At 44.3% G+C, this 72,089-nt stretch overlaps 2 protein-coding genes, 2 long non-coding RNA genes and 1 pseudogene across 6 annotated transcripts in view; 4 read left to right on the forward strand and 1 right to left on the reverse strand.

The window, feature by feature from the left end:
• Positions 1 to 6,673, forward strand: part of dab2 (DAB adaptor protein 2) — a 15,441-nt gene extending 8,768 nt beyond the window's left edge. Inside the window, exons 8-15 of one of the 3 annotated variants that reach the window (XM_046306317.1) lie at positions 1 to 47; positions 1,647 to 1,709; positions 2,504 to 3,124; positions 3,767 to 3,884; positions 4,172 to 4,837; positions 4,993 to 5,192; positions 5,530 to 5,599; positions 6,293 to 6,673. The exon at positions 1 to 47 is cut by the window's left edge and continues 4 nt beyond it. In XM_046306317.1, coding sequence (XP_046162273.1) covers positions 1 to 47; positions 1,647 to 1,709; positions 2,504 to 3,124; positions 3,767 to 3,884; positions 4,172 to 4,837; positions 4,993 to 5,192; positions 5,530 to 5,571 — 1,757 coding nt within the window. In that variant the 3' untranslated portion in view covers positions 5,572 to 5,599; positions 6,293 to 6,673. The remainder of the gene's footprint in view (positions 48 to 1,646; positions 1,710 to 2,503; positions 3,125 to 3,766; positions 3,885 to 4,171; positions 4,838 to 4,992; positions 5,193 to 5,529; positions 5,600 to 6,292) is intronic. The other 2 variants (XM_046306316.1, XM_046306319.1) reach the window with 2 other exon arrangements.
• Positions 6,674 to 9,630: 2,957 nt separating this feature from the next.
• On the forward strand, positions 9,631 to 19,341 carry LOC123999848 (transcription factor TFIIIB component B'' homolog). Its single transcript, XM_046305859.1, is given in 12 exon segments — positions 9,631 to 9,766; positions 10,808 to 11,008; positions 11,309 to 11,482; positions 11,751 to 11,943; positions 14,724 to 14,780; positions 15,438 to 15,541; positions 15,585 to 15,592; positions 15,648 to 15,711; positions 15,810 to 15,959; positions 16,073 to 16,206; positions 16,334 to 16,428; positions 19,049 to 19,341. Coding segments are annotated over 11 exon segments (1,326 nt in total). The 5' UTR covers positions 9,631 to 9,766; positions 10,808 to 10,829; the 3' UTR covers positions 19,217 to 19,341.
• A 7,287-nt stretch (positions 19,342 to 26,628) lies between these two features.
• LOC123999942 lies at positions 26,629 to 29,904 on the forward strand. Its single transcript, XR_006832517.1, has 2 exons — positions 26,629 to 27,054; positions 29,391 to 29,904. It is a non-coding gene; the product is annotated as an uncharacterized LOC123999942 (long non-coding RNA).
• A 4,273-nt stretch (positions 29,905 to 34,177) lies between these two features.
• On the forward strand, positions 34,178 to 39,624 carry LOC123999236. Its single transcript, XR_006832411.1, has 4 exons — positions 34,178 to 34,514; positions 35,332 to 35,396; positions 36,568 to 36,620; positions 36,952 to 39,624. It is a non-coding gene; the product is annotated as an uncharacterized LOC123999236 (long non-coding RNA).
• Positions 39,625 to 50,586: 10,962 nt separating this feature from the next.
• Positions 50,587 to 72,089, reverse strand: part of LOC124000468 — a 125,427-nt pseudogene continuing 103,924 nt past the window's right edge.

The following is a 72,089-nucleotide window of genomic DNA, read 5'->3' on the forward strand; positions in this document are numbered from 1 at the left end:
GTGGCAACACCTTGCTCAGTATCGATGGCCAGGCAGGCACTGCCAAAGTAAGTCTTTCAGATCATGGAATCATGCATGCAAAAGAGTGCCAAGTGGATGCAGAAGAGCATTCTCCAGGACCACCTGTCTAATAGTAGACATTATGTGGTCTTTTGACCAATACTGTTTTGTTACATCTTTCTTTATGATGGCACTGGATATATCTTGATGCCTTCAAAGTGTTCAGAAACCTTGACTTTTTCCACATTTTGTTACATTACAGCCTTATTCTAAAATGCATTTTATTTTTACATTTATATAAAAAATCCTCAGCAATCTACACACAATACCCCATAATGAGAGTAAACTGGTTTTTAGGAATGTTTGCAAATATATTACAAATAAAAAAACATGAGTTTTCAGACCCTTTGCTATGAGACTGGAAATTGAGCTTGGGTGCATCCTGTTTCCGTTGATCATCCTTCAGATGTTTCTACAACTTCATTGAAATCCACCTGTGGTAAATTCAATTGATTGGACATAATTTGGAATACTCACACGTAGTTGACCGTGCATGTCAGAGCAAAAACCAAGCCATGAAGTCGAAGGAATAGGATTGTTGAGGCACAGATCTGGGGAAGGGTACCCAAAAATGCCTGCAGCGTTTATGGTCCCCAAGAACAGTGGTCTCCGTCAATGTTAAATGGAAGATGTTTGGAACCACCAAGACTGCCTAGAGCTGGCCGCCCGGCCAAACTGGGCAATCGAGGTAGAAGGGCCTTGGTCAGAGGTGACAAAGAACCTAATTGTCACTGACCGAGCTCTAGAGCTCCTCTATGGAGATGGGACAAGATTCTGATGAAACAAAGATTGAAGTCTTTGGCCTGAATGTCAAGCGTCATGTCTGGAGGAAACCAGGCACCATCCCTACGGTGAATCACAGTGGTGGCAGCATTATGCTGTGGGCATGTTTTTCAGAGGCGGGGACTAGTCAGAATCGAGGCAAAGATTAAAAGGGCGATGTGCAGATCCTTGATGAAAACCTGCTCAGGACCACAGATTGGGGCGATGGTTCACCTTCCAACAGGACAACGACCCTAAGCACACAGCCAAGACAACGCAGGAGTTGCTTCAGGACAAGTCTCTGAATGGCCTTGCGTGGCCGAGCTGTAGCCTGGATTTGAACCCAATCCAACGTCTTTGGAGAAACCTGAGAATACTTGCGCAGCGACGCTCCCCATCCAACCCGATTAACCATACCCACATGTACATACTACTTCAATAAGCCTGACTAACCGGTGTCTGTATATAGCCTTGCTACTCTTATTTTCAAACGTTTGTTTTTTTTACTGTTTTATTTCTTTACTTACCTACACACACATGCATACTTTTTTTCTCCACACTATTGGTTAGAGCCTGTAAGTAAGCATTTCACTGTAAGGTGAAACTTTGATTTGTATAATAAGGCTGTAAAGGGGAACATATCAAGGAGTCTTTATACTTTCCGAAGGCTCTGTATCTTTATGACATGTAGACCTCTGCGCCACTCGGCAGGCTGAAGGCACTATAGGCCGTCATTGTAAATAAGTGTTCTTTACTGACTTTCCTAGTTAAAGGTTCAATAAATGTCTTTATGAAGCTGATACTAGATATTTGTGTTTGTTCAGGAGGTGCAACAACTGGATCTGTTTGGAGACATGTCCACACCCCCAGACATCCATTCTCCTACAGTAAGTTGGCCTGTTGCTGTAGGGTGAGGCTCACTGGATGTGCGGACACACAATATAGAACCCCTCGTTTCTGGGAACATTTCATTCTGAGTTCATAAGGAGACCAAATGATGGCACAGGGGAAATGTTCATAACACAAACACTCTAGAAATGGGACTAATAATGCAGTGGTTGGCGGTTAGGATGCTCAAACATTTATCATTATATTTTGGGACGGTACGGCCAACATAAGTTTGCTTCTATTTCATTTTTGAAGATTGGCAGCTTTTTGCCCGTTCTTCTTATTACTAACAGGGATCTTTCTAATCAGGTGGCTTTGATAACTCCATCTCTGGTAAAGTTTCTCTCAGGTTCTCGCTAAGGCAGTCTTGCCAGTTGTCAAAGATGTCTGTTTTGTTCTGCATTGTGGCAGTGTCTCAGGCTCTACAACTTCACCCTCATTTTCCACCAATCATATCATCCCACATGTCATACAGGGCTCTCAAACTCAACTCTGTGAAGGTGTGTAATCTGGATGTTTGTCTTGAAGTCGTTTGATGGATTACAAAGGTAAAATCCTGGATATATGTCAAATATGGTTAAATCATCAGACACAAGCTAGCCTACTGCCATCACAAAGCACATTCTTAGAGTTGAGTTTCTGATTCCTGTTGAAATGTTTATTGTCTGTCATCAATACTGTTGCTTCAACAATCATTAACTGTCATGTCATTATGTGATTCATTTAGCTATGTTAACAGTTGCTTCTCTTTTTCAGCACAACTGATTCTTCTCTTTCTCCTCTTGATAACCAGGAGACTAATGATATTCTATTGCTGGATCTGTCTGCTGAGGTTGACAGCAATCAGAACTGTATAAAAGGAAATCCCTTCACTTCCTACGCCTCTAACCTTTGGGGCAACCCCCAAACAGAGAACCCCTTCTCCTCCACGTTTGGCTTCTTTCCAACCCCAGACTCTGACCCTTTCAGTGACGACCCCCTTGCCCAATCAGCAACCCCCAATTCTCAGATCTCAGCACCCTCCACCAATCACAGCCAAGAGAGCTCTGTTCACATCTTGGGCAGGCCAGTCATGAACGACGATGGTCTTACTGGAGACTCTGACCACTCCGGTCAGCAGTTGAACGGGTTGTCCAATAAGAACATGATCCTGGCTCTCAGTAATTGCCAGTGGCCACTCGGTGGCGCTATGTCAGAGTGCAGGGTCCCTGTTCTAATCCAGAACGGTTTGGGACCTGTGGCCTCTCCACAGAACCCCTTTCTCGACATATCTGGGGAAATCCCGTCCCTCTGTAACAGTGTGCTGTTGGATCCAAAAGAAAACCCACCCATGGGTCATGGCAAGGACAGTTCGGTAGTGATAAGCCTCCCTCCACAGAACACGAAGGCTGGACGAGGTCGGAGGAGTGCCAAGGTGAAGCTCCATAATGAAGCTCTGTTGCTGCATGTCTGAGAATGAGTCTCTGTCTGCACACTACCTCCCCAAACCATGATAGGTTTTCTAACAACCCCTTTTCACAGCACTGGGATACCATACCACTATTCTCTGTTCCTCAAGGGAAACAGGTTGCGATGCACTGGGTTTTGTATCTACCAACATGGTTTTTGTAGAAGTATAAGGGTTGGTGGTGTGGGTTTTTTCTCTGGGATGCGGATGGAACTGGTGTGGGTTTCTAATGTAGCTAACTGCATGGTGGTGCTCCCATGGCTTCTCTAACTAGCTTGTCCCAGGGAAGTTTAACAACCTCTCTGCTCGACTGTAAACACTGCATCTGTCTCCTGTTTGCTATCTATTCATATGTTCCTTGTCCTAATGTTCATGCTTCAGTGAGGTGTGGAGGTAAGTGTTGGTATTTGCGTCTAAGTATTGTTAGAAATATTTGTTTTTAATTATTGTATAACTGAATACAGTATCATTTAGTTTTCATCCATACAATAAACCATTTAATTTTGTGCTTACCACAGTTCTCTGTTCATGATTAATTGAGGGCCAGTAAATCATTCTTCACTATTCCTGTGATGCATTTGGTTGAATAATCTGATATTTCACTGACAGTGTCCTCCTGCTGACGACCTGTTTGGGGCTGACATGTTTGCTGCTCCCAGTCAGCCTGACAGCTCGTCTGCCTCCAATGACCTCTTCAGTCCCACCACCTCCTCCATGGCAGCTCTCGGTAAGACTAGTGTTACCATTGGCTCGAAATAGTCAATGATGCTACTTCAGTGTTGACGCATGTTAGTTCTATAAAGTGGTAAAATCTGCATCCGTAGCTGTGTAGCTCCAGCAACTATGTTTCATGTGTAATCAGGCTAGAGCAGTACGGCATGGCTCAGCTGGACACCGCTCAGTAGTGTGCATACTAGCTAGTGTTAGCCTACTGGCTGCAAATCAACAGGATCTACCTACTGTACCCAAACCTAAATACATCACCCTCCTCTCTGTTCTCGCTCTCCTCTCCAGGAACGTTGCAGTTGGGGTCCCCTTCAGTCACCATCCCTCGGACCGCCCCATCACCATGGGGAGCCCCAGCCTCTTCCATGTTCACCATGCCAGGAGGGGTCACACTCTCCAACCCCCAGCCCACCTTCCCCCAGCCATCTGCCTTCAGTGCCCTGCCAATACCTCCAGCCCCCTGGGGCCAGCAGGCGCCATCCCCCTATGGGGCCCCGCCAGTCAGCCAGGCTTGGGGACAGCCTGCACCTGCAGGGCCCATGGGTGCACCAGGCTGGGGTCAGCCTCCTATGGCTAACCTCTTCCAGCCCGAGCCTTACACCATGATAGGAGGCCCTCTACAGGGTATGCCGCAGGGTCCACCACGGCCCCCACCCCGGCCACCAGTAAAGGAGGCCCCAGCTAAAGTGGAACCCAGTGCCTTCACAGCTCTGGACCCACTGGGAGGGGAGAAGGAGAAGAAGAGTGGGAAGGACATGTTCAAGGACTTCCAAATTGCCAAGCCTCCAGCCATCCCAGCAAGGAAAGGGGAGCAGATACCTGGGTCTGCCGCCCCAAGCACCAATGGGGATGGGGTGTTTGCCCAGTACTTCTCCAGCAAAGTGGGCGTGCCCCAGGAAATTGCGGATCATGACGACTTTGAAATTCAGAGTCGGATTTCAGCAATTGCCAATGGTAATGGTAGTTATTTAGGATTTTAAATTCCTGTCAATTGATTTGGAGAAGACTACATTTATGATAAATTCATCTTTACTAGGATTATATCTTAATGTCCACTGAGTATACATACATTGGAATCCACCTGATTACCCCCTTCTCTCGGTCTCTAGACCCAATCAAACCAGCCCCACTGCACTCTGCACCCATGATATCTCTTGCAGTGGTCCCTGGGCCAGGACTCCTGGATGCATTTGCCCCGACTCCAGCCACATTCCTTGCTCCAGCAGCAGCAGGTCTCAACCAGAACCTATTTGATGATGTATTTGGCTCTGCTACTCCTAATGCCTTTGGAGCACCACTTCTAGCTACGGTATGGATGTACACGCATATACAAACAGTGGTGCAACTTTCACTGAAATGACATTTTTTTCACCCCAGTTCTCATTGGAATGTGATACAAAACGAGGCAACGGTGTGCTTTAGGACCATGCGTTGGGTATGCTGTTTGGAGTGTTTATCCGAATGGATTAAAAAATAAACATGTCCCCCACACTTCTAAAACCAAAGTTGCGCCCCTGCAAGCACACATGTAGGGGAATTAGTTCTATCAAAGTTCAATTGATTGTGACGTAATGCTTTATCGCTATAACCTTAATCTTTTTTTCTCTTTTTTTTTTTTTAAATGACGGAACACTGCTGTTGCCCAGACCACTAGTGGCTCGGATCCCTTCGGAGACCCCTTTGCCTGAGTGACACCCTGCCCATCTTCCACATGTGAGTACATTTACATTTACATTTAAGTCATTTAGCAGACGCTCTTATCCAGAGCGACTTACAAATTGGTGCATTCACCTTATGACATCCAGTGGGACAGTCACTTAACAATAGTGCATCTAAAACTTAGGGGGGGTGGGGTGAGAGGGATTACTTAACCTATCCTAGGTATTCCTTAAAGAGGTGGGGTTTCAGGTGTCTCCGGAAGGTGGTGATTGACTCCGCTGTCCTGGCGTCGTGAGGGAGTTTGTTCCACCATTGGGGGGGCCAGGGCAGCGAACAGTTTTGACTGGGCTGAGCGGGAGCTGTACTTCCTCAGTGGTAGGGAGGCGAGCAGGCCAGAGGTGGATGAACGCAGTGCCCTTGTTTGGGTGTAGGGCCTGATCAGAGCCTGGAGGTACTGAGGTGCCGTTCCCCTCACAGCTCCGTAGGCAAGCACCATGGTCTTGTAGCGGATGCGAGCTTCAACTGGAAGCCAGTGGAGAGAACGGAGGAGCGGGGTGACGTGAGAGAACTTGGGAAGGTTGAACACCAGACGGGCTGCGGCGTTCTGGATGAGTTGAAGGGGTTTAATGGCACAGGCAGGGAGCCCAGCCAACAGCGAGTTGCAGTAATCCAGACGGGAGATGACAAGTGCCTGGATTAGGACCTGCGCCGCTTCCTGTGTGAGGCAGGATCGTACTCTGCGGATGTTGTAGTGACAGAACGCATTCTGAACCTTAGACTGTGAGTTTAGATAATACTTTAAACCAACCTGTGCGTTCTCGTCTTCCAGTCAGGTTTGCAGTGGTCCAGAGAAGAAGCAGCGATGCTCTACGACCAATTGTCTTCAGAAGCAGCTACTACAACTACAAGCGCCAGACAATCCTACACAATTACAACTTCTAACCCCTTGCCCACACTGAATAACTGCCTTTCTTGATGTCCATTACATAGCCCCTCGTTTACCCCCCCAAAACACCTTGTTTTTTTTCGGTTCCAATCTCATAGCTTTTCAGTACCACTAAATGAAATGTATTGTAATAAAGTGACATAATGTGCAATGGAAATGCTCTATATTAAACACTGAATAATGTATTCCTTCAAGTGTCGTCTTTTGGGTGTCTCCCTATAAATTGTGTTTTAGACTGGGTTATATAAATAAAAATGCCAGAAAAACAATGTTAATTGGTAATACATGTATTTATAATCACAGTTCTTTTGTGTTGTAGTTCAGTACTTCTGATAAAGATTAACTGGGGTGAATTTGACTTTGATAAACCTACTTTACAATCATGTAATAAAATGAATCCAATGTACTTAAAAATAAGATGCCTTGGTCTCTTCCAATTGCAGTTTTGTACATTTACATCCTGTAAACGACATGAACACATTTATGTTCATTAATATAGGACATTGCTCATATGCACATACACTGAGTAAATGTACAGTTGAAGTCAGAAGTTTAAATACACTTAGGTTGTGGTCATTAAAACAATTTTCAACCACTCCCCACATTTCTTGTTAAACTATAGTTTTGGAATGACAAGTAATTTTTCCAACAATTGTTTAGACATTCACTGTATCACAATTCCAGTGGGTCAGAAGTTTGCATGCACTAAGTTGACTGCCTTTAAACAGCTTGGAAAATTCCAGAAAATTATGTATTTGCTTTAGAAGCTTCTGATAGGCTAATTGACATTTGGGTCAATTGGAGGTGTACCTGTGGATGTATTTCAAGCCCTACCTTAACTCAGTGCCTCTGTGCTTGACATCATGGGAAAATCCAAAGAAATCAGCCAAGAATTCAGGGGAAAAAAATTGTAGACCACAAGTCTGGTTCATCCTTGGGTGCAATTTCCAAATGCCTGATCAAGTATAAACACCTGCGTGGGACCACGCAGTTGTCATACCGCGCAGGAAGGAGAATCATTGTGTCTCCTAGATTAATGTACTTTGGTGCGAAAAGTGCAAATCAATCGTAGAACAGCGAAGGACCTTGAGAAGATGCTGGAGGAAACGGGTACAAAAGTATTGAAATCCAAAATCGAGTCCTATATCAACAACCTGAAAGGCTGCTCAGCAAGGAAGAAGCCACTGCTCCAAAACTGCCATAAATGGTCTGGTCTGATGAAACCAAAATAGAACTGTTTGGCCATAATGAACATCGTCATGTTTGGAGGAAAAAGGGGAAGCTTGCAAGCCGAAGAATACCATCCCAACTGTGAAGAACAGGGGTGGGGGTGCTTTGCTGCAGGAGGGACTGGTGCACTTCACAAAATAGATGGCATCACGAGGCAGGAAAATTTTGTGGATATATTGAAGCAACATCTCAATACATCAGTCAGGAAGTTAAAGCTTGGTTGCAAATGTGTCTTCCAAATGGACAATGACCCCAAGCATACTTCCACTATTGTGGCAAAATGGCTTAATGAAAAAGTCAAGGTATTGGAGTGGCCATCACAAAGCCCTGACCTCAATCCTATAGAACATTTGTGGGCAGAACTGAAATAGTGTGTGCGAGCAATGGAGGCCTACCAACCTGATTCAGTTACACCAGCTCTGTCAGAAGGAATTGACCAAAATTCACCCAACTTATTGCTGGAAGCTTGCTACTCGAAACGTTTGACCCAAGTTAAACGATTTAAAGGCAATGCTACCAAATACTAATTGAGTGTATGTAAACTTCTGACCACCTGGGAATGTGATGAAAGAAATAAAAGGATTAAATGTCAGGGATTGTGACAAACTGAGTTTAAATGTATTTGACAAAGGTGTATGTAAACCTCTGACTTCAACTGTATCTCCCTCTAACTTTAAGCATCAGCTTTCAGAGCAGCTTTTAACTTTTCCTTTATTTTACTAGGCAAGCCAGTTAAGAACACATTCTTATTTTCAATGACGGCCTAGAAATAGTGGGTAATAGTGGCCTTGTTCAGGGGCAGGACGACAGATTTGTACCTTGTCAGCTCGGGGATTCGAACTTACAAAGCTTATTGATCGCTGCGAGACCATCTGTATACAGCCCATCCAACCAACTACCTACCTCATCCCCATATTTGTTTTTCTGCTCTTTTGCAGACCAGTATTTCTATTTGCACATCCTCATCTGCACATCTATCACTCCGGTGTTAATTTCTAAATTGTAATTACTTCTCCACTATGGCCTATTTATTGACTTTACCTCCTTACCTCATTTGCACACAACGTAAACAGATTTTTCTATTGTGTTGTTGACTGTACTTTTGTTTATCCCATGTGTAACTCTGTTATTTTTATCACACTGATCTGCTTTGTCTTGGCCAGGTCGCAGTTGTAAATGAGAACTTGTTCTCAACTGGTCTACCTGGTTAAATAAAGGTAAAATAAAAAACTGAGTGGCTACTCACTGTTTAGTCGCTTTACGCCTACCTGCATAGTCGCTTTACCCCTACCTACATGTACAAATGACCTCGACTAAATATTACCTCGACAAATTACATCTACTCGGTAACCCTTGTAGCGTCATTATTGTTATGTTATTATATTACTTTTAAAAAAGTAAAGTTAATTTAGTAAATATTTTCTTATCTCTAATTTCCTAAAACTGCATTGTTGGTTAAGGGCTTGTAAAGTAAGCATTTCATTGTCTTTATTTTCATTTTATTTAACCAGGCAAATCAGTTAAGAAAAATGTGTTATTTACAATGACAGCATAACCCGGAAGACGCAGGGCCAATTGTGCGCTGCCCTATGGGATTCCCAATCACGGCTGGTTGTGATACAGCCTGGACTCGAACCAGTGTGTCTGTAGTGACGCCTCTAGCACTGAGATACAGTGCTTTAGACCAATGCACCACTCGGGAGGTCTACACCTGTTGTGTACGGCACATGTGATAAATAACATTTGAGTTGATTTGATTAACATTTGATGCCTACCGCCGGTTAACCCAACGAAGAAGAATGGTCTGTTTGGTCTGTTTCGCAAGCGTTCCCAGAAGTCTCACGATGTTGCGCCTCTCGGTTTAGAAAGTCTGTGACATTTAGTCAATCTATGTTGTTACAAAACTACTATTCCCATAATCCCCATCACGAATTACTTTCGACGTCACCGAAAACATCATGGCGGGGTAGTGTGTTCATGAGCGCTAAACATGGAATAAAACGTCAAACATATGGAATATATCTCGAAAAAATGAATTTAATCACGAGGTTTGTATTTGATTTGACCATTATATGTATTTGGAGAAGAGGAAGTTAGTATTAGCTAGATTGCTACATTCGCTTTCCTAGGCGTAGAATTCATAGCATGTTAACGTAAACTCACGTAAACTCGTACATCGCCTTGGTCCGTACAATTGCCCTTATTTTAGCGCCCCCAAAAACGTAATACTTCCAGATCAACTGTAATGTCAATACCATTGTAAAGCACAATTTCTCCCCTTTCAAACAAAATAAATGACATGACCTAAACGCTGCCCGTTTCTGCATAATTCAAGCAGGCAATTGTAAAAAATTGCAGGTGGGGAAGCAAAACTAATGCGTGATAGTGAGAGATGTGTGGAGACATTGCTTTTTTTTCACTCGATCTGTCCAATTTATCAACTTATCGCCTCTAAAATATAAATAGAACACTATAAAGAGTTTATATAATGTGTCATTAGATATCTATTTGAAGGTTTGTGTCAAATTTGAATCAGGTTTTTAGGGCGGTGCTAAAGTGATTTTAGAAGTAATACAGGCTTTGAGAATGATGATCACATGCAATGATGACGCAAAAAAATGACGAGGTATCCCCCTTACCCCCGTTACTGTCCATTTCTTGTTTTTAAACGATGAGAGAAGTGCTACACCTGGTAGAGAGAGATTGTAAGACAGAAATAGTTGCTTTATGCGTGCTGTACGTTACGACATGACACGCCACGATGTAACGGAGTGTCCGTTTTTTCAACTTTGCTCCAATACTGTAGAGCCATTACCATGTCGATCAAGGCTTGAATAAAAAAAAACTGATTATACAGTCGCTAGAGTCCCATTAGTTTTCTTTGTAGCCTCGTTTGAATGTCGCGGTTACGCACATTTGTACTCGATGGGGCGAGTTTACGTTAATAATAATGCTCTTACTATTCTGTTATAACAAATGCTAGCTAGCTGGCAAGATAATGCAATTACTTTATCAGATGTCTGTATCTCACTATACGTTTTCTGGTGCATGTATTTACCAACCCAATCATGTCATCATTTGTGTCACAGTCTCTCTCTGCAGTAGGACAGAATGGTCCGCAGATCCAGTATCAGTATTCGGCCCAACGTCAGGCCGGCGGGCAGAGGCCCAGCAGCCCTAGCCTCCTCCCAAGACACTCCTCCATTATCCCAGGCCACCGAGGCTCCTTCCCAGGCAGGGGGCCAGGAGGTGGACACCACCCCTACTGCAGTGCCAGAAACCTCCACATAGTCCACCACACCCAGAGAGTGAGAAAGAGTCTGTCATTAAATCAAATGTATTATAGTCCCTTTTACAGCAACATTTGTCAATGATTAGTTGCTGCTGGCCAGCAGTCAGAACTGGTTCTGGATGTTATTAACCTCTCATAGGATGTATAATTGTTGTAGAATTGAGAACTGTTCAAGGTAACATGGGTTATACACATGAGTAACTTGCCTCTTTCCCAACAACCATCCACTGACTGCGTGGCTGCTCACGTATTCCTTGATTGTCAGCATTGTTTCTGATCCTTTTGTCTTTTGGTATAGTGATGATAAAGACCCAAATGGTGAGGCTTCCAGTGGCACCCCCTCAGACAGTATTCAAAGGAGGAAGAGGTTCTCTTTCATGCCAAACTTTGCCAAACGCCGGGCGGCCCCCCAGCGAGACAGATGCTGGACCCCCACAGGGCATGAGATGCCCAAGGCGGAGGCCCTCTGGAGGTAGTAGGCAGGCCAAAGTACACCCCAAACCCAGCCCCCTGTTCCCATCTTCCCCAGCCCCTGAGACAACAACCCCCCCACCGGGGAAGCAGGCAGTGGATTACTCATCCCCGTCACACCAGACCCTGCAGGCAGCAGACAAGGAGGAAACATCCTCACAGCTCACCAAACAAGACAAAGGCAGCATCCAATTAGATTTGTTGAAAAAAACACCAGCCACTAAAGCTCCATCCACTCCATCAGAGAATGTCCCATCATCCTCCCTTTAACACGAAGAGGGCATCTCAGTATCTGAGAGAGCTAAGACTCTGGTAGCCAGGTCTGTGTCTGTTGGGCTCACCGGGTTGGCACCAAGAAAGTCCAGGCTTAGCAGGTTCCTGAATGACCCAACGGACCTGCAGAGGCTGGCCAAGGCCCGGAAGCTCAGAGAACTGCTGAGACAGGAGATGAAAAAGGAAAAGGTGAGATTGGTTTCAGTCTCACTGATTTTCTTTAGTTCAGAGATTAAGGATTGATAAAGTAATCTTGTTAAGCGAACACATGATGCATGTTTGATAGCACAGACTCTGCAGAGAGTGTAAGATTATTATTGCAAATTGATAGGTTAAGTGAAGCACTTAGTGTACCTACAACACATACAGTTGAAGTCGGAAGTTTACATACACTTAGGTTGGAGTCATTAAAACTTGTTTTTCAACCACGCCACAGATTTCTTGTTAACAAACTATAGTTTTGGCAAGTCGGTTAGGACATCTACTTTGTGCATGATAGTAACTTTTACAACAATTGTTTACAGACAGATTATTTCACTTATAATTCACTGCATCACAATTCCAGTGGGTCAGAAGTTTACATACACTAAGTTGACTGTGCCTTTAAACAGCTTGGGAAATTCCAGAAAATCATGTCATGGCTTTAGAAGCTTCTGATAGGCTAATTGATGCCTAAAGGTACCACGTTCATCTCTACAAACAATAGTATGCAAGTATAAACACCATGGGACCACGCAGCCATCATACCGCTCAGGAGGGAGATGCGTTCTGTCTCCTAGAGATGAATGCACTTTGGTGCGAAAAATCCAAATCAATCTCAGAACAACAGCAAAGGACCTTGCGAAGATGCTGGCGGAAACAGGTACAAAAGTATCTATATCCACAGTAAAACAAGTCCTATATCGACATAACCTGAAAGGCCGCTCAGCAAGGAAGAAGCCACTGCTCCAAAACCGGCATAAAAAAATCCAAGCTATGGTTTGCAACTGCACATGGGGACAAAGATCATACTTTTTGGAGAAATGTCCTCTGGTCTGATGAAACAAAAATAGAACTGTTTGGCCATAATGACCATTGTTATGTTTGGAGGAAAAAGGGGGAGGCTTGCAAGCCGAAGAACATCATCCCAACCTTGAAGCACAGGGGTGGCAGCATCATGTTGTGGGCGTGCTTTGCTGCAGGAGGAACAGGTGCACTTCACAAAATAGATGGCATCACGAGGCAGGAAAATTATGTGGATATATTGAAGCGACATCAAGACATCAGTCAGGAAGTTAAAGCTTGGTCGCAAATGTGTCTTCCAAATGGACAATGACCCCAAGCATACTTCCAATGTTGTGGAAAAATGGCTTAAGGACAACAAAGTCAAGGTATTGAAGTGGCCATCACAAAGCCCTGACCTTAATCCTGTAGAAAATGTGTGGGCAGAACTGAAAAGGCGTGTGCGATCAAGGAGGCCTACTAACCTGACTCAGTTACATCAGCTCTGTCAGGAGGAATGGGCCAAAATTCACCCAACTTCTTGTGGGAAGCTTGTGGAAGGCTACCTGAAACGTTTGACCCAAGTTAAACAATTTAAAGGCAATACACTCAATTAGTATTTGGTAGCATGTAAACTTCTGACCATCTGGGAATGTGATGAAATAAATAAAAGCTGAAATAAATCACTCTCTCTACTATTATTCTGAAATTTCACATTCTTAAAATTAAAGTGGTGATCCTAACTGACCTAAAACAGACTTTTTACTAGGATTAAATGTCAGTGATTATGAAAAACTGAGTTTAAATGTAGTTGGCTAAGGTGTATGGAAACTTCCGACTTCAACTGTACTATGTCTATATTAGGGGTAGGCAATTTCCATGGAGGTGGGGGCCACAAAAAAACAGAACTCATCATGAGGGGCTGCAGTGGCTCATGGGTCTGCTAGACTAATTTACCAATCTAAAACAAATGTTGCTGACATGGGCTAATTGAGTGTCTGCTGATGCATGAATGGGAATACAGCCATGCATCAGTTGGTCACAGATACCTTAAAAGGGTAAGGGTGTGGATAGGGTTGCACATTTTAATAATATTCAGAGATGGAAACTTTCTGTGGGAATTAATGGAAATATATGCAAATTAATATTACTACCATTTAAATGTAGATGTTTCTTGCATTGGCTAAATTTACCATATCATATGGAGACAGAAACATAAACCTTTTACCTTATCATAAGTGGACATAATTGCGAATGATTAAACCCTCCAATAGAAAAAACAAAACAATTTAGTCACAAATTGATCTTTAATTAAATGAGTTGACTCTTCACATGGGATGATTTCTCTGAACAACAAAAGAAAGGGAATATTGAATGATCCCCAATGATCCATCGCATCTCCCAAAAACATTTTCAACATACATCTGTAAAATGATAGTCTAGAAACTAAAGCTTTGGTTGTCTTCCTCTCAGGCTTCCATGTCTTCTCCCTGGACCTCCTCAATGTCCACCTCTTGACTCCAACCTTGTTGAGGATGGCTCGTTGTCAGGCTCAAGAATCCTCATATTTGCCCGGATGGCAAACAATTTTTCAACTCTTGTATTCGTCAGCCTGTTGGTGCTTTGGTGTGTGTTCCCAAACAAGGACCAGTTGCGCTCTGAGGCGGCGGGATTTAGAGACAACAGGGGAAAGAGCCTGTGAGCATCAGAGGTGAACCAGTTGCATACACAGGTCGAGCAAGACATTCATCAGCATTTCTCTGACTATGTTCCTATATTGAGTCAAGAAAATGTCTGATTCCAGGAGGACCATGAGCTGTTGCTATCGATAAGGTGTCTTTTTGCCAGTCCTGTCTGGTCCAGCAACGGTGGGTTTGTGCCCATAGGCGATGTTGTTGCCGGTGAGGACATGCCTTACAATAGGCCTACAAGCCCTCATTCCAGCCTCTTCTCAGCCTATTGAGGACAGTCTGAGCACTGATGGAGGGATTGTGTGTTCCTGGTGTAACTCGGGCAGTTGTTGCCATCCTGTTACTGTCCCGCAGGTGTGTTGTTCTGATGGACCGATCCTCTGCAGGTGTGGTTAAACTTGGTCTGCCACTGCGAGGACGATCAGATGTCCGTCCTGTCTCCCTGTAGTGCTGTTTTAGGCTTCTCACAGTATGGCCATTGCAATTTATTGCCCTGGCCACATCTGCAGTCCTCATGCCTCCTTGCAGCATGCCTAAGGCATGTTCACGCAGATGAGCAGGGACCCTGGGCATCTTTCTTTTGGTGTTTTTCAGAGTCTGTAGAAAGGCCTCTTTAGTGTCCCAAGTTGTGACCTTAATTGCCTACCGTCTGTAAGCTGTTAGTGTCTTAAAAACCATTCCACATGTGTTTGTTCATTAATTGTTTTGGTTTCTTGAACAAGCATGGGGAAACAGTGTTTAAACACTTTACAATGAATATCTGTGAAGTCATTTGGATTTTTACAAATGATCTTTGACAGACAGGGTCTTGAAAAAGGGACGTTTCTTTTTTTGCTGAGTTTAGTAGCCTAGAGATTCTCAGTTAAATTAGTGGTTGCTGTCACTATTTCCAGATGCTAGATGGCAGCAAAGTAATCTGTCAAGATAATAATAATCATATAATGTTTCCATTTTAAAGATATCTCTTTATTGCTCCACTGTATATAACCGTGTAATGTTTTCAATGTGCAGAAACTGAGGAAAGCCAAGGTGTGTTTGAGTGAATATAAGCTGGATCCCTCTAAAATGACCATGAGCGATCTTCTATACTACCTGCCTGATACCTACCCCGTGACGTAAGGTTATATATAGGCTACCTTCCGTGTGGGTCCTATACAGTATAATCTGTGTTAAGAGAGTTTTTCTGAGCCCTAAAACCCCTGTGTTGTGTGTTCCTACCAGGTCCTATCTGGAAGAGGAACAGAGGGAGAACCAGACTGTTCTGCTGCTCACCCACCCAAGAGAAGTAGGCAGATTACAATGGAAGTGGAATAGATCACACAATATAAAGAGGTGTGCTATGCTGTTTAACCCAACTTAAACAACCATCTCTGTCCCCCACAGGTCCCCTGCGAGGCCCCCAATGCCAGAGGCCCCGGCTGAGACAGCAAGCCAGAGGGATGAAGATGAGGATGATGATGACGCTGACGATGGGGCGATTTTGCCGCGAGTGAGGGTGGCAGAGGACGGGTCTCTGATCATCGATGAGTAGAGGTCAGTGTTTAAAGAAGCTTTCTATGGTTCCTTTTGACTTCAATAGCCACTTGCCCGTTATCATGACTCAGTGTGAGCCATGTTACCTGACTTGGTGTGGGTGTGTCCTCCAGTTTGACGATAGAGGTCCTGAGGCAGAAAGGGCCAAATACAGCTGATGATGGAGACCCGATCTTTGAGCATGGCTCCACAACCACCTACTCTAGCTTTAGGAAAGGGACACACGTCAAACCCTGGTGCAACAAAGGTACAGTATGACAACCACTTGGTATCTGATGTGTACTCCCACATCATGCACAACCAGGCAATCTGTATTTGTTTCTGCACATTGAAACCAAAAGTCTTACTTAAACCAAAGGTGTGTGTTTCATCAGAGACAGACTTGTTCTTCCTGGCTATCAATATGGTAGGAACAGACTTCTCTATGATTGGACAGCTGTTTCCTCACCGCGGTCGCATTGAGATCAAGGTATATATTACCTGTATACACTATGATAGTCTCAATATTTCCTGTATACAATAGAATATTCTAAATTATTAGCCTCATAACAAATCACTGATATTAAGATATTTGCTTTACTCATCAAATACTGTAGGTTGGGCTGTATCACTTTAAAACTGTACTAGGCATTTTTTTCTTTTTTTTTCTTCTTTTTTTTCACCTTTATTTAACCAGGTAGGCTAGTTGAGAACACCTTTATTTAACCAGGTAGGCTAGTTGAGAACACCTTTATTTAACCAGGTAGGCTAGTTGAGAACACCTTTATTTAACCAGGTAGGCTAGTTGAGAACACCTTTATTTAACCAGGTAGGCTAGTTGAGAACACCTTTATTTAACCAGGTAGGCTAGTTGAGAACAAGTTCTCATTTGCAACTGCGACCTGGCCAAGATAAAGCATAGCAGTGTGAACAGACAACACAGAGTTACACATGGAATAAACAATTAACAAGTCAATAACACAGTAGAAAAAATGGGCAGTCTATATACAATGTGTGCAAAAGGCATGAGGAGGTAGGCGAATAATTACAATATTGCAGATTAACACTGGAGTGATAAATGATCAGATGATCATGTACAGGTAGAGATATTGGTGTGCAAAAGAGCAGAAAAATAAATAAATAAAAACAGTGTAAAAACAGTATGGGAATGAGGTAGGTGAAAATGGGTGGGCTATTTTCCTATAGACTATGTACAGCTGCAGCGATAGGTTAGCTGCTCGGATAGCTGATGTTTGAAGTTGGTGAGGGAGATAAAAGTCTCCAACTTCAGCGATTTTTGCAATTCGTTCCAGTCACAGGCAGCAGAGTACTGGAACGAAAGGCGGCCAAATGATGTGTTGGCTTTAGGGATGATCAGTGAGATACACCTGCTGGAGCGCGTGCTACGGATGGGTGTTGTCATCGTGACCAGTGAACTGAGATAAGGCGGAGCTTTACCTAGCATGGACTTGTAGATGACCTGGAGCCAGTGGGTCTGGCGACGAATATGTAGTGAGGGCCAGCCGACTAGAGCATACAAGTCGCAGTGGTGGGTGGTATAAGGTGCTTTAGTGACAAAACGGATGGCACTGTGATAGACTGCATCCAGTTTGCTGAGTAGAGTGTTGGAAGCCATTTTGTAGATGACATCGCCGAAGTCGAGGATCGGTAGGATAGTCAGTTTTACTAGGGTAAGCTTGGCAGCGTGAGTGAAGGAGGCTTTGTTGCGGAATAGAAAGCCGACTCTTGATTTGATTTTCGATTGGAGATGTTTGATGTGGGACTGGAAGGAGGGTTTGCAGTCTAGCCAGACACCTAGGTACTTATAGATGTCCACATATTCAAGGTCGGAACCATCCAGGGTGGTGATGCTAGTCGGGCATGCGGGTGCAGGCAGCGATCGGTTGAAAAGCATGCATTTGGTTTTACTCGCGTTTAAGAGCAGTTGGAGGCCACGGAAGGAGTGCTGTATGGCATTGAAGCTTGTTTGAGGTTAGATAGCACAGTGTCCAATGACGGGCCGAAAGTATATAGAATGGTGTCGTCTGCGTAGAGGTGGATCAGGGAATCGCCCGCAGCAAGAGCAACATCATTGATATATACAGAGAAAAGAGTCGGCCCGAGAATTGAACCCTGTGGCACCCCCATAGAGACTGCCAGAGGACCGGACAGCATGCCCTCCGATTTGACACACTGAACTCTGTCTGCAAAGTAATTGGTGAACCAGGCAAGGCAGTCATCCGAAAAACCGAGGCTGTTGAGTCTGCCGATAAGAATAGGGTGATTGACAGAGTCGAAAGCCTTGGCGAGGTCGATGAAGACGGCTGCACAGTACTGTCTTTTATCGATGGCGGTTATGATATCATTTAGTACCTTGAGTGTGGCTGAGGTGCACCCGTGACCGGCTCGGAAACCAGATTGCACAGCGGAGAAGGTACGGTGGGATTCGAGATGGTCAGTGACCTGTTTGTTGACTTGGCTTTCGAAGACCTTAGATAGGCAGGGCAGGATGGATATAGGTCTGTAACAGTTTGGGTCCAGGGTGTCTCCCCCTTTGAAGAGGGGGATGACTGCGGCAGCTTTCCAATCCTTGGGGATCTCAGACGATATGAAAGAGAGGTTGAACAGGCTGGTAATAGGGGTTGCGACAATGGCGGCAGATAGTTTCAGAAATAGCGGGTCCAGATTGTCAAGCCCAGCTGATTTGTACGGGTCCAGGTTTTGCAGCTCTTTCAGAACATCTGCTATCTGGATTTGGGTAAAGGAGAACCTGGAGAGGCTTGGGTGAGGAGCTACGGGGGGGGGGCGGAGCTGTTGGCCGAGGTTGGAGTAGCCAGGCGGAAGGCATGGCCAGCCGTTGAGAAGTGCTTATTGAAGTTTTCGATAATCATGGATTTATCGGTGGAGACAGTGTTACCTAGCCTCAGTGCAGTGGGCAGCTGGGAGGAGGTGCTCTTGTTCTCCATGGACTTCACAGTGTCCCAGAACTTTTTGGAGTTGGAGCTACAGGATGCAAACTTCTGCCTGAAGAAGCTGGCCTTAGCTTTCCTGACTGCATGGTTGTGTTACTGCAGGTTTATAATTTGGTCTCCTGGTTTTTTATCTTTCAGAACAAGTTCAAGAAAGAGAAGAGAGCAAACAGCTGGAGGATAGACAAGGCCTTCAGTCATTTTGGGAAACTATTTTATCAGAAGCATATTACTATACTTAGTCATTATAGATGGGATTGGGGAATCAAACGCATTATGGTATTTTCTCTGTTCAGAGGAGAGGCGTAGGCTGGATCTGGAGTTCTTCACTAGCCTCTTGGAGAAGATCTTGGGCATCGAGGCGAAGAGTAACAAAAACAACAAGTCCCCCACGGAGAAGAAAATTATAAAGGAAAATAAGAGAAAACCAAAAGGTAACTAAATACATTTCCTTGTCTACTTCGTATTGGTCGTGATGGGAGTTCCACCACAAGTCAATGCCTGAGTTTATTTGCTATGTGTTGCATCTCATATGGCATCTCTCACCCATATTATCTGGTGAAAGTGATGTGATTTCTTGGTCATAGTTCATATTAAGAGGGTAGTAATGTCTTCAGCCTCACTCACTAGCCATCCTTACGTTCTGAATGGGTCTCAATATCTCTCCATCAGAAAAGAAAGCAGTGAATCAGCTGAGTGACGTGGAGGAGGAGAGGTCCAATCTGGAGATGGACAGCGACGAGGTGGAGGGAGAGAAGGAGAACGTCCCTAACGTAGGGACCACACCTGCCGCTAACGCCACCGCCCCCAAGAGAAAACGCAACAGGAAGGATGGAGGAGAGTCCTCCCCTAAAAAAGCAACGCATGGAAAGAAAAAGAAGAGCAGCAGCCTGATAAGAAGTGATCAAGGTGCAGTAGAACCACCATGATTTCAGAAGTGCTTTTCACAGTAGCCATATAACTAAATTAAAATACACAATATCTAGTAACTTAGGATCTTGACTTATTTACTGACATTGTTGTGTCCTCTGCTTCCTCAAAGAGGCTGGAGTACCAGAAGGTGAAGTACCTGAGGACCAGTCACCTGCTGAAAGGTAACATGTACAGTTTGGAAACAATTTCACTATAGGATAGAAAACACGTGTTACTTGCTGAGATATCTCTATAATGTATTTTTGTATTAGTTCAAAGCAAGCAGAAGGGCCAGTGGAAGGAGACAAGGGTCATGTGGAGATCAAACCAGTCCAGCTGTCCCGTGGTCGACCCCAGAGACCTCCCAAACCTGGGGAGGAAGTGGGGCCAGAGAGGCCTGCATCCCAAGACCAAGCCTAAAGATAAGGATAAAGATGGGCCCATACCTGTGGTGGAGGAGAACACTGAAGAAGGAGAAGGAACAGGTTGGTCTTTGTGTTGGGAGGGAAACCTAATTTAAAAAAAAATAGAGCTTATATTCTTGTCAACATCATCGTGGATAGAAATGTTCCTGTGGTCATATCATATTTCAGGGCGGCAGATAGCTTAGCGGTTAGAGCGTTGGGCTAGTAACCCTTGAGCAAGACACTTAACTCTAATATGCTCCAGGAGCTCCATACTACTATGGCTGACCCTGTAAAACAACTGATTTCCCTGCATCTATCGGGTGTATGTGACAATAAAACATATAAACTGAGTGTACAAAACATTAAGAAGACCTTCCTAATATTGAGTTGCACCCCTTTAGCCCTCAGAACAGCCTCAATTCATAAGGGGATTGGACTACAAGGTGTCGACAGCTTTCCACAGGGATGCTGGCCCATGTTGACTCCAATGCTTCCCACAGTTGTTTCAATTTGGCTGGATGTCCATTGGGTGGTGGACCATTGTTGATACACACGGGAAACTGTTGAGTGTGAAAAACCCGGCAGTGTTGCAGTTCTTGACCCATAACCGGTGCGCCTGGCACCTTCTACCATACCCCATTCAAAGGCACTTCAGTCTTTTGTCTTGCTCATTCACCCTCTAAATCGCACACATACACAATCCATGTCTCAATTGTTTCAAGGCTTAAAATCCTTCTTTAATAATATCCTCTTAAAGATATGACCCTTTTTTTAAATTTTCGCCTAAAATGACATACCCAAATCTAACTGCCTGTAGCTCACGTCCTGAAGCAGAGATATGCATATTCTTGATACTATTTGAAAGGAAACACTTTGAAGTTTATGGAAATGTGAAATGAATGTAGGAGAATATAACACATTAGATCTGTTAAAAGATAATGCAAACAAAAAACGTGCACTTTCAATTTTTTTCCTATAATTTGGAAATGCAAGAGAAAGGCCATAATGTCATATAGGAGTTTAGGAGCTATTTAGATTTTGGCCACCAGATGACAGCAGTGTGTGTACAAAGTTGTGCAATACTGCACAATATTTTCTATCAAGTCTGGCCAAATGTGCCGAATTGGTCAATTTATACATCTTCAAGTACATAACTATAGAGAACATACAAAAATGAAGTTTACACACTCCCAGGAATGTCATACATGATGGATCATTAGCTTCCCTACAGAAAAAAACACATCTAGATGGCCGGGCGGGGTGGTTGTGGAGCCAGAGACAGCAGTTGGGTCAAACTGCAGAACCCAGTCCCTACATTTGAATATAACAAATGATTTTATCAAACAAAACTATCAGACACTCAGAATGATAAATCAGAGCAAGATTACTGAATATAAGTACATGACTTACCTTCAGAGGTGAATGTATCAAACCAGTTGCCGTGATAGTTTTTTGTTGTTGTGCACTCTCCTCAAACAACACCATGGCATTTCACTATAATAGCTACTGTAAATTGGACAATGCAGTTAGATTAACAAGAATTTAAGTTTGCTGTTACTTACAACATCATTCTAGTCACATTAGCGCACGTTAGCAACAACCGCCCCGGTATAGGGACACCGATCCAACAACCGTCCCAGTATAGGGACACCGATCTAACAACCGTCCCGGTATAGGAACACCGATCTAACAACCGTCCCGGTATAGGGACACCGATCCAACAACCGTCCCGGTATAGGGACACCGATCCAACAACCGTCCCGGTGTAGGGACACCGATCTAACAACCGTCCCGGTATAGGAACACCGATCTAACAACCGTCCCGGTATAGGGACACCGATCTAACAACCGTCCCGGTATAGGGACACCGATCTAACAACCGTCCCGGTATAGGAACACCGATCTAACAACCGTCCCGGTATAGGAACACCGATCTAACAACCTTCCCGGTATAGGAACACCGATCTAACAACCGTCCCGGTATAGGGACACCGATCTAACAACCGTCCCGGTATAGGAACACCGATCCAACAACCGTCCCGGTATAGGGACACCGATCCAACAACCGTCCCGGTGTAGGGACACCGATCCTACGGGATCTTTAAGAGGTTTTAACATGTCTTCTCCCCTTCATCTACACTGATTGAAGTGGATTTAACAGTGACATCAATAAGGGATCATAGGCTTCACCTGGATTCACCTGGTCAGTCTATATCGTGGAGGCAGCTCTGCAGAGTCGTCACTAACTGCCACAGTCATAAAATCTGATTTTAAACCTAACCTTAACCACACTGCTAACACTAATGCCTAACCCTAACCTTAAATTAAGACCAACAAATCAAATCAAATGTATTTATATAGCCCTTCGTACATCAGCTGATATCTCAAAGTGCTGTACAGAAACCCAGCCTAAAACCCCAAACAGCAAGCAATGCAGGTGTAGAAGCACGGTGGCTAGAAAAAACTCCCTAGAAAGGCCAAAACCTAGGCAGAAACCTAGAGAGGAACCAGGCTATGTGAGGTGGCCAGTCCTCTTCTGGTTGTGCCGGGTGGAGATTATAACAGAACATGGCCAAGATGTTCAAATGTTCATAAATGACCAGCATGGTCGAATAATAACAAGGCAGAACAGTTGAAACTGGAGCAGCAGCACAGTCAGGTGGACCGGGGACAGCAAGGAGTCATCATGTCAGGTAGTCCTGGGGCACGGTCCTGGGGCTCAGGTCCTCCGAAAGAGAGAAAGAGAGAATTAGAGAGAGCATATGTGGGGTGGCCCATCCTCTTCTGGCTGTGCCGGGTGGAGATTATAACAGAACATGGCCAAGATGTTCAAATGTTCATAAATGACCAGCATGGTCAAATAATAGTAAGGCAGAACAGTTGAAACTGGAGCAGCAGCATGGCCAGGTGGACTGGGGACAGCAAGGAGTCATCATGTCAGATAGTCCTGGGGCATGGTCCTAGGGCTCAGGTCAGTTAAAACTGGAGCAGCAGCATGGCCAGGTGGACTGGGGACAGCAAGGAGTCATCATGTCAGGTAGTCCTGGGGCATGGTCCTAGGGCTCAGGTCATCCGAGAGAGAGAGAAAGAAAGAAGGAGAGAATTAGAGAACGCACACTTAGATTCACACAGGACACCGAATAGGACAGGAGAAGTACTCCAGATATAACAAACTGACCCTAGCCCCCCGACACAAACTACTGCAGCATAAATACTGGAGGCTGAGACAGGAGGGGACAGGAGACACTGTGGCCCCATCCGAGGACACCCCCGGACAGGGCCAAACAGGAAGGATATAACCCCACCCACTTTGCCAAAGCACAGCCCCCACACCACTAGAGGGATATCTTCAACCACCAACTTACCATCCTGAGACAAGGCTGAGTATAGCCCACAAAGATCTCCGCCACGGCACAGCCCAAGGGGGGGGGGGGGGGGGGGGCAACCCAGACAGGATGACCACAACAGTGAATCAACCCACTCAGGTGACGCACCCCCTGAGACCATAAAGCTCATTTTTGTTTTAATGAAATTTAGCAATATAGCCAATTTTGACATTGCAGCTCACACACAATTGTTTATTTTCCTTATTCATTTAAAACATTTGTAACGCTCTATCAACTCAGATAGTACTGTCCAACCTCTACTTTAACTCACTTTCAGGTTGATAAAGCTGCTTCCTTGAAAGTCAGTCAAAAGAAGAAGGAGAAAACTGATGATGTTTCTTCATCTGAGGAAGAGGAGGAAGAAGCCAACGATAAACTCATCAAATCCACCAGGTAGGTACAGTTGAAGTCAGAAGTTTACATACACTTAAGTTGGAGTCACTAAAACTCGTTTTCAACCACTCCACAAATTTCTTGTTAACAAACTAGAGTTTTGGAAAGTCTGTTAGGACATCTACTGTGTGCATGACACAAGTCATTCCAACAATTGTTTACAGACAGATTATTTCACGTATAATTCACTATATCACATTTCCAGTGGGTCAGAAGTTTACATACACTAAGTTGACTGTGCCTTAAAACAGCCTGGAAAATTCCAGAAAATGATGGCATGGCTTTAGAAGCTTCTGATGGGCAAATTAACATAATTGCCTGTTTGCTTGACATCATGGGAAAATCTAAAGAAATCAGCCAAGACCTCAGAAAAAGAATTGTAGACCTCCACAAGTCTGGTTCATCCTTGGAAGCAATTTACCAATTGCCTGAAGGTACCACGTTCATCTGTACAAACAATAGTACGCAAGTATAAACACCATGGGACCACGTAGCCGTCATACCGCTCAGGAAGGAGATGCGTTCTGTCTCCTAGAGATGAAAGTACTTTGGTGCGAAAGGTCAAATCAATGAGGAAACAGGTACAAAAGTATCTATATCCACAGTAAAACGAGTCCTATATCGACATAAAAGGCCGCTCAGCAAGGAAGAAGCCACTGCTCCAAAACCACCATAAAAAAGCCAGACTATGGTTTGCAACTGCACATGGGGACAAAGATCATACTTTTTGAAGAAATGTCCTCTGGTTTGATGAAACAAAAATAGAACTGTTTGCCCATAATGATCATCGTTATTTTTGGAGGAAAAAGGGGGAGGCTTGCAAGCCGAAGAACACCATCCCAACCGTGAAGCACGGGGATGGCAGCATCATGTTGTTGGGGTGAATTGCTGCAGGAGGGACTGGTGCACTTCACAAAATAGATGGCATCATTTTTTTTATATACCTTTATTTAACTAGGCAAGTCAGTTAAGAACAAAATCTTATTTTCAATGACGGCCTAGGAACAGTGGGTTAACTGCCTGTTCAGAGGCAGAACGACAGATTTGTACCTTGTCAGCTTGGGGATTTGAACTTGCAACCTTCCGGTTACTAGTCCAACGCTCTAACCACTAAGATACCCTGCAGCCCCGTTATGTGTATGAAAATGGTATATTGAAGCAACATGTCAAGACATCAGTTAAAGCTTTGTCGCAAATGGGTCTTCCAAATGGACAATGACCCCAAGCATACTTCCAAAGTTGTGGCAAAATGGCTTTAGGACAACAAAGTCAAGGTATTGGCGTGGCCATCACAAAGCCCTGACCTCAATCATATAGACAATCTGAAAAAGCACATGCGAGCAAGGAGGCCGATAAACCTGACTCAGTTACACAAGCTCTGTCTGGAGGAATGGGCCAAAATTCACCCAACTTCTTGTGGGAAGCTTGTAGAAAGCTACCTGAAACGTTTGACCCAATTTAAACAATTTAAAGGCAATGCTACCAAATACTAGTTGAGTGTATGTAAACTTCTGACCCTCTGGGAATATGATGAAAGAAATAAAAGCTGAAATAAATAATTTTCTCTACTATTATTCTGACATTTCACATTCTTAAAATGAAGTGGTGATCTCAACTGACCTAAGACAGGGAATTTTTACTATGTTTCGATGTCAGGAATTGTGAAAAACGGAGTTTAAATCTATTTGACTAAGGTGTATGTGAACTTCCAACTGTGCACATATATATATATATATATATATATATATATATATATATATATATATATATATATACACAAGTGTTTGTTTGTGTATTTCAGGTATGGTAGAATACCCCAAAAGACACAGCTCCTGAATTACCCTGCAAATGAGGAGGGGGACTTGCCCTCTGACTCTGCCCCTGCTCCTGCCTCAAACGGATCCCCCTCCACTTCCTCCTCATTTTTTTATTTATTTTTTATTTCACCTTTATTTAACCAGATAGGCTAGTTGAGAACAGGTTCTCATTTGCAACTGCGACCTGGCCACGATAAAGCATAGCAGTGTGAACAGACAACACAGAGTTACACATGGAGTAAACAATTAACAAGTCAATAACACAGAGAAAAAAGGGGAGTCTATATACAATGTGTGCAAAAGGCATGAGGAGGTAGGCGAATAATTACAATATTCCAGATTAACACTGGAGTGATAAATGATCAGATGATCATGTACAGGTAGAGATATTGGTGTGCAAAAGAGCAGAAAAGTAAATAAATAAAAACTGTGGGGATGAGGTAGGTGAAAATGGGTGTGCTATTTACCAATAGATTATGTACAGCTGCAGCGATCGGTTAGCTGCTCAGCTAGCTGATGTTTGAAGTTGGTGAGGGAGATAAAAGTCTCCAACTTCAGCGATTTTTGCAATTCGTTCCAGTCACAGGCAGCAGAGTACTGGAACGAAAGGCGGCCGAATGATGTGTTGGCTTTAGGGATGATCAATGAGATACACCTGCTGGAGCGCGTGCTACGGATGGGTGTTGCCATCGTGACCAGTGAGCTGAGATAAGGCGGAGCTTTGCCTAGCATGGCCTTGTAGATGACCTGAAGCCAGTGGGTCTGGCGACGAATATGTAGCGAGGGCCAGCCGACTAGAGCATACAAGTCGCAGTGGTGGGTAGTATAAGGTGCTTTAGTGACAAAACGGATGGCACTGTGATAAACTGCATCCAGTTTGCTGAGTAGAGTGTTGGAAGCAATTTTGTAGATGACGTCGCCGAAGTCGAGGATCTACCAAGCTGAAACCCAAACCACCAACCAGAAGGGCCAAAATCAAACCTGGCCCCGCCCTGCCAGGTAGGAAGGTCCAATCAGCGGCCCGGAAACCCAAGCTGATAACCCTGAGGGCATCTCAGTCTGAAGATGATGATGAGGAGGGAGGAAGAGAACAGAAAGAGGAGGCACAGGCCCAGGAGGACCACCACAATCCCACAAGTGTCTGGGAGGAGAACCAGGTGTCAGCGTTGGTTCCTATAAGCCTTCGCTCACCACAACTCGTCGCCACAGAGGTTGAGGAGACCATGGAGGAGGTGAGAGTGGTGACACACATACCATTTTCATACTGCTGAGTCGACATGTACAGCGCTGGAACTGTACTAGAAAGGGCAAGGTGAATATTCAAATCAAAATCAAATCAAATTTTATTTGTCACATACACATGGTTAGCAGATGTTAATGCGAGTGTAGCGAAATGCTTGTGCTTCTAGTTCCGACAATGCAGTGATAACCAACAAGTAATCTAACTAACAATTCCAAAACTACTGTCTTATACACAGTGTAAGGGGATAAGGAACATGTACATAAGGATATATGAATGAGTGATGGTACAGAGCAGCATACAGTAGATGGTATCGAGTACAGTATATACATATGAGATGAGTGTGTAGACAAAGTAAACAAAGTGGCATAGTTAAAGTGGCTAGTGATACATGTGTTACATAAGGATGCAGTCGATGATGTAGAGTACAGTATATACATATGCATATGAGATGAATAATGTAGGGTAAGTAACATTATATAAGGTAGCATTGTTTAAAGTGGCTAGTGATATATTTACATCATTTCCCATCAATTCCCATTATTAAAATGGCTGGAGTTGGGTCAGTGTCAATGACAGTGTGTTGGCAGCAGCCACTCAATGTTAGTGGTGGCTGTTTAACAGTCTGATGGCCTTGAGATAGAAGCTGTTTTCAGTCTCTCGGTCCCAGCTTTGATCCACCTGTACTGACCTCGCCATCTGGATGATAGCGGGGTGAACAGGCAGTGGTTCGGGTGGTTGATGTCCTTGATGATCTTTATGGCCTTCCTGTAACAACGGGTGGTGTAGGTGTCCTGGAGGGCAGGTAGTTTGCCCCCGGTGATGCGTTGTGCAGTCCTCACTACACTCTGGAGAGCCTTACGGTTGAGGGCGGAGCAGTTGCCGTACCAGGCGGTGATACAGCCCGCCAGGACGCTCTCGATTGTGCATCTGTAGAAGTTTGTGAGTGCTTTTGGTGACAAGCCGAATTTCTTCAGCCTCCTGAGGTTGAATAGGCGCTGCTGCGCCTTCTTCACGACGCTGTCAGTGTGAGTGGACCAATTCAGTTTGTCTGTGATGTGTATGCCGAGGAACTTAAAACTAGCTACCCTCTCCACTACTGTTCCATCGATGTGGATAGGGGGGTGTTCCCTCTGCTGTTTCCTGAAGTCCACAATCATCTCCTTAGTTTTGTTGACGTTGAGTGTGAGGTTATTTTCCTGACACCACACTCCGAGGGCCCTCACCTCCTCCCTGTAGGCCGTCTCGTCGTTGTTGGTAATCAAGCCTACCACTGTTGTGTCGTCCGCAAACTTGATGATTGAGTTGGAGGCGTGCGTGGCCACGCAGTCGTGGGTGAACAGGGAGTACAGGAGAGGGCTCAGAACGCACCCTTGTGGGGCCCCCGTGTTGAGGATCAGCGGGGAGGAGATGTTGTTGCCTACCCTCACCACCTGGGGGCGGCCCGTCAGGAAGTCCAGTACCCAGTTGCACAGGGCGGGATCAACTCCAGCACAGTGCGATATAGATTGTCTCAATGGTGTGAAAGGGGTGACAGAGTCTACATTCCTGGGGATGTAAATCTTCTCATAATGGATTCACCTATGTATTTTTAGCTATTTTTGGGGTTAATTTACACTGATTGGAAAAGTATTTAGACCCCTTGACTTTTTCCACATTTTGTTGCGTTACAGCCGTATTCTAAAATGGATGAAATCGTTTTTTCCCCTCATCAATCTACCCCATAATGACAAATCTGCAATACCCCCACTGGTTTACCCATTCATTCACTCTCTGACATGCTCTTCACAAAGCTGTTTTAGTTATCTTAAACTTTGAAATGCACCACAATCTTCCCTCTGTATGTATTTTTATTAGTTTATTATCAATTTTATCATGCATGATTTTCCATCCTTTAACCTTCCTCCCTGTCCTCCTCTCCTCCACTCACAGCTTGATATCTCCACCAATCAATGGAGATATCAGTGTGCCCCTGGCTATCCGTAAATTTAAAAAACATGAACAATTGTGCCATCTGGTTTGCTTAATATAAGGAATTTGAAATTATTCATACTTTTACTTTTGAAACTTAAGTACATTTTTGCAATTACATTTACTTTTGATATTAAAGTATATTTAAAACCAAATACTCAAGTAGTATTTTACTGGGTGATTTTCACTTTTACTTGAGTCATTTCCTTTACTTTTACTCAAGTATGACAATTGAGTACTATTTCCACCACTGAATTTATCTACCATATGAATGTACGTTATCTCTCTCTCTCGCCATCTCTCTCTTTTGTGCTCTCGGTCTCTCGTCACCTGACATATGCCTCTCCTCTCCTTCAGCAGTGATATTGTTGGTCCTGGAGGTGGTTTGGAGGAAGGGTATGCTGGTATCCTCTGTAAAGCCCCTGAGCCCATGTCATTTGATGAGGCCGTCCCTCTACCCACATACACCAGTATCAAGGAAGTGGAGTCTGGCTCCACGGCAGGCCCAGTAGTTGTGTGTGCCTCAGCCAATCTCTCAGAAGACTCCATGGCTGACGAGGAGACTAGGGAGGACATAGATCCTCCTTTTAAGAGGAAAGTGCCAGAGAGAGCCAGGAGAGGTGGGCACAGAATACACAATAGTTGTACATCTAATACAATGTTAAACAGACATGTTTTCCATTGTTTGTTCGTTCATTCAATGCCATCCATTCATCCATCCTTTTATCCATCCATCCTTTTATCCATCCATCCATTCTTCTATCCTTCTATCAATCCATCCATTATTCTATCCTATCAATCCATCCATCCTTTTATCAATCCATGCATTCTGCTATCCATCCAGTCCTCCCTCCCCATCTCTCTCCCTCCCCATCTCTCTCTCCCTCCCCATCTCTCTCTCCCTCCCCATCTCTCTCTCTTTCCCTCCCCATCTCTCTCTCTTTCTCTCTCTCCCTCCTCATCTCTCTCTCCCTCCCCATCTCTCTCTCTCTCTCTCTCTCTCTCTCTCTCTCTCTCTCTCTCTCTCTCTCTCTCTCTCTCTCTCTCTCTCTCTCTCTCTCTCTCTCTCTCTCTCTCTCCCGCTCTCTTTCTCTCTCTCCCTCCCCATCTTTCTCTTCCTCCCCATCTCTCTCCCTCCCAATATGTCTCCCTCCTCATCTCTCTCTCCCTCCCCATCTCTCTCCCTCCCCATCTCTCTCTCTTTCTCTCTCTCCCTCCCCATCTCTCTCCCTCCCCATCTCTCTCTCCCTCCCCATCTCTCTCTCTCTCTCTCTCTCTCTCTCTCTCTCTCTCTCTCTCTCTCTCTCTCTCTCTCTCTCTCTCTCTCTCTCTCTCTCCCGCTCTCTCTCTCTCTCTCCCTCCCCATCTTTCTCTTCCTCCCCATCTCTCTCTCCCTCCCAATATGTCTCCCTCCTCATCTCTCTCCCTCCCCATCTCTCTCCCTCCCCATCTCTCTCTTTCTCTCTCTCCCTCCCCATCTCTCTCCCTCCCCATCTCTCTCCCTCCCCATCTCTCTCTCTTTCCCTCCCCATCTCTCTCTCTTTCTCTCTCTCCCTCCTCATCTCTCTCCCTCCCATCCTCATCTCTCTCTCTCTCTCTCTCTCTCTCTCTCTCTCTCGCTCTCTCTCTCTCTCTCTCTCTCTCTCTCTCTCTCTCTCTCTCCCGCTCTCTTTCTCTCTCTCCCTCCCCATCTTTCTCTTCCTCCCCATCTCTCTCTCCCTCCCAATATGTCTCCCTCCTCATCTCTCTCTCCCTCCCCATCTCTCTCCCTCCCCATCTCTCTCTCTTTCTCTCTCTCCCTCCCCATCTTTCTCTTCCTCCCCATCTCTCTCTCCCTCCCAATATGTCTCCCTCCTCATCTCTCTCTCCCTCCCCATCTCTCTCCCTCCCCATCTCTCTCTCTTTCTCTCTCTCCCTCCCCATCTTTCTCTTCCTCCCCATCTCTCTCTCCCTCCCAATATGTCTCCCTCCTCATCTCTCTCTCCCTCCCCATCTCTCTCCCTCCCCATCTCTCTCTCTTTCTCTCTCTCCCTCCCCATCTCTCTCCCTCCCCATCTCTCTCACTGAGAGAGGTTGAGGGAAGTGAGGGGTGAGAGGGGGAGGAAGGAGGAGGAAGTGAAAGGAGAAACGGAAGTCACACTCGGTTTTAATCAAACTGGAAAACAAAATGTTAAGAAATCCTTGAAAGATTGCGCTTGAGAAAAATCAGGGTTCTTTGCACGTATGTTTGTGTATGTAGCAGTAAAATTACGTCTCTGCTTGTGATTATGCTGTTTCATGCTTGCAGTGAATAGATTTAGCCACAAGATGGCAACAGGGAAAACAAAAAAAGTGAAAATGTATCTTCAAATCATAAATGTTTTGTCCAAAGTGGCACCTAGAAGCTTTGCCAATGTCCCATATTGGATGATTACATTTTGGGCTCTTTCACCCCAATCATATCTTCTAGCCTTTTGGGTAATCTATATATTCTAAAATCTATTTATTTGGTTATATTTTTTCAAACCTCACAAAGATAGGTAATTTATCTCCATCTGCATTCAAGCAGAATACTTGAAATCAGTGTTAACTCACTTTTCTACATTGGAGAGTTTGGCAGTTTACTCAGGGACTTTCACATTCAGATTTGTGTTTTTATTTGAAGCATTTTTTACATTTAAATCAGAAACCATTGTCTTAATGAACATTGTATATATGTTTATTTGAATGTAGATCCGATATACTGGAAGGGGTGTATTCCCCGAGCATTTACAGTTTTTCTTTCTTGGTGTATGAATAAGACCCAGCTTGAGGGACACCACAGTGATGTCAACACTTGTTTCTTTATTTCATGCTACTTGAAGATACAGGACATATATTTTCAAATGGCTCTGCAAAGAAACCTCTCATTTAATACATGTACAAGTGACAAACTCACAGAAACCCTGCACAGATCATGAGTCCAATTTCAAGGATGTATTATGTTCTGCAGCCACTGTTCAAACTAACGTAGCTATTATATAGCTCATGTGAATACAATTATAGACGTTAATGTCTCCTTTAGTGTTATGTCTTGCTACATTATAGAAAACTGAGTATAGAAAAGTAGAAGAAATGCATAAGAATGGTCAGAGGGTCTTGAAACTGGACTAGTGTAGAACAGTCCTGCTGCACACTAAACACTGCTTCTTGCAGACCACCTATGAAACCTATTCAAAACCTTAAGTTCACATAAGAAATATGTTACAAAGTTTTTCTAAAAATATTGTGTTGTTATTTTGGAGAAGATAGCATGGATATCATCTTAGTTAGTCTCAACAGAAATTAAGAGGACACATGATCTCAAAAGCCTTTTTTATTTTTATTACCTTTATTTAACTAGGCAAGTCAGTTAAGAAAAAATTCTTATTTTCAATGACGGCCTAGGAACAGTGGGTTAACTGCCTGTTCAGGGGCAGAACAACAGATGTGTACCTTGTCAGCTCGGGGATTTGAACTTGCAACCTTCCGGTTACTAGTCCAACGCTCTAACCACTAGGCGTAATAAAGGTGTAATGAACACTTCAGCATTTGAGTGTAGTCTTTTTTTTGTTGATGTGTGTGTGTCGGGGGGGATGGGGGAGGAATGTGCAGATGTTTCATTTCCAAGCGGCATAGAGAGGCAGTGAGATCGAAGAGACGAAGCTGCATGTTACTAGGTGACCTCACTACATAAATATTCCACGCTCTCAGTCAGCCCTTGTGCAGTTCCACTCTTCTTTTGGTCCATGTTGAATAGGGATGTAAAGGAATTCACTTTTATAGACCCTGTGCTTTTAAATTAATCAGGGGTTTTCCAACTGTTTCTGTTCTGCCTTAAAGATGTGAAATAAACACTGCATGAGAGGTATTACTTGCCAGTCAATGTTTTAAGCCCGTATGAACTCATCACTAGTAATGTCTGTCTCTGATTATGAAACGTTTTTGTGGATTACTCCGAACCACTAATTGTGGCGATAAACTGAATACTGTAATCTGTAATTAAGTGTAATCAGGAACCAATTAAGTAAACATATGGGGATTGATTTAAGTGCATTATCTTCCAGGGAAGAAGTGGTAGAGCTTCCGTTGGTAGTGGACGTTCGAGGGAATCCACATCCAGGGTCCAGTCTGGGTGAATTACACAGGTGTATTTGATTTGTACTTGTGGGTCCTGCATACCATAGGATGGCGCACAGTTGGACCAGCGTCGTTAGTGTTTGGCCGAGATAGGCCGCCATTGTAAATAATAATTTGTTCTTAACTGACTTGCTAGTTAAATAAAATAAAAATTAAAATAAATACCATTGTGCACGGTCACGATTTTTGTATGTAATACTTCCGTTATTCACAACAAGAAACAGACAATGGAATCTACTGGTGCTTCCCCATAATAGTGCATTTTCCCCGAATTGTGCCCTCATTCACTATTTACCACAAATCTAAAATCATTGGATTGGTGGAGGCATGACAAGGACTTGTAGGAAATCCCACTATATATCAGTAATTTCCTTTAAAATCAGTGAAGTGAACACCGTTTGGGAAGAAGGATAGATAATTGGGACATAGCCTACATTTACATATCTATGGTTTTAGTACAGCCTCCTACTAGTAGGGTTTCCGTGGTAGGCCTATCTACACCGCCACCCCCATTTTTTACTAAATCGAGTGCACCTAATATTTGAATTCGATTATGCTGAGCCGCGGGGTATTGGTCTATGGCCCGTGACGTGACCGAGCAAAAGTGGTGAGGGAGGAGCGACATTGTCAAATGGAACAGTAATCTGCGCCGCTCTGTCATGTTGTCAACATTGTACATCGTCCAGAAACATACAATATTTTCATACCATTTTCCATATAATTTATGTTTGGATTTTTAAAACAGTTTTCTTTGGGAAGGCACTTTTGCATGTGAAAACACCGAATCCTGCTCATTACTACACGTGCTAAATTACGTCACGTTTGTTTTGAGCCGATTTCTCCGTCGGACAGAGTTGGGCACCAACTTCACGCCCTGGAAGCAACCCGGTTACGAACTCAATGGAGTCAACTTTCAGCCGGTGCAAAACACGCATACAATGGCGTCCGGGCAAGATTAATCGAATCCCCTCAATGTTTAGAGGTTGGCTCCACCGGCCTTCGCGCTGATTGGAGAAGCTGTCTCTCCCAGACAGAGGGGGACCTTGAGTTACCGCAGACTGCCGAGTAAGCACGGAGCAGTCTGACTGTACACTACTGCAGATGTAATGGGGGGCCTGGCCCCGAGCCAACAGCAAGCTAGTTAGTTTAAGACGGTGGCAGTTGGGTCAACGCAGCCGTATATGGGGTCCTGTACCCGCAAGGCTTGCTTGCCGTTTTTACGAGCTTCACGTATGCAACATTGTGCCAGTAAAATTGAAACTTCATCAGCGCCAGCTGGCCTCCCCACCGCTAGCTGGCTAGCGAACTAATGGAAATGACTTTAGTATAACTGGGCTTCAATCTGTAAGTACATTTAATTACAATGAGCTGTTCGATGTTACTTGTCGAATCTGGTTAGCTGGCTAGCCAGTAGCAACATATATGTGTGTTAGCAGACGTGTTTTATTTTCGCCGGTCTAGCTACGTTAGCTAGCTAGCTATGAGGTTAGCTAGCTCACTAACTAGCGAGTTGCCAAGCTGGCATGGCAGTTTGGTGCGAGCCAACCCTAGCTAGTAGCTTCAGGCGTAGACTGAATGCAACCCCCTTTCTTTGTTTGAGAGGCTAGCAAAAACGGCAAGTACAATTTGCTTGACGTAACGCTAGATTATTGCATGCAAACCAGCAAGTTTATGCAGCATTGGTATTTTAATTGACTAGCTAACTATGTTTGTAATATTATATTACTTGACACATTACGATATTAACTGTAACAATCACAATGTAGCGAGGTGTTTTGCTGTTGAATGATACGTTTGTGAAGCGCCGGCAGGTGCTCATTCAGGGATTGCATGAATCTGTATTTAGACGGGGGCAGTTGGGTCAACGCAGCCGTGTATGGGGTTCTCTCCCCCCATACACGGCTGCTTGCTGTTTTTACTAGCTACATATTTTTTTAGTCAAAGATGAAGTCATTTTTGTCTGCCTTCTGCACACGTGTATTTGATAATACGCTTTTACTGCATGGCGCAGTATTGTGCATTGAGATGCCGTTTATTTCATGTATACTGACTGTCACTGAATGCTTGATGCTTCTTCAATTATATCTGTAGTGATAAACATGATAAAACATTTGTGTGTATATATATATATTTTATTTTTATTTTGTATTTTATCTGGCAGTCCCACACTTGCCCTGATGCCAGACTGACTATGCAGTAGAAATGCGGCTCTTGCTGATAATCAAGGTAAAATTGGATGTTGCCCTGTTAAAATTCACAGATCTCAACCTAACCATAGATAGGATAATTAAAATCAACGTATTGTCACATGTAGCTCTAGGCCATTGCTTTGACTTGTTACTATATTGTTTTATCATAATTTGCTCTATGTATTGTCTATATTCAAGACTAGGGGAACAGTATTGCTTTTGGCAATATAATCTGCATTTTAAACAATCCATGGCAAGTATTATGATCCATGGCAAGTATCATATCCTAATCTAACCAATGGTGGAAGGAACCTATAACCAAATCAGAACATCACACTAAACCATCACCAATCAGAATCTGTAATGATACAAGTGTGCCTTCCCTTGTCCAATCAGAGTGATTTACCGGTATTTATGACCCAATCACAGCTTTAGCTGGTACAGTATCATCACTACCGCTCAGCATTGAGCATGCCTCTGACCAGTTATATAAGTCCATGGCTCCGATGCAGCAGCACTGTCTATGCTAGCTCAAGGCTGCCTGTGGGTTCAGTGAGTTCGAGACAGCCTCAATGCAGTGGACTGCCGCTGGGGGGAAAATGTGACCTCGTTTGACTGGTGTTGCCTGGAGGTGCTCCAAGCTGCAGTCTGGGAAGTGGAAAAGACAGTCTGTTTTTAAACAGGTGGCCTGCCCTACTGCCTCTACTTTACTGTACTGTAAATATAACATGTGCATTTAAACTACTAAGTCATGTTAAACTACTATGTTGCGGTAAGAAGGAAGGAGTTAGGAGGGCAGATTCTCTCCAAGAGTATTGAGTTCAAGTTATGTGAAAATTCTAGGAAGGGCTAGTTCGGTTGTTTTTACATTACATTTTTCTGTCCTAGAAAATTATTTTCCAATGTTTGTGTGTCGTCCTGCATTCTAGTTCAATATTGCAAGAGTTGAGTTGAACTGTTTGGTCATAAAGATCCCCTTGTCTGCTTTGAGCATTTGGATTCAGAACATGGATTTCCCAGGAGTAGGCCTAAGAGTTATAGTCTGCTTTATAAATGCGTTTTCTCAGATCCCTTATTGTCTTTTCTGTTTTCGTATTGGCTTGTCTCGTTGTGAGTTCTAGGGTAATGAATTGCAGCTAGGGATCACTGACTCACTGTTGTTCATGAATCAAATAGTTATATTTCATGCTTGTCTCTCTTGCTCTTAGGTACCAGTTTAACCCTCAGACTGAAATTAACAGGCTATGATGGCTCCCCTGAGGTAAGATCAGCCAAGTCTATTAATGAATGACAGTGCAGTGCTACTATATTATTTAATGGACTGTAAAGGTGTCATTATCTCGTTCTAACAGCTGATACACATCCTGAGAAACCCGCTCTAGCCTAGGCTAAATTGTGGTTAAAAAGGTTTCCTAGTATTATGTTGTCAGACCCAAAATCTACGTATAGCTGAATTTACAGAAGATTCTTCAGGATGACGTAATTGGAAAGTCTTTTGGCAAGTCTCAACCTAGAGTATCCACATGAGCAGTCGTTGTCGATTATATTATCATGTCTAAAATTTTGAATGTACTTTTTCCTTTCTTTCACAGAAAAGACTGCAGGTCACTGTCGGTCGGACCAAAGGGGAGCAGCAACAAAACAACTCACCGGTCCTTCCCTTCGCTCCTTCCTGGGAGAAACAAAACACTGTCATCATAAAGAACAAATGGGAGAAAAAAAATGTATTTTAATTTCTGATTTTTGTAATCATGTCTAACCTTTTTGGGGGGGAAGGGAAAGGGGGGGTATAGATGACATAATGATGACTCTGAAGTTTCATACCTTCTCTGTCTATTTTTGTGATTTATTAACACATTAGATAGATATACAGTAGCTTGTTAGGGACTCTAAGCCTTGATGATACGTTTGTTTTCAGGAAGGAGAGGAAAAGCCGAATGACACAAAGCAATGTAACAACAGTCTCCAACAGCAGAGACCTAGCCTGATCCCAGGTCTGTTTGTGCTGTCTTCCATGGCTTTGGTGACTGCCCAAACAGATCTGGGACTAGCAGAGACCCACGTCTACGTTTACGAATTCTACAGGTGGTCCCTTGTGGGCTGAGTACAGTAACTGACAAGCAGCAGCATGTCATCCACTCTGCCACAGAACAAATCACAGTTTAAACAGCAGCATTATCCTCCTATTTATGTTTTAACACTCACTCAGTTCTCTGCACTGTTCACATGCTCAACTGCAGTATGTGATCGCTCCTTAACACAGTATTAAGCTAGGCCTAGACCTGTATCATTATCTCTACAAAACACACTCTTCAACGTCTTGGAAGGGAGTGGTTGCACCTCGAAGCGGAACCATTCAAACGTTGGGTTCAAGATTTTACTTTTTAATAGTCCTAATTGCTCTGCTCTTCGGGTGATTCACACCCTTCAGCTCTCAAATTCTTCTCTCATTCTCAAAACTCTTAATATTTACACACTCTACAGTATTTACTGAGGCTAAGAGTCCCCCCTTTTTCCATGTTAGCTAGTAAATGCTTGCTAGTGTGTTTTAGTATTTTAAACGTTTATGGTTTTAAGTAGGTTTGCTTTTTAAAAGTTTTAGAATGTTTGTTGCTAGTATAAAACCATGTGTAGACAGTTATGTACGCTGTGATGTAGCCTATAGAAGTAGCTATAGTAGAAATGCATTGTTCCCTTGTGGTAAGTGAGTGAGATGCTGCCACGGAACTGAGACACTGATGATTGGTGCTATTTTGGACTTTAATCTGCTCCTTGGAAAGGTAGCCGAGATGGGTTTTCTTGTTTTACTTTCACATTCTGAGTAAAGAAGGTGTTGGTTCTTTGTCATGGTTGTTGTAACTTGGTCTGGATTGGCTTAGTTTTTCACTGTTGTTTTCTGTGCGGCTTTCTCATTGGATTTAAGATTTGAGGAAATATAAACTTTTATCATGGTCAATGTTTTACTAAAGGAAAAGAGGATTCATGTGAGAAGATTTGAGGATATACCATGTTGATGGGAGCAATCACAAAACTGCAATTGTTAAACACTAGTTACCCTTTAATACTGACATGTGCATTCAAAGGTATACAATGTATCTAGTAGTACCCAGCACTGGTCACTTTTAGAAAATGTTAAGCTTAAGTGTGTTTTGATTGACATACAATCTCGAAACGAAGAGTGCAGTTCTGCCCCTAGCATGTTTGTGTGTAACGGAGATCTAAGAGAATTTGCACACAAACAAGTGAGTTATGAATTCGTCACATGGAAACATATAGAAGATTCCACAGAATAACGCAATGTTAATGTCTATCTGCTTCAAGTTGATTAGAATAAGTAAACGGTTAAACGTAAAATGAAGGTTTTTTTTTTTTTGAAAAGTCATGCTTTTCAAAAATGGCACTTGAGAGAACTTGATAGAGGTAAATGCTAAAAGGAATGAACACACTCGATGTGTTTTAAGGCCCAGCCTTTTTGGGTTTGGGTTCAGGGTTTCAACTTTTCCTCATCTCCTTCACCAGCTGGATATGACTTAATCCTATAGAGAGTCATGTGTGACTTAATGTTAGTTAACGTGAGACTGGAATCACATGATGCATATAATCTTGTTTGAAAAAAATGTAATACAATTTTCCAAATGGTGCACATGTAGCAAAGTTAGAATAGAACAATCTTTTTAATTTATGTATTTTTTGAATGATTTTGTAAATGAATGTTGATGAGAAGCTTACTTTGTTATAAAACAGACAAACTAAAACCAAAAAGCTTTGTTTTTAGCTATAGATTTAAAACATCGAAGTAATGTCAGTATTTGCAGTTTTGTCTTTGCTTCCCTGTTAATTTATTTTGTTAAAGATTCTAATATTAATATGATAATGACCAACTTGAAAGCCCATGTTGTTATTCTTTTGTCTTCCATTCTCCCCTGATTCTGGGGACCTTTTTGTACCAGCATGTTCTAGTGTTATTGATCGCTTGCTCTCTTCCTCATTGAGTTGATTTGTTACACATTTTTCCTCTTGCAGTTCTTTCCTTTCAGACTAGTTGATATGTAAGCTATTTTGTACATAGCAAAGTGAATAGCATATGCAGGATGTGCTGTAGTGTAAGTCAGGTATTCAGTAATTACCACTGTATATGGTTGGAAAAAAACACGGTATGCCAGCTTTGCAAAATTATTACAACGATGCACTTGACTTACAGTATCCCATGTATTTTTTTTGTTGGCAATTTTAAAAGTAGTGCAATAAATATGCAAGCTCGTAAATGTGTGTTTTTATTTGAATCTGTTGATGTTGCTGGAGTTTTTCCAGTGTTGTAGGAAACTTGTGCAATTGTGCTTTGTTTGAGAAATTGATCATGCCTTGCCATGGAATATGTTGTTGCAAAAAGTCTAGTCATTTTCAAGCAGTGGTTTATAGCCATCAGCATACAACAGTTCTGACTGACAGCAATTCAGAGCAGATCTAAAGCATGATTGTTTTAACCTATGGCGTCGAAGAGGATATTACTTACAACATAGTTGGATGAATCTTTCCCACCCCAAACCACTTTTCTACTGACACAGGCAAACTAAGCTTTAGGACACATTTTAAGTGCAAAAACTGTTCAGAGCAAACTTACCCAGAGATGATTGCTTTTCAGGGATGAATCAAGATCCATTGGAGAATTGTGCATTGATATGATGACAAAACGGTAATACACATCAAATCCCTCTTTCATTCAATAGCGAGGTTAGTTTTACACATAGGCCTTATTAGCAGTTCTGTTAGATTCTGGGAAGGTTTTGGAGCATCACATGGAAAATACTGTCAAGAGGAAACTGAATGTGGCTAATGCTTGGCAAACAATTTCATACCCAAACTGCATGGATGTGAACTTAGGACTATAGCTAGATTTTGGGAAACGTTCTTCAATACCTTTTCTCCTTGTGTGTGTGAATGAGCGTGCACATGTGTGTGTGACTGGTGTGTACATTTTATGGGCATAGATGCTGTCTTCCACTGCAGGATTTGGCCTGTTGTGGTAAAGTTGGGTTCATGCATGCAAACCCCTTTATTCCCTGACATCTGGGTACAGGCAGGAGGGTCTGGTCAGATAGAGCAGAGCCACTGCTGAGTCCTCCCTCATTCCCTGATGCTGTCTGTTTCTGTGACCAGCTCATTCTAATCTCATCAGCAGCTCCAGCTTTCAAACGCCTCTCTCTCTCTCCCTTCCTCCGGACCCCTCTTTTCCAAAACAATACCAAGGATTCCAAGTTGGAAAATGTTTTAATGTCTGCACTGCAGAAAAAGAAAAAAAAACACAGACACATAGGAAAGTTTGCATTCAATTTATCATCAGACAGTTGTGTATTAACGTTCAATTTATAGATGTGTGTTTGACCTCTTCTTAGTAATTACTGTGTCGGGGTGGTGCCTTCCAAGCCAGCCTTTAAATCATACTCTGGTGGTGAAGGATAAAGCACGGTGTTGTATACTTCAAGGCACTGTTTACTGTAGCATGGTAAGTTATGGTCCACTGGGAGTCTGGGACCAGCTCTTTCATAGAATAATTTTACCAGCCGGCTACCCCTGAGACCCAGGACATTTTAGCTTTCCTAAGGAAAACAACCATTCCAGACACGCGCTCACGCACACACAAATGCTGCAGTTTTGCGATTTCTGATGTTATTATTGATGTTATTTTAGTGCACATTGCATAAGTGTCAACAGCAATTCAGGTACTGCATTTGAACAATGTGGATTCCAGTTATGCTTCTGTAGACTTTGATGCTGTACACACACACACTTATGACATCCATTGCCTAACTTACCGTATAACATCAATGATACATGAGCTTTCAGCTTTTTCAGGCTTTCCGCAGTGCATGAGTGTCTGTGGCAAGACATGATCTTAATCACGTACTGTTATTTTAGAGTGAGAGGACAGGATCAGGAAATACCTCAGGAGCAGTATGTCTCTGGGTTATAGTAGTTAAGGCCAAATTCAATATTTTATTTTTGTGTATGTATATTTTTAACACCTAGTAAGGGTCCTAAAATTATAAATCGAATTGTTAAATGATCCATAGTATGACCATCTTAAAACAATTCTGTATGTCTGACTGCAGAGAGATGCTTGGGAGAATGGTCAGGAGGACCAGCGCGTGTGTGTTTTCAGGGGAAGGGGGTGGATCTGATCTTCATCACCTAAGACTTCTCAAATTTCTCAAATTTTTGCTCAATCTTGCATGGTTTCTCAAACAGCTGTAACTGTAAATGCATTCATAAATCAGGTCTTTTTTTGTTAATGATGTTAAGATATATATATATTTGAATAGTTATATATAAAGCAAATTGAGGTGAGAGCATTGGAAATACTTTTAGAGATTGATCTGCTTCTGTCCTGTGAGTGGAACTGTGTTCTCTTTTTTTGAAGGATAGGTCCTGGCCTCTCGGGGGGCCTAGGGATCCGGGAGGACGGGGGTGGTCTGCCGGTCACTGGGATGACAACCCAACTTGGGATGGGGAGGGGCTTTAGCGGGTGGAATAGTCGAGAACAATTGGAGGGTTACTTAGTAGCAACACAAATATCATGGTACAGCTATATGGACACTCAAACACATGGTTCTTTTTAATGGTAAATTTACAAGCATACAGTACCAGTAAAAAGTTTGGACACACCTACTCATTCCAATGTTTTTCTTTATTTTTTACTATTTTCTACATTGTAGAATAATAGTGAAGACATCAAAACTATGAAATAACACATATGGAATCATGTAGTAACCAAAAGAAATGTTCAACAAATATTTGAGATTCTTCAAAATAGCCACCTTTTGCATTGATGACAACTTTGCACACTCTTGACATTCTCAACCAGCTTTGTGTGGTAGTCACCTGGAATGCATTTCAATTAACAGGTTATATTTTAATTTGTGGAATTTCTTCCCTTAATGTGTTTGAGACAATCAGTTCTGTTGTGACAAGGTAGGGGTGGTATACAACAGATAGCCCTATTTGGTAAAAGACCAAGTCCATATTATGGCAAGAACAGCTCAAATAATCAAAGAGAAATGACAGTCCATCATTGCTTTAAGGTCATGAAGGTTAGTTAATACGGGAAATGTCAAGAACTTTGTGCAGTCGCAAAAACCATCAAGACCTATGATGAAACTGGCACTCATGAGGACCGCCACAGGAAAGGAAGACCCAGAGTTACCTCTACTGCAGAGGATAAGTTCATTAGAGTTACCCGCCTCAGGAAATGCAGCCCAAATAAATGCTTCAAGTAACAGACATCTCTCAACATCAACTGTTCAGAGGAGACTGCATAAATCAGGCCTTCATGGTTGAATTGCTGCAAAGAAACCACTACTAAAGGACACCAATAAGAAGAGGAGACTTGCTTGGGCCAAGAAACACGAACAATGGACATTAGACTGGTGGAAATTTGTCCTTTGGTCTGATGAGTCCAAATTTGAGATTTTTGGTTCCAACCCCTGTGTCTTTGTGAGACGCAGAGTAGGTGAACGGGATGATCTTCACGTGTGCGGTTCCCACCGCGAAGCATGGTGGGGGTGCTTTGCTGGTGACACAGTCTGTGATTTATTTAGAATTCAAGGCACACTTAACCAGCATGGCTACCACAGCATTCTGCACCGATATGCCATCCCATCTGTGTCACGCCTTGGTCTTAGTATTTTGTGTTTTCTTTAATTATTTGTTCAGGCCAGGGTGTGACATGGGTTTATTGTATTTTCGTATTGGGGTTTGTAGTATTTGGGATCGCGGCTGAGTAGGGGTGTTGTATAGGCTTGGCTGCCTGACGCGGTTCTCAATCAGAGTCAGGTGATTCTCGTTGTCTCTGATTGGGAACCGTATTTAGGTAGCCTGGGTTTCACTGTGTATTTCGTGGGTGATTGTTCCTGTCTCTGTGTAGTGTTCACCAGATAGGCTGTATCAGGTTTCACGTTCCGTTTGTTGTTTTTGTATTTATGAGTTATTTCATGTATCGTTCCGTTTTCCTTCATTAAAGATCATGAGTAACAACCACGCTGCATTTCGGTCCGACTCTCTTTCGACAAACGAAGAACGCCGTTACAGAATCACCCACCACACTCGGACCGAGCAGCGTGTTAACAGGCAGCAGCTAAGGGAGGACGTTATGGAGAGCAAAGGCATGGAGTATACGACGTGGGAAGAAATAGACAGGTGGGCGGCCGACCCAGAGAGAATGCCGGAGCCCGCCTGGGATTCGCTGGAGCAGTGCGAAGAGGGCTATAGGTGAATGGAGTCGAAAAGAAAGACACGGCGGCGCATAGCGAAACCCGAAAGTCACCCCCAAATATTTATTGGAGGAGGGCTTAGGGAGAGAGTAGCAGAGTCAGGAGTCAGACCTGAGCCTACTCTCCCTGTTAATCGTGTGGATCAGCGATATAAGGACTTCTGGTCTTGGGAGATGATATTAGACGGAAGAGGACCCTGGGCTCAGCCTGGTGAATATCGCCGCCCCAAGGAGGAAATAGAGACGGAAAAAAGGGGAAAGGCGCTGGTATGAGGAGGCAGCACGGCGACGCAGATGGAAGCCCGAAAAGCAGCCCCAAAAAATTATTGGGGGGGGGGGGCTTAAAGGGAGTATGGATATGCCAGGTAGGAGACCTGCGCAAACTCCCTGTGCTTACCGGTGGGCTAGAGAGACCAGGCAGACACCGTGTTATGCTATGGAGCGCACAGTGTTTCCAGTACGGGTGCATAGCCCGGTGCGGTTCATACCAGCCCTTCGTATTGGCCGGGCTAGAGTGGGCATCGAGCCAGGTAAGCTTGGTGCTCAAGAGCTCCAGTGCGCCTGCGCGGTCCGGTCTATCCAGAGCCAACTCTCCTTGTTTATCGTGAGGAGCCAAGGAGGAGACCAGAACCAGAGCCGGTGTTAGAGGTGAGTGAAGCAGAGACTGTGAAGGAGTTAATGGGGAAAGTGGAGGAGAGAGTAATGAGGGAGTTGCTAGCATGGTGCTATAGGTTCGATATTCGTCCGACGGAGCGTGTCGGGGATTTAATGGCACCTGGGTCAGCGCTCCATACTCGTCCTGAGGTGCGTGTTAGTCAGCTAGTGAAAAATGTGCCAGCCTCACGCCCCAGGCCTCCTGTGTACCTACCTAGCCTTGCACGTCCTGTGCCAGTCATGCTCTCAGGCTCTCCAGTACACCTTCACGGTCCAGTCCATCCTGTGCCACCTTCACACACCAGTCCTCCTGTAGCAGCTCCCCGCACCAGGCTTCCTGTGCGTGTCTTCGATCCTGTAGCACCAGTTCCAGCACCACGCACCAGGCCTTCTGTGCGCCTCGCCTGTTCAGCACAGCCAGAGCCTTCCTTCCCTCCTGCGCTGTCAGAGTCTCCCGCCTGTTCAGCGCTATCAGAGCCTTTCTCCTCTCCTGCGCTGTCGGAGTCTCCCGCCTGTTCAGCGCTATCAGAGCCTTCCTCCTCTACAGCGCTGCTGGAGCCTCCTGCCTGTTCAGAGCAGCCTGAGCTGCCAGTCTGCAGGGAGCTGTCAGTCTGCAAGGTGCTGTCAGTCTGCATGAAGCAACCGGAGATGTCAGTCCGCAAAGAGCTGTCAGTCTGCAAGGAGCTGTCAGTCTGCAAGGAGCTGCCAGTCTGCAGGGTGCTGTCAGCCTGCATGGAGCAGTCAGAGCTGACAGTCTGCATGAAGCAGCCAGAGCTGTCAGTCTGCATAAAGCAGCCAGAGCTGTCAGTCTGCAAAGAGCTGTCAGTCTGCAAGGAGCTGTCAGTCGGCAAGGAGCTGTCAGTCTGCAAGGAGCTGCCAGTCTGCAGGGTGCTGTCAGCCTGCATGGAGCAGTCAGAGCTGTCAGTCTGCATGAAGCAGCCAGAGCTGTCAGTCTGCAAAGAGCTGCCAGTCTGCAAGGAGCTGTCAGTCTGCAAGGAGCTGTCAGTCTGCATGGAGCAGCCAGAGCTGTCAGTCTGCATAGAGCAGCTAGATCCGCCAGTCAGCCATGATCTTCTAGATCTGCCAGACAACCGGTCTCTTCCAGATCTGCAAGTCAACCAGTCTCTTCCAGATCTGCCAGTCAACCAGTCTCTTCCAGATCTGCCAGTCAACCAGAATCTTCCAGATCCGCCAGTCAGCCATGATCTTCTAGATCTGCCAGACAACCGGTCTCTTCCAGATCTGCCAGTCAACCAGTCTCTTCCAGATCTGCCAGTCAACCAGTCTCTTCCAGATCTGCCAGTCAACCAGAATCTTCCAGATCCGCCAGCCAGCCAGGATCTACCGGAGCCTACTACCTGCCTGAGCTTCCTCTCAGTACTGGGCTTCCTCTCAGTACTGGGCTTTCTCTCAGTACTGTGCTTCCCCTCAGTTCCGGGCTGCCCCTCAGTTCCGGGCTGCCCCTCAGTTCCGGGGTGCCCCTCAGTCTCGAGCTGCCCCTCAGTCCCGAGCTGCCCCTCAGTCCCGAGCTGCCCCTCAGTCAAGAGCTGCTCCTCAGTTCAGTGGGGTTCTGGGTGAGGACTATTAGGCCATGGTCGGCGGCGAGGGTGGATTATCCCAGGACGCGAAGGGGAGGAACTAGGACATTAATGGAGTGGGGTCCACGTCCCGAGCCGGAACCGCCACCATGGACAGACGCCCACCCGGACCCTCCCTATGGTTTTGAGGTGTGTCCGGGAGTCCGCACCTTAGGGGTGTGGTTCTGTCACGCCTTGTGTTTTCTTTAATTATTTGTTCAGGCCAGGGTGTGACATGGGTTTATTGTATTTTCGTATTGAGGTTTGTAGTATTTGGGATCGCGGCTGAGTAGGGGTGTTATATAGGCTTGGCTGCCTGAGGCGGTTCTCAATCAGAGTCAGGTGATTCTCGTTGTCTCTGATTGGGAACCGTATTTAGGTAGCCTGGGTTTCACTGTGTAATTCGTGGGTGATTGTTCCTGTCTCTGTGTAGTGTTCACCAGATAGGCTGTATTAGGTTTCACGTTCCATTTGTTGTTTTTGTATTTATGAGTTATTTCATGTATCGTTCCGTTTTCCTTCATTAAAGATCATGAGTAACAACCATGCTGCATTTCGGTCCAACTCTCTTTCGCCAAACGAAGGACGCCGTTACAATCTGGTTTGCGCTTGGGACTATCATTTGTTTTTCAACAGGACAATGACCCAACACACCTCCAGGCTGTGTACGGGCTATTTGACCAAGAAGGAGAGTGATGGACTTGGCCTCCACAATCAAGAACCTCAAACAAATTGAGATGGTTTGGGATGAGTTGGACAGCAGAGTGAAGGAAAAGCAGCCAACAAGTCCTCAGCTTATGTGGAAACTCCTTCAAGACTGTTGGAAATGCATTCCAGTTGAAGCTAGTTGAGAGAATGCCAAGAGTGTGCAAAGCTGTTGTCAGGGGTTCACCTTGGGGTCGTGATAGGGGCTGTATCAAATGTTTGATGTATTATAATAATTGATTATGCTAATGTTGTATTAATAGAAGGGGAGGGGTTATAAGACCCCTCTCTCCTTACATTTATGGGGTACTAGACTACAGATGAACAATATATATATTCATTATAAAGGTTTAATATTGTTCCACAGTCTTTTCTAATCTCTGCCTCTTATAAAGAAACTGTCTGAGAAATGTGTGACTGTGAGACAGAACTCTGCAGGGGAGTGTAAGAGATAAGAGATTAGTCAGACATTCCACTATAAATCAACTTGGGGAGTGGACATTTACTGCTAAGCTTTTAGATAACACAAAAAGTCTTGTTTATATAGCTGTGTAGGCATGGTTTTGGTCTCGTGAGTAGAAGGTAATGATGTAGGCAGTGACATCACTAAGATATATGGCTGTAGGAATAAGAAAACAACTCGGACCCTTTTCTATTTTGCAGAACTTACTCGGAAACATGCGTGCTTTGTTCCTGTTGTCAACTTCTGTCTGCAATTGCATTAATAAATGAGTGATAGATTTACTTAAAGATTTTGTCCGAATGCTGATTTCAACAATGAACAAGGAACAAACCCCAACACTGTCATTAAGGCAAAGGGTGGCTACTTTGGAGAATCTCAAATATAAAATGTATTTTGATTTGTTCAACACGTTTTTGGTTACGACATGATTCCATGTGTTATTTCATGGTTTTGATGTCTTCACTATTCTACAATGTAGAAAATGGTAAAAAAATAAAGATAAAATCTTGAGTAGGTGTGTCCAAACTTTTGACTGGTACTGTATATACATATATATTTGCAAAATAGCATATGGGTGATTGGAAGCTACAATCTATCTGCAATATTAAAGCTGATCTACCCCTCACCCAAAAATAAGCCCCAAAATAAATAACAATTCCATATGTCAGCTTAGAAGACCCCTCCCCCCAACAGCTTAGACTTTTAATAATTAAATCCCTATTTCAATTTCTCAGAGAACAAGTTGAGAGATGGAGCATTAAGAGTGTGGAGCATTTGGCTCGGATGGTTGACTGTATTACACTCTTGAGGAGTGGCATAAGATGACATCAGAAGTTACCTCTTTGTTAGGCAAGTTGCGTCTGGCTGTCCATCAGTCTTATTTACTGGATTCATTTCCATTGGCCTGCAGCAGACATGCCCCAGTAGGAACAGATGTCTGTGCACTGACTACACAACAACCTCAGTGCTAGAGGTTTGTCTGTAGCAGAAGATTTCCACAAAGGGGACACCGTCCTCCCTTGACAGTCTCTGGATCTGTTTCGGCATCAGACATGGAACAGGCCCTGAGGTCATGCAGATTTGATTGATGTAGTCTAGGGGTAGCAGGGTAGCCTAGTGGTTAGAGCATTGGACTAATAACCTAGATAACACAGATGTTGCAAGTTCAAATCCCCGAGCTGACAAGGTACCAATCTGTCGTTCTGCCACTGTTCCCAGGCCGTCATTGAAAATAAGAATTTGTTCTTAACTGACTTGCCTAGTTAAATAAAAATAAAGGTAGCAATATCCCACTAGCAAGTACAGCTACTGCACTATATATCCCATCAAAATCTGGTATGTATTTGGGACTTTCCATAGGAACTGCCTTAATACTGATACATCCTTGAGTCCCAGCTGTTTAATCAGGATAACACAGATGCTTCACATTCACTGGATAAATAGGTCTGTCATAAACCAGGAAGGAATAGGAGGATGTTACAGTTTCCTGTTTACATCAAGTTGAGTGCTTCTGGGTGCTGGCTCTTGTCCTCCAGGAAAACAGGATGTTTAGAGGGCAGAAGACATGGATAGGCCCATTATTATAATGTAGTCCCTACGGGACCTAATTGGTTGGTTGAAGAACTTCAGTCTGCTACAACGGAGTGCTTCAGTATGCTAAGAAGAAGATGAAATTAGTACACTATTTCTCTGTGTTTAAATTATTGTAAAGGCTAAACAATGAAATATGTCTCTTGCAAATAAACATAAACCCTCTCACCTAATCCATGAAACATTCCAAAGTACAGGCGCACTCCGTTCATGCTTAGCATGGTATAATCTTCTAACACTGGGCCCTGCTCATATCCTTTCTTTGAAAGAGGTGAATGAGTGCATTTGGCACAGCCTGCTGGTATGCTGCCATAACACATTAAAATCGTGACTAGCTCCGGTGCAGATATGAGGAGATAAAATGAGTCAGAGGAATGGGGAGGCAGGCTATATCAGATCAGTGGAAATGGATGTAAACAGTGAGAGAAAGTCATACCATAGGCTACATCTCAGACCATAGAAGGAGGAAAGGCAGGAAATGTATGGATGGAAGAATGCTGGCAGAATAGTTGTATTGTTTCTACACTGAGTGTACAGAACACTAGGAACACCTGCTTTGTCCATGACAGACTGACCAGGTGAATCCAGGTTAAAGCTGTGATCACTTATTGATGTCACTTGTTAAATCCACTTCAATCAGTGTAGATGAAGGGGAAGAGACAGGTTAAAGAAGGATTTTTAAGCCTTGGTAGTAGGTGCCAGGCGCACCGGTTTCAGTGTTCAGGTTTTTCACACAACGGTTTTCCATGTGTTTCAAGAATGGTCCACCACCCAAAGAATATCCAGCCAACTTGACACAACTGTGGGATGTTTTGGAGTCAGCATGGGCCAGAATCCTTGTGGAATGCTTTCGACACCTTGTAGTGTCCATGCCTCGACGAATTGAGGCTGTTCTGAGGGCTAAAGGGGTTGCAACTCAATAGTAGGAAGGTGTTCCCAATGTTTTGTATACTCAGTGTATATCATATTTTACATTGGTGTGACTGTTCTTGTCCATCAGTGTTTTGTTACTTGTTGTGTTTTATGTTTTTGTGTGGACCCCAGAAAGAATAGTTGCAGCTTCTGCTAAAGTTAATGGGGATCCGAATAAACCAATAATCATATCAGGCTTTCTAGGACAAAGTCTGAGTCATTCAGTTGAGTTGAAGTCAGGACACAACCTGAGATCAACTGCCTTACCATTCATCATGCAGTAGTCAAATGGCTGAGCAGTTTGCTTGCTATAACAGTGAGTCATCGTTGTTGATGTTGGGATACTTCACATGGGTGTATATAGAATTCATTATTAATTGGCCATCCTAAAATATGTTCCTAATAGTTATCACTTTCATTTCTCCATTCACCCACTAAAAAGTTGCATACATGGATTTGACAAGGATTGTAGATTAGATTAGGGACGGTTGCGTTTCTAAATCCAACGTTAGTAGTTTAGTTGGTGTTCCTGTATGAAGATATTGTAGCAGCCGCTGAACTGTTTCTTCCATTTCTGACTTTCTTGTCTTATCATTCCAGCAAGGCAGAGTGAGTGATCCCAGACACCACCACCATTACATAGACATTACATGTTGTCTTGGTTCCACACTGATTCTCCAAACAGAACAGGATCAAATAAGTAAGAATTTCATGATTTTAGACCAAATAAAAACCCTGAATAAATTAAATCCATTGGTATGTTATTACACATAGTCATCTTGTCCTTGGGCTTTACACTCTTCAGGTTACTGGTGTACAGTGCAGCCAGCCAGTGTCATTTTCTCTTACAACATGCAACCATTAGAGAGCAAACCCTGGCCATCTGACTCCACTTGGTGGGGACAAGTGTTACTACAGAAACAATATATAATCAATATCATGAAACACACTAACACCGACAACATTTTAGACATATTGAATGTATTTATTGACAAGGATGAATTTCCAGTTCAACTACTGTACAGTGTGGGCTACTCATTATTCATTATTGTAATTGATGATAAACAACCCCCCCCCCCTCCCCCCGAAATATTCAGTGTTAATGTGCAAAAAAATGTTGGGGTCCAGCAGCAAAGTATCCTACGGTACAGAAGTTCTTACAGTAAACACACCTGACAATACAGCAACATAATAACCCAGTCTGCGTCACAAATGACACTCTATCCCCGGTGTAACACTTTTGACCAGGGTCCATAAGGGTCTGTTTAAAAGTAATGCACGATGCAGGGAATAGGGTGCCATTTCAGATGCAAACTTTGTGTCCTCATGGGAGCTCAACATGTATGAGTGAAACACTATGTTTTAATACTGCATATTGTATAATAATAACGCAAGTCAAATCAATTTGGAGGCAAATGCATAGTAAAACATGATTGATCTAAGACCTCACTGTGCAGTGATCGCTACACAATCCGGTCTCATCCGGATTACAACAATTGAGTACAATTGTACAGTATATAATATCTCGCCCACTCAGGAGTACTGTGGGCCCAGATCTGTTTGTGCTGTATAGCCTCTGGTCGTTGTGGAGTTGGTTATACAGAACAAATATATCTGGGACCAGGCTTACTCAAAAGCGCCTTAAAGCTTATATGCTCTCTAAAATGAGACACTGTACAGGATTACTGGTGTCGGTGTGGTCAAAAGACAGAGCAGAGTACACTGGCACAAACACTTGGAAAAGTGTCCTTTCTGTCCTCTTAAAGGGGTTTCCATGCATGATCTAACACATACTGTACATACACAGAGCAGTACTCCAGGTGGGGTTGGTTACTGGTGTAGAGCACAACCAGTGTACTCTACACAGCCATCGCTGTTGTATTTCACAAGTTCATGTTTCTTTCTTTCCAGAAATCAGGCTTTTCTTTACATGTTTTCTGTTGGTGAGAGATTGTGGCATTGTTTCTGTGGTGGTGGTTGCGTTTCTGTCAGGTCACGTCTCGACCTTGGTTCGGGGAGTATGGACCGTCTTCACCACCTTGGCGATGCTCCTCACGTCATGCTCTATGATCTCTGACAGCAGCGTGTCTTTAGAGCCTTGCTTCTTCTGGAAAACAATACATTATTTGAATATCAATGCAGGGAGATGAATTCACCAGAGTTTGTGGTAATAAAAGCTGGTATTCTATTTAATACGTGTAGCACTGCCATTCAAATGAAATAATCACCCTACTATGCGCTCGCAAAGTATCACTTTTATTAATCGTGAACATTTCTGCCTCACAGCCTTTGTCGCAGCTTGTTCGTGTGGCATTGACCAATAAGCGTCAGGAAAAAGGTTTGTGACTGACCTGAGAGGGGGTGGAGCTGGAACCTGGGATGTCTGCTGTGCGTGTCACAGGTAAGGGGGGAACAAGGTCTGTCCGGGTGCTGGGGAGAGGGTAGAGATGTGTTCGATGTTGGAAGACAAACGCAGGGTTACACTTTAATCATACTAAACTATTTATGAAGCACACAGTCGCTTCCATTATCATGTCTCAAGGTGCTGAACAATACAGGAACAAACCATCAGCATCAAGCAACCGTACAATAACTAGACTAGAGCCGGGATTGAATTTGACAGACATTGCAGCGCCCTTGGCATTTAAAGGTAATATGCGATTGACATTTGCTGAGTTTACCGTGAATGTGATCTCTGAGAACGTCAGGATCACTGCCTTTACAGATCTACAACGCGCCTCAGATTGTATTCCATTTAAATGTGACATTTCGGGTGAGACTCTTGAAGAGTGAAAAACCATAAGATCTGGCCTGAGACCAGTTTAGACTCACTTGACCTCAGAGAGCACGGACCTCTCCCCTTCGGAACACTGGGAGCGTCGGTAGTGATGGAAACTCCGGGGGGAATGAGAGTGCCGGATTTTGATTGGGTCTCCTTGGGTTCTGGAAAGAATGATGAACATAGAATCCTTCACTTTATCTCATGTGTAGGAGAGTAGGCCTACCTCTCATTTAGCCCAGTGGGATATAAGCCCACGCCATACTGAATTCATCAGCTTCTATCTCAGAGGCGGTGAGATAGAATTAAATAGAGCATAATGTATCTCTACAGGGAGCAGTATGAAAAGGCCAGACTCAATCATTAAAGATGTGAGGGAAACACAGTCTGGTGGGGAATCTGTTATCTTCTTATCCAAGTCCAGATCAACAGACCCTATGTGCTGACTGGGCATGCTCCATTCATTATAGACCTGTACGATTATCATATTGACCTGTCTGATTATCATATTATCATACCTGTCTGGTTATCATATTATCATACCAACAGTTGAAGTCAGTAGTTTACATACACATTAAAACTCGTTTTTCAACCACCAATTTCTTGTTAACAAACTATAGTTTTGGCAAGTCCTTTAGGACATCTACTTTGTGCATGACACAAGTAATTTTTCCAACAATTGTTTAGACATATTATTTCACTTATAATTCACTGTATCACAATTCCAGTGGGTCAGAAGTTTGCATACACTAAGTTGACTGTGCCTTTAAACAGCTTGGAAAATTCCAGAAAATGATGTCATGGCTTTAGATACTTCTGATAGGCTAATTGACATCATTTGAGTCAATTGGAGGTGTACCTGTGGATGTATTTCAAGGCCTACCTTCAAACTCGGTGCCTCTTTGCTTGACATCATGGGAAAATCTAAAGAAATCAGCCTAGACTTAAGAAAAACATTTGTAGACCTCCACAAGTCTGATTCATCCTTGGGAGAAATTTCCAAAAGCCTGAAGGTATCTAGTTCATCTGTACAATCAATAATACCAAAGTATAAACACCATGGGACCACGCAGCCGTCATATCGCTCAGGAAGGAGAAGCGATAGAGATAAACGTACTTTGGTGCGAAAAGTGCAAATCAATCCCAGAACAACATCAAAGGACCTTGTGAAGATGCTGGAGGAAACAGGTACAAAAGTATCTATATCCACAGTAAAACTAGTCCTATATAGACATAACCTGAAAGGCCGCTCAGCAAGGAAGAAGCCACTGCTCCAAAACCACCATAAAAAAGCCAGACTATGGTTTGCAACTGCACATGGGGACAAAGATCATACTTTTTGGAGAAATGTCCTCTGGTCTGATGAAACAAAAATACAACTGTTTGGCCCTAATGATCATTGTCATGTTTGGAGAAAAAAGGGGGAGGCTTGCAAGCTGAAGAACACCATCCCAACCGTGAAGCACAGGAAAGAAATAAAAGCTGAAATAAATCATTCTCTCTTCTATTATTCTGACATTTCACATTCTTAAAATAAAGTGGTGATCCTAAATGACCTAAGACAAGGAAGTTTTACTAGGATTAAATGTCGGGAATTGTGAAAAACTGAGTTTAAATGTATTTGGCTAAGGTGAATGGAAACTTCCGACTTCAACTGTATCTGATTATCACATTATCATACCTGTCTGATTATCATATAATCATTGTCTGATTGTCATATAGACCTGTCTGATTATCATATTGACCTGTCTGATTACCATTATATATATATAGCATGAGCTCAGCGGGGTATTTGCCTCCAGATGAAAGTGACGAGAGCGACAATGAAAACGATCCAATATCGGATGAAGCAATTCTGAGGCTATTCAACTCCGACACCGCAGAAGATGACTTCAGTGGTTTCAGTGCACAGGAGGAGGAAGATAGTGACCAATGACTTTCTTGGTAGGCCACTTTTTAATTTTTGTAAGTAGCCGTGTTTCGTTAAAGCCTATTTATTTTTGTTACGCTTATTTATTACAAAATACAGCCGCGTTTAAAGGTTGTGTAAAGTTCATTTGTTTAAAGGCTGTGTAAAGTTCATTTGTTTGCGGTTTATATTGTGCGCTTAATAGTCCAGCAATTACGGTAGGCATATAGACCTGTCTGATTATGATATTATTGACATGTGTCTGATTATGATATTATTTATGTACTGATTATGATATTAAAATTATCATATAGACCTTTTTGAATAATTATCAGTGGGTGCTGTCTGATTTATATTATCTTAACTGTCTGATTATCATATAGACCTGTCTGATTATGATATTATCTTAGTCCAGCAATTATACGGATTATCATATAGATCTGTCTGATTATGATATTATTATCAGATTATATAGACCTGTCTGATTATGATATTATCTTAACTGTCTGATTATCATATAGACCTGTCTGATTATGATATTATCTTAACTGTCTGATTATCATATAGACCTGTCTGATTATGATATTATCTTAACTGTCTGATTATCATATTGACCTGTCTGATTATCATATCGACAAGTTTTCATCTTAAAAAATGTACAGACTATCTAATCTTATAAGGAAGGGAGTAGCAGTCACTCACTCCACTTTCTTGTAGGGGATCTCCTTCAGCTGATCCTCTGTTAGATCAGGAGCAGGGTCCACCAGCTCCTTCCTGTAGGAACACAACCACCAGGGTATGTTACCATTCATGTTACCATTCACTGGAGAAAAGGCTGTGCACACGTTTTCAAAAACCTCTGAAGGCTGTGTTAGTGCATACTGTTCAATAGTATATTCTCTTTATGAATAGTTATCAACTATTAGTCATGGTTACTCAAGTCATTATAGTGCTACACCTTTAACTTTTCATAACACAGGAAAAAAGGCCTATTGGTCATACATTATTTGGATAGTCCATCTGTAGGTCACACTATCAACTACCTATCTGTTGATAAGCAACTGCTTGCTAGGGTTAGGGTAAAGTTTAGAATAAGGTTTAGTTAGGGTAATGGTTAGGGCTAGGTTAAGTTTAAGGTTAGGATTAACCATATTACATCTACATAAAATACCTGGAAGTCTGGAACATACAGTCCAACCATGGAGCGGTTGAGAACTTCATGTTCCTCGGTGTCCACAACACTAAGGATTTAAAATGGTCCACAGACACATGCACAGTCCTGAAGAAGGCCCGGCATGTGCCTCTTCCCCCTCAGGAGGTTGAAAAGGTTTGGCATGTGCCCTCAAATCCTCAAAAATTTCAACAGCTATACCAGTTAGAGCATCTTGGTGAAGACAGTCCAGTACATCACTGGGGCCGAGCTCCCTGCCACCCAGGATCTCTATATCAGGCGGTTTGAAAGGAAGGCCCGGGAAAAAAAAAAAATCACCCAAGCCATAGACTACTCTCTCCTCTTCCGCACGTCAGCCGGTACCAGTGCATCAAGTCTGACACCAACAGGCTCCTGAACAGCGTCTATCTCCAAACCATAAGACTGATAAATAGCCAACTAAATAGCTAACTAAATGGCTACACGGATTATCTGATTATTGTCTCTATGCGGATTATTGTCGCTATGCACACTCACACGCCAACACACACACACACACTCACAGGGCCATACACACTGACACGCCAACACACACACAAACACTCACTCCATGATTTGCTCACACACACACACACACACACACACACACACACACACACACACACACACACACACACACACACACACACACACACACACACACACACACACACACACACACACACACACACACACACACACACACACACACACACACACACACACAGAAAGTATTTTGACGCCTTGACCTTTCCCACATATCATTAGGTTACAGTCTTATTCTAAAATGTATTAAAAATGTGTTTTTTTCCTCATCAATCTACACACAATACCTCATAATGACAAAGCAAAAACAGGTATTTAGACATTTTTGAAAAAAATGAAATATCACATTTACATAAGTATTCAGACCCTTTACTCAGTACTTTGTTGAAGCACCTTTGGCAGAGATTACACCCTCAAGTCTTCTTGGGTATGACGCTACAAGCTTGGCACACCTGTATTTGGGGAGTTTCTCCCATTCTTCTCTGAAGAGCCTCTCAAGCTCTGTCAGGTTTGGACGGGGAGCGTCACTGCACAGCTATTTTCAGGTCTCTCCAGATGTTTGATCAAGTCCGAGCTCTGGCTGGACCACTCAAGGACATTAAGAGTCATGTCCTGAAGCCACTCCTGCGTTGTCTTGGCTGTGTGCTTAAGGTCGTTGTCCTGTTGGAAGGCAAACCTTTGCATTTACATTTACATTTAAGTCATTTAGCAGACGCTCTTATCCAGTCTGAGGTCCTGAGCGCTCTGGTTTTCATCAAGGATCTCTCTGTACTTTGCTCTGTTCATCTTTCCCTCAATGCTGACTAGTCTCCCTGTCCTTACTGCTGAAAAACATCCTCACAGCATGATGCTGCCACCACCATGCTTCACCGTAGGGATGGTGCCAGGTTTCCTCCAGACATTATGCTTAGCAAAGATTTCAATCTTTGTTTCATCAGACCAGAGAATCTTGTTTCTCATGGTCTGAGAGTCCTTTAGCGGGCTGTCATGTGCCTTTTACTGAGGAGTGGCTTCCGTCTGGCCACTCTACCATAAAGGACTGATTGGTGGAGTGCTGTAGAGATGGTTGTCCTTCTGGAAGGTTCTCCCATCTCCACAGAAGAACTCTGGAGCTCTGTCATTGGGTTCTTGGTCACCTCCCTGACCAAGGCCCTTATCCCCCGATTGCTCAGTATGTCCGGGCGGCCAGCTCTAGGAAGAGTCTTGGTGGTTCCAAACTTCTTCCATTTAAGAATGATGAAGGCCACTGTGTTCTTGGGGCCCTTCAAAGCTGCAGTCATTTTTTGGTACCCTTCCCCAGATCTGTGACTCCACACAACCCTGTCTCGGGGGCTCTACGGACAATTCCTTCGACCTCATGGCTTGGATTTAGCTCTGACATGCACTGTCAACTGTGGGACCTTATATAGACAGGTATGTGCCTTTCCAAATCATGTCCAATCAATTGAATTTAACACAGGTGGACTCCAATCAAGTTGTAAAAACATCTCAAGGATGATCAATGGAAACAGGATGCACCTGAGCTCAATTTGAAGTCTCATAGCAAAGAGTCTGAATACTTATGTAAATAAGGTATTTTTGTTATTTATTTTTAATACATTTGCAAACATTTCTAAAATCCTGTTTTCACTTTGTCCTTATGGGGTATTGTGTGTAGATTGATGAGGAAAACGTATTATTGAAACCATTTTAGAACAAGGCTGTAATGTAACAAAATAATGAAAAGGTCAAGGGGTCTAAAAAACTTTCTGAACGCTGTGTACATTTATACTGACTACACACCCACACACCCACTCACATTCAATTATCATATACCTGTATGCTGCTGCTACTCTGTTTATCATATATCCTAATGCCTAGTTACCTTACCCAAATTAAGTGGTACCTGCTTATTTCTAAAAGAGCACCGTTGAACCTCATTAATGGAGTCATTACTTACTGGATGTGCTTCCACAGCTGCTCTTTAGCCTGCACATCTGGACTCCGCCTGGAACACATCACAGAATTACAGGGGTTAATAGTTCACGGGTTATTTACAGTGCCTTGCGAAAGTATTAGGCCCCCTTGAACTTTGCGACCTTTTGGCACATTTCAGGCTTCAAACATAAAGATATTAAACTGTATTTTTTGTGAAGAATCAACAACAAGTGGGAGACAATCATGAAGTGGAACGACATTTATTGGATATTTCAAACTTTTTTAACAAATCAAAAACTGAAGAATTGGGCGTGCAAAATTATTCAGCCCCTTTACTTTCAGTGCAGCAAACTCTCTCCAGAAGTTCAGTGAGGATCTCTGAATGATCCAATGTTGACCTAAATGACTAATGATGATAAATACAATCCACCTGTGTGTAATCAAGTCTCCGTATAAATGCACCTGCACTGTGATAGTCTCAGAGGTCCGTTAAAAGCGCAGAGAGCATCATGAAGAACAAGGAACACACCAGGCAGGTCCGAGATACTGTTGTGAAGAAGTTTAAAGCCGGATTTGGATACAAAAAGATTTCCCAAGCTTTAAACATCCCAAGGAGCACTGTGCAAGCGATAATATTGAAATGGAAGGAGTATCAGACCACTGCAAATCTACCAAGACCTGGCCATCCCTCTAAACTATCAGCTCATACAAGGAGAAGACTGATCAGAGATGCAGCCAAGAGGCCCATGATCACTCTGGATGAACTGCAGAGATCTACAGCTGAGGTGGGAGACTCTGTCCATAGGACAACAATCAGTCGTATATTGCACAAATCTGGCCTTTATGGAAGAGTGGCAAGAAGAAAGCCATTTCTTAAAGATATCCATAAAAAGTGTTGTTTAAAGTTTGCCACAAGCCACCTGGGAGACACACCAAACGTGGAAGAAGGTGCTCTGGTCAGATGAAACCAAAATTGAACTATTTGGCAACAATGCAAAATGTTATGTTTAGCGTAAAAGCAACACAGCTCATCACCCTGAACACACCATCCTCACTGTCAAACATGGTGGTGGCAGCATCACGGTTTTTGGCCTGCTTTTCTTCAGCAGGGACAGGGAAGATGGTTAAAATTGATGGGAAGATGGATGGAGCCAAATACAGGACCATTCTGGAAGAAAACCTGATGGAGTCTGCAAAAGACCTGAGACTGGGACGGAGATTTGTCTTCCAACAAGACAATGATCCAAAACATAAAGCAAAATCTACAATGGAATGGTTCAAAAAATAAGTCCAGACCTGAATCCAATCGAGAATCTATGGAAAGAACTGAAAACTGCTGTTCACAAATGCTCTCCATTCAACCTCACTGAGCTCGAGCTGTTTTGCAAGGAGGAATGGGAAAAAACGTCAGTCTCTCAATGTGCAAAACTAATAGAGACATACCCCAAGCAACTTACAGCTGTAATCGCAGCAAAAGGTGGCGCTACAAAGTATTAACTTAAGGGGGCTGAATAATTTTGCACGCCCAATTTGTCAGTTTTTGATTTGTTAAAAAAGTTTGAAATATCCAATAAATGTCGTTCCACTTCATGATTGTGTCCCACTTGTTGTTGATTCTTCACAAAAATTACAGTTTTATATCTTTATGTTTGAAGCCTGAAATGTGGCAAAAGGTTGCAAAGTTCAAGGGGGCCGAATACTTTCGCAAGGCACTGTATAAAACGGACCATCTGATAAGGAGAGTTATTGTAATGAATGGAAATTCTTCCCTCTGTGTATCTGGAAATTGAGGGGATGAAATTGACAGTAGCTTAAGGCATTGTTCCAGGTCAGGTCAGAGGTGGGGGTCTTTAGCGCAGGGATGAGCGGGAAGGGGGGTGTGTGCGACTTGTGTATGGTTGTCTTACGACCGAGAACGGTGTCGTGAGCGGCGATGGTTTGGGTCGTTCTGAGACCTCTCTTTTTGACGACAGAGCACAGCTTCCCACTGAGGACCAGAGTCCATCATCTCATTCTCCTGACGAGACCTGGAATATAATATTATTTTAGTATTGTAATATCATTATTATATGCCAGCATATTATAAATATACAGCATAAACATATTACTTCTACATAAAAGACCTGGAAGGCTGGAACCTACAATCCAACCATGTTACATCTACACAGACATGTACAGAGATGACAGTATGGTTGCAACTAACTGACACATGATACATCCACATTCAAAGGACCTTGCGTTCTCAGAACATGCGCAGAACAGCTGGCAGGCATATTCACAGTCATTTTCAACCTCTCCTCTCTCCCAATCTGTAATCCACACGTTTTAACATGACCACCAACATTCCTGTCCCCAATAACTCTCAGGCTTCATGACACAATGACTACCACCCTGTAGCACTCACTTCTGTAATCATGAAGTGCTTTTAGAGGCTGGTTAAGGCACACATTAACTCCACCATCCCAAACATCTCCAATCGAAAATCAAATCAAGAATCGGCTTTCTATTCCGCAACAAAGCCTCCTTCACTCACGCTGCCAAGCTTACCCTAGTAAAACTGACTATCCTACCGATCCTCGACTTCGGCGACGTCATCTACAAAATTGCTTCCAACACTCTACTCAGCAAACTGGATGCAGTTTATCACAGTGCCATCCGTTTTGTCACTAAAGCACCTTATACTACCCACCACTGCGACTTGTATGCTCTAGTCGGCTGGCCCTCGCTACATATTCGTCGCCAGACCCACTGGCTTCAGGTCATCTACAAGGCCATGCTAGGCAAAGCTCCGCCTTATCTCAGCTCACTGGTCACGATGGCAACACCCATCCGTAGCACGCGCTCCAGCAGGTGTATCTCATTGATCATCCCTAAAGCCAACACCTCATTCGGCCGCCTTTCGTTCCAGTACTCTGCTGCCTGTGACTGGAACGAATTGCAAAAATCGCTGAAGTTGGAGACTTTTATCTCCCTCACCAACTTCAAACATCAGCTAGCTGAGCAGCTAACTGATCGCTGCAGCTGTTCATAATCTATTGGTAAATAGCACACCCATTTTCACCTACCTCATCCCCACAGTTTTTATTTATTTACTTTTCTGCTCTTTTGCACACCAATATCTCTACCTGTACATGATCATCTGATCATTTATCACTCCAGTTTTAATCTGCAATATTGTAATTATTCGCCTACCTCCTCATGCCTTTTGCACACATTGTATATAGACTCCCCTTTTTTTCTCTGTGTTATTGACTTGTTAATTGTTTACTCCATGTGTAACTCTGTGTTGTCTGTTCACACTGCTATGCTTTATCTTGGCCAGGTCGCAGTTGCAAATGAGAACCTGTTCTCAACTAGCCTACCTGGTTAAATAAAGGTGAAATAAAAAAAATAAAAAAATAAACACCCTAGACCCACTCCAATTTACATACCGCCCCAGCAGATCCCTAGACGACACAATTTCAATTGCACTCCACACTGCTAGATAAGAGGAACATCTATGTGAGAATGCTTTTAATTGACTGCAGATCAGCATTCAACAGCATGTTGCCTTCCAAGCTCATCACTAGGCTTAGGACTTTTGGACTGAACACCTCCCTCTGCAACTGCATCCTGGACTTCCTGACAGGCTGACCCCAGGTAATGATGGTCGGCAACATCCCCTCCGCCACGTTGACCCTCAACACGGGGGCCCCACAGGGGTGCGTGCTTAGTCCCTTCCTGTAATCCCTGTTCACCCACAACTGCATGGCCACGTACGACTCCAACACCATCCCCAAGTTTGCTGACGACAACAGTTTTAGGCCTGATCACCAGTGACGATGAAACACTTCTCAAAAAGTTCTACAGCTGTACCATTAGGAGCATCTTGACTGGCTGCATCACTGCTTGGTATGACAGTGGCACCAGTACATCACTGGGGCCGAGCTCCCTGCCATGCAGGACCTCTATGTCAGGTGGTATGAAAATAAGGCCTAAAAAATCACTAAGACTATTCTCTCCTCTTCTGCACGGCAAGTGGTGTCGGTGCATCAAGTCTGACAGCAACAGTCTCCTGAACAGCTTCTTTCCCCAAGCCATAAAACTGATAAATAGCTAACTAAATGGCTACACAGATTATCTGATTATTGTCTCCATGCAGATTATTGTCTCTATGCACACTCACAGGGCCTTACACACACACACACAAACTGTCACTCCAACACACACACAAACTGTCACTACATCATTTGCTCACACACACATAATATCCACATACAATTATACTGACTCTGCACATCCACTCACACACAATCATCATATACTGTACACTGCTGCTACTCTGTTTATCATATATCCTGATGCCTAGTCACCTTACCCCTATACATATCTACATCTATGACTCCAGTATCCCTGCTCATTGTACATATGGTACTAGAACTGACTGCCCCGATACACTGAGTATACAAAACATTAAGACACCTGCTTTTTCCATGACATAGACTGACCAGGTGAATACAGGTGAAAGCTATGATCCCTTATTGATGTCACCTGTTAAATCCACTTCAATCAGTGTAGATGAATGGGAGGAGACTTAAAGAAGGCTTTTTAAGCCTTGAAACAAGAGAGACATGGATTGTGTATGTGTGCCACTGACAGTAAATGGTCAAGACAAAACATTGAAGTGCCTTTGAAAGCGGGAGGTAATATGTGCCAGGCGCACTGGTTTATGTCAAGAGCTGCAACGCTGCTGGGTTTTTCACACTTAGCAGTTTCCCATGTGTATCAAGAATGGTCCACCACACATAGGACATCCAGCCAACTTGACACAACTGTGGGAAGCCTTGGAGTCCACATGGGCCAGCATCCTCGTGGAACACTTTCAACACCTTGTACAGTCCATGCCCTGATGAAATGAGTCTGTTCTGAAGGCAAAAAGGGTTCCTAATGTTTGGTATACTCAGTGTATATAGTGTATATATATGCTTACTTACTTTCTTGTGTTCTTCTTATTTTTATTTATTTCGTTTTTTTCTACCTTATGTTATTTTTAGTATTAAATTGTTATTGATTACTGCAGTGTTGGGTTTAGAGCTGTCAAGAAAGGCATTTCACTGTACATGTGCATGTCATACTAAAACTAGAAACTTGAAAAAAAGATATTGTACATACAGTACATCACTATTTTTACTGTCACAACAGACAGCAACACAATTTCCATGAAATATACTCTCTCATTTCCTTCCTAATGACTTTTTCTCCATCATGAGATATTCAGAGGCTGTCTATAGTGTATTGTATATCGTATGACACAGCTAGGGAACCATTGTGGGTCTCAACATATAGTATCATTCAGCGGACAATAGCAGACTGATGATATGCTGTATTTCTTCAACACATACTTCCCTTACAGACACTGGCTTAGGGAAATAGTAGTCTTGGGAGCTATATGATAGAGTTGTAGTTTACTATGGAATGGCTGTCACCTTTGAGAAATATTACGATGTACTTTTAGTGGTACTACTATGTACAAAATAGGAGGTAGTAGTAGCGGTTTACTATATATATTTATTCTGTATATTTAATGGATATATGTACAGATATGTCTCTTTGTAGGGAAAGCAGAGTGGCATCACTCACCGGTTCCTCTTTTTACGATGCTCCCGGGTGGAGGTCTCGGACTCGCTGCCACTGCTGGTGTTGCCACGGGAGCGTGACCTGCGGGTGGGCAGCGGTGAATAAAACAAAGTTAAAAGTTGACCAGGGTCAAATAAATGAGATGGAATGTTGTTTGTGTATGACCTGTCAGAGAGAGAGGACGAATGTTAACTTTTACTTTTAGGGAAATGACTCCAGAACTTGGCTAATGTAACTGCTGAAAAACAGAACCATACACTGACTAGATCGTCATCCCTGTAGAGCACCAACGGTGGATTTGTGGTGCTGCCACATTACAACACAGCACATCAATGACAATCTTGGCAAGTCACCGGGTTTATCTGACTTGTCTAAGTCTGTGTGGAATGTAGGGATGTAAAGATGTGACCCTTTAGTTGCAGAGAGGACAGAGGTTCAGAATCGAAGAATTTAGCATGCAGTACTGTAAGCTAACTGTACCTCCTTAGCTGATCGTTGTGGTTCGGGGGGTCTGTTGGATCACTGGCCTGGCCTTTCCTGAGGGATCATATCACAGACGTTATTACTGTCATGTTATTATCAGAGAGTCACTGTCATGTTGTTACTATTAGACACCAGAGGAATGTCACTGTCATGTTACAACTACTATTAAACAGAGAGTGTTGATGAGTTTGACATGTTTTAATCATCAACCTAAACATGAATGACTCTGACTTAAAAGTGAGAGCATCTGTCCCACTATGATTTATGATCATTGGTATCTATTCAAAGAGAGTGCTTCATTGGCCACAAACCCTAGGGGTAATCTGATTCAGGGTTTCTAACCAGAAATTCTGCATCTCTGCCCCCCAACAGACACAGCCCAGACTAACCATTATCACTCATTCATATTAAAATAACATGAAGTACAAATCTGGTATTTGATTACTAGAATGGTCTACTTCATACAAACACACTACTCTGTGAACTTTGCAGTAGCTTCAGTACAGTGTAGACACATTTATAAGGCAATTTAAACAGGGGTGTCTTCAAAAGACATTTTTGGTAATTAACTGCTTGTATAGAAACAATTATCAGCTGTTATAAGGTAAACATGTTTTGTTATACACATACCCACAATAATGTGAAATGCTAATAGTGGAGCAAGAACTGTACAGGCTCTACAGTTAGTTCCACATTACACCACTAGAAGGCAACATTATCCCATATATGTACTTTTCAAAGGGGAAATTACTGAAAGAGCAACATAGATGTATTCTCCTGTCCTCCTCTCTTCTGCCGCCTCCTGAGTCTAGTCCTCTCCTCTTCTGCCACTACCTGAGTCCTGTCTCTCCTCTCCTCTTCTGCCACTACCTGAGTCCTGTCTCCTCCTCTCCTCTTCTGCCACTACTTGAGTCCTGTCTCTCCTCTCCTCTTCTGCCACTACCTGAGTCCTGTCTCCTCCCCTCCTCTCCTATTCTGCCACTACCTGAGTCATGTCCTGTCCCCTCCTCTTCACTTCTGCCACTACTTGAGTCCTGTCTCTCCTCTCCTCTTCTGCCACTAACCAAGTCATGTCCCCTTCTCTCCTATTCTGCCACTACCTGTGTCCTGTCCTCTCCTCTTCTGCCACTACCTGAGTCCTGTCTCCTCCCCTCCTCTCCTCTTCTGCCACTACCCGAGTCATGTCCTGTCCCCTCCTCTTCACTTCTGCCACTACTTGAGTCCTGTCTCTACTCTCCTCTTCTGCCACTACTTGAGTCCTGTCTCCTCCTCTTCTCTTCTGCCACTACCCGAGTCCTGTCCCCTCCTCTTCTCTTCTGCCACTAACCAAGTCCTGTCCCCTCCTCTTCTCTTCTGCCACTACCCGAGTCCTGTCCCCTCCTCTCCTTATCTGCCACTACCCGAGTCCTGTCCCCTCCTCTTCACTTCTGCCACTACTTGAGTCCTGTCTCTACTCTCCTCTTCTGCCACTACCCGAGTCCTGTCCCCTCCTCTCCTATTCTGCCACTACCCGAGTCCTGTCCTCTACTCTTCTGCCACTATTTGAGTCCTGTCCTCTCCTCTTCTGCCACTACCTGAGTCCCTGTCCCTCCTCTTCTCCTCTGTCTCCTCTTCTGCCACTACCTGAGTCCTGTCCCCTCCTCTCTGCCACTACCCGAGTCCTGTCCCTCCCCTCTCCTCTTCTGCCACCCTGAGTCCTCTCCTCTTCTGCCACTACCTGAGTCCTGTCCCCTCCTCTCCTCTTCTGCCACTACCTGAGTCCTGTCTCCTCCTCTCCTCTTCTGCCACTACCCGAGTCCTGTCCCCTCCTCTCCTCTTCTGCCACTACCTGAGTCCTGTCTCCCTCCTCTCCTCTTCTGCCACTACCTGAGTCCTGTCTCCTCCCTCTTCTCTTCTGCCACTCCTCTTCTCCTGCCACTAGTCCTGTCCCCTCCTCTCCTCTTCTGCCACTACCTGAGTCCTGTCTCCTCCTCTTCTCTTCTGCCACTACCTGAGTCCTGTCCCCTCCTCTCCTCTTCTGCCACTACCTGAGTCCTGTCTCCTCCTCGTCTCTTCTACCACAACCTGAGTCCTGTCTCCTCCTCTTCTCTTCTGCCACTACCCGAGTCCTGTCTCCTCCTCTCCTCGTCTGCCACTACCTGTCCTGTCCCCTCCTCTCCTCTTCTGCCACTACCTGAGTCCTGTCCTCTCCCTTCTCTCTTCTGCCACTACCTGAGTCCTGTCCCCTCCTTTCCTCTTCTGCCACTAGTCCTGAGTCCTGTCTCCTCCTCTCCTCTTCTGCCACTACCAAGTCCTGTCTCCTCCTCTCTCTTCTGCCACTACCTGAGTCCTGTCCCCTCCTCTCTCTCTTCTGCCACTACCACTACCTGAGTCCTGTCTGCCTCCTCTCTCTTCTGCCACTACCCGAGTCCTGTCTCCTCCTCTCCTCTTCTGCCACTACCCGAGTCCTGTCTCCTCCTCTTCTCTTCTGCCACTACCTGTCCTGTCCCCTCCTCTCATCTTCTGCCACTACCTGAGTCCTGTCTCCTCCTCTTCTCTTCTGCCACTATCCGAGTCCTGTCTCCTCCTCTCCTCTTCTGCCACTACCCGAGTTCTGTCTCCTCCTCTCCTCTTCTGCCACTATCCGAGTCCTGTCTCCTCCTCTCCTCTTCTGACACTACCCGAGTCCTGTCTCCTCCTCTCCTCTTCTGCCACTACCTGAGTCCTGTCCCCTCCTCTCCTCTTCTGCCACACTACCCTTGTCCTGTCTCCTCCTCTTCTCTTCTGCCACTACCTGAGTCCTGTCTCCTCCTCTCCTCTTCTGCCACTACCAAGTCCTGTCTCCTCCTCTCTTCTGTACCCGAGTCCTGTCCTCCTCTCCTCTTCTGCCACTACCTGAGTCCTGTCCCCTCCTCTCCTCTTCTGCCACTACCCAAGTCCTGTCTCCTTCTCTCCTCTTCTGCCAATACCCGAGTCCTGTCTCCTCCTCTTCTGCCACTACCTGTCCTGTCCCCTCCTCTCCTCTTCTGCCACTACCTGAGTCCTGTCCCCTCCTCTCCTCTTCTGCCACTACCCAAGTCCTGTCTCCTCCTCTCCTCTTCTGCCACTACCCGAGTCCTGTCTCCTCCTCTCCTCTTCTGCCACTACCTGAGTCCTGTCTCCTCCTCTCCTCTTCTGCCACTACCTGAGTCCTGTCCCCTCCTCTCCTCTTCTGCCACTACCTGAGTCCTGTCTCCTCCTCTCCTCTTCTGCCACTACCCGAGTCCTGTCTCCTCCTCTCCTCTTCTGCCACTACCTGAGTCCTGTCTCCTCCTCTCCTCTTCTGCCACTACCCGAGTCCTGTCCCCTCCTCTCCTCTTCTGCCACTACCTGAGTCCTGTCCCCTCCTCTCCTCTTCTGCCACTACCCAAGTCCTGTCTCCTTCTCTCCTCTTCTGCCACTACCTGAGTCCTGTCCCCTCCTCTCCTCTTCTGCCACTACCCAAGTCCTGTCTCCTTCTCTCCTCTTCTGCCACTACCCGAGTCCTGTCTCCTCCTCTCCTCTTCTGCCACTACCCGAGTCCTGTCTCCTCCTCTCCTCTTCTGCCACTACCTGAGTCCTGTCTCCTCCTCTCCTCTTCTGCCACTACCTGAGTCCTGTCTCCTCCTCTTCTCTTCTGCCACTAACTGTCCTGTCTCCTCCTTTACTCTTCTGCCACTACCCGAGTCCTGTCTCCTCCTCTCCTCTTCTGCCACTACCTGAGTCCTGTCTCCTCCTCTCCTCTTCTGCCACTACCCGAGTCCTGTCTCATCCTCTCCTCTTCTGCCACTACCCGAGTCCTGTCTCCTCCTCTCCTCTTCTGCCACTACCTGAGTCCTGTCTCCTCCTCTCCTCTTCTGCCACTACCCGAGTCCTGTCTCCTCCTCTTCTCTTCTGCCACTACCTGTCCTGTCCCCTCCTCTTCTCTTCTGCCACTACCTGAGTCCTGTCCCCTCCTCTCCTCTTCTGCCACTACCCAAACTCCTCTTCTGCCACTACCCAAATTCTGCCAGTCCGAGAATTGTCTCCTCCTCTCCTCTTCTGCCACTACCCAAGTCTTGTCCCTCCTCTCCTCGTCTGCCACTACCTGTCCTGTCCCCTCCTCTCCTCGTCTGCCACTACCTGAGTCCTGTCCCTCCTCTCCTCTTCTGCCACTACCTGAGTCCTGTCCCATCCTCTTCTCTTCTGCCACTACCTGAGTCCTGTCTCTCCCTCTTCTCTTCTGCCACTACCTGAGTCCTGTCTCCTCCTCTCCTCTTCTGCCACTACCCGAGTCCTGTCTCCTCATCTCCTCTTCTGCCACTACCCGAGTCCTGTCTCCTCCTCTTCTCTTCTGCCACTACCTGAGTCCTGTCCCCTCCTCTCCTCTCCTCTCCTCTTCTGCCACTACCCGAGTCCTGTCTCCTCATCTCCTCTTCTGCCACTACCCGAGTCCTGTCTCTCCCTCTTCTCTTCTGCCACTACCTGAGTCCTGTCCCCTCCTCTCCTCTTCTGCCACTACCCGAGTCCTGTCTCCTCCTCTTCTCTTCTGCCACTACCTGTCGTGTCTCCTCCTCTCCTCTTCTGCCAATACCTGTCGTGTCTCCTCCTCTCCTCTTCTGCCACTACCCGAGTCCTGTCTCATCCTCTCCTCTTCTGCCACTACCCGAGTTCTGTCTCCTCCTCTCCTCTTCTGCCACTACCTGAGTCCTGTCTCCTCCTCTCCTCTTCTGCCACTACCCGAGTCCTGTCTCATCCTCTCCTCTTCTGCCACTACCCGAGTTCTGTCTCCTCCTCTCCTCTTCTGCCACTACCTGAGTCCTGTCTCCTCCTCTCCTCTTCTGCCAATACCCGAGTCCTGTCTCCTCCTCTTCTCTTCTGCCACTACCTGAGTCCTGTCTCCTCCTCTTCTCTTCTGCCACTACCCGAGAATTGTCTCCTCCTCTCCTCTTCTGCCACTACCTGAGTCCTGTCTCCTTCTCTCCTCTTCTGCCAATACCTGTCGTGTCTCCTCCTCTCCTCTTCTGCCACTACCCGAGTCCTGTCTCCTTCTCTCCTCTTCTGCCAATACCTGTCGTGTCTCCTCCTCTCCTCTTCTGCCACTACCCGAGTCCTGTCTCCTTCTCTCCTCTTCTGCCAATACCTGTCGTGTCTCCTCCTCTCCTCTTCTGCCACTACCCGAGTCCTGTCTCATCCTCTCCTCTTCTGCCACTACCCGAGTTCTGTCTCCTCCTCTCCTCTTCTGCCACTACCTGAGTCCTGTCTCCTCCTCTCCTCTTCTGCCAATACCCGAGTCCTGTCTCCTCCTCTTCTCTTCTGCCACTACCTGAGTCCTGTCTCCTCCTCTTCTCTTCTGCCACTACCCGAGAATTGTCTCCTCCTCTCCTCTTCTGCCACTACCCAAATTCTGTCTCCTCCTCTCCTCTTCTGCCACTACCCGAGAATTGTCTCCTCCTCTCCTCTTCTGCCGCTACCCAAGTCTTGTCCCCTCCTCTCCTCTTCTGCCACTACCCAAGTCTTGTCCCCTCCTATTCTCTTCTGCCACTACCCGAGTCCTGTCTCCTCCTCTTCTCTTCTGCCACTACCCGAGTCCTGTCCTCTCCTCTTCTGCCACTACCCGAGTCCTGTCCCCTCCTCTCTTCTTCTGCCACTACCCGAGTCCTGTCCCCTCCTCTCTTCTTCTGCCACTACCCGAGTCCTGTCTCCTCCTCTTCTCTTCTGCCACTCCCGAGTCCTGTCTCCTCCTCTTCTCTTCTGCCACTACCCGAGTCCTGTCTCCTCCTCTCCTCTTCTGCCACTACCCGAGTCCTGTCCTCTCCTCTTCTGCCACTACCTGAGTCCTGTCTCCTCCTCTCCTCTTCTGCCACTACCCGAGTCCTGTCTCCTCCTCTCCTCTTCTGCCACTACCCGAGTCCTGTCTCCTCCTCTCCTCTTCTGCCACTACCCGAGGTTCACTTTCTACCTGCACAAGAAGCACAGCTGGTCAGGATATGGACAATCCATATAACTGTCAGTTATTGGCAGCACAAGTGAAATGTCCTCGGTTAGCTAGGTGAAGGTTAGCTAGGTGAACACATCTCTACCAGCACAGGTGTTATACCTATAGAAGTCACATGGCCACATCTCCCCTCAGATTTGTCCTGTTGGTGTTTCCCTGTAATACTACTATCCACCTATCAATTTGATGAATTTGTCTTTAGCTAACCTAGATAGGTTACCAATCTCCCAACCTGATAACTAGCTACTAAGAAGCCATTTCAGGATATCAATCAAGTTAGAGTAGCTAGCTTGTCTAACTTTCAAACTAGCTGTCATGCCTGCTGGCAAGGTTGGTAGACATTAGAAAAGCAAGTAATTACTAAATGTGCTGGATAAGACTCACATTCATTTCAATCTTTTACCCAGAGAAGCATATTTAGTTTCTTTAAAAAAATTAACACCAGTCAGAAGGATACAGACAGCTCAAGAGGTATGCTTATATATGCAGAAAAATAAAATAAAAATTTACATAGAAATATGCATAATTATAATGGCTCTAGATTACAGGAAAAAGCTGTTTCAGGTGTTTTGAAAATGCAAAAAACTACCCTCTGGACCAGCCCCCCAGGTATCACGTACTTTGGGCTCCCTTTGATTTTTGGGATGCATGACGTCCCTGAGCATAAGGTACACATGGACAGTTGATGGACAGTACATGCTAGTGTCAGCTGAGCTATTGGGGGAGAGGTGAGGTGGGTTGACATGTCATAGGTGACAGATCATAGGAGAAGGCTACACACCAGCGTGGGTTCTGGGACGTTTCCTTCACGCTGCCTCCTGAAGGGGTACGACCACGTGCTTTGAGAAATTTGGGCGACTTGGTTCGCTGGTTTGCTGTGTTGTACAGTCCACTGGGGAGGAAAACAAGGAAACTTGATCAGAATTACCATCAGGACAGGCAGCTCGCTGTCAATAATACATACATTGATCTATATAGTGAATGATCTGTTGGCAAAAACAAACTCTTAAGTATAGTCCTTAGTCATCACGCTGATACAAACGACAACATTCCTCTTCACCTAGCCATAACCACAATGACACAGATACGTCAGTAAATGGCAGGATGATGACGTCATAGTCTCAGAGGATACATCTAAATGCCAAGGCAACAGGTCACACCAATGGCTGCTGGTTAGTGACCCCAGGCCTCACATACATCCTGTCTGTCTGCATTCATTAGCTTCAGATAAGGCCCCTCTGACACAACACGCACACGCACACACGCACGCACACACACACACACACACACACACACACACACACACACACACACACACACACACACACACACACACACACACACACACACACACACACACACACACACACACACACACACACACACACACACACACACACACACACACACACACACACACACACACACACACACACACACACACACACACACACACACACACACACACACACACACACGCACACACACACACACACACACACACACACACACACACACACACACACACACACACACACACACACACACACACACACAGCCCCCTGAGAGGGAAAGAGGGAGCAAAAAGCAGTCCCATGATAACACATATCAAAATGGAGATGAAATAATGTTGAAACCAGCTCATTGGTATGCAAATAGCCTTGGATAATACTAAATTATCATCAGAAGACAGTGGCTATGTCTGAAATGGCAACCTATTCCCTATGTAGTGCACTACTTTTCATCAGGGCTCTGGTCAAAAGTACTGCACTATGTAGGGAGTAGGGTGCAATTTGTACGAAGACCAGCTTTGCAAGTTCAACAAGATGAATATGAAGTTCTGTTACATTTTTGTCATTTAGCAGAAGCTCTTATCCAGAGCGACTTCCAGTCGTATTTCTATAATCCTTAGTAGTGGTCGCCAGTGAGAATCAAACCCACAACCCTGGTGTTGGAAATGCCATGCTCTACCAACTGAGCCACACAGTCCCATCTCAAAATAGTTTGTGTGTATGCATTGATATGTAGGCTACGTGTGCCTTTTAATTTTTTTATGTAGTTCTGTCCTTGAGCTGTTCTTGTCTATTGTTGTTCTGTATTATGTCATTCTGTATTATGTTTCATGTTTTGTGTGGATCGCAGGAAGAGTA

Source organism: Oncorhynchus gorbuscha, linkage group LG16 (genome assembly GCF_021184085.1).
Source record: "Oncorhynchus gorbuscha isolate QuinsamMale2020 ecotype Even-year linkage group LG16, OgorEven_v1.0, whole genome shotgun sequence".
Lineage (NCBI taxonomy): Eukaryota > Metazoa > Chordata > Actinopteri > Salmoniformes > Salmonidae > Oncorhynchus > Oncorhynchus gorbuscha.